Below are 72,089 nucleotides of genomic sequence, written 5' to 3' on the forward strand. Positions count from 1 at the left end.
CAAAATGACTAAAACGCCGTTCTCCGGAACAATGAAGCAAGCAACAGATTTGTTGGAAATCATACATACTGATGTATGTGATCCAATGAATATTAAGGCTCGCAGTAGGTATCATTATTTTCTGACCTTCACAGATGATTTGAGCAGATATGGGGATATCTACTTGATGAAACATAAGTCTGAAACATTTGAACAGTTCAAAGAATTTCAGAGTGAAGTGGAAAATCATCGTAACAAGAAAAATAAGGTTTCTACGATCTGATCGCGGAGACAAATATTTGAGTTACGAGTTTGGTCTTCAATTAAAACTATGTGGAATAGTTTCACAAATTCATGCCACCTGGAACACTACAGCATAATAGTGTGTTCGAACGGCATAACCGTACTTTATTAGATATAGTGCGATCTATGATGTCTCTTACCGATCTACCACTATCGTTTTGGGGTTATGCATTAGAGACAACTGCATTCACATTAAATAGGGCACCATCTAAATCCGTTGAGACGACACCGTGTGAACTATGGTTTGGCAAGAAACCTAAGCTGTCGTTTCTTAAAGTTTGGAGTTGCGATGCTTAGGTGAAAAAGTTTCGATAAGCTCAAACTCAAATCGGAGAAATATGTCTTCATAGGATACCCAAAGGAGACAGTTGGGTACACCTTCTATCACAGATCCGAAGGCAAGACATTCGTTGCTAAGAATGGATCCTTTCTAGAGAAGGAGTTTCTCTCGAAAGAAGTGAGTGGGAGGAAAGTAGAAAACTTGATAAGGTAATTGTACCTTCTCCCTTATTGGAAAATAGTTCATCACAGAAATCTGTTCCTGTGACTACTACACCAATTAGTGAGGAAGCTAATGATGATGATCATGTAACTTCAGATCAAGTTACTACCGAATCTCGTAGGTAAACCAGAGTGAGATCCGCACCAGAGTGGTACGGTAATCCTATTCTGGAGGTCATGTTACTTGACCATGACAAACCTACGAACTATGGGGAAGCGATGATGAGCCCAGATTTCGATAAATGGCTTGAGGCCATGAAATCTGAGATAGGATCCATGTATGAGAACAAAGTGTGGACTTTGGTGGACTTGCCCGAGGATCGGCAAGCCATTGATAATAAATGGATCTTCAAGAGGAAGATGGACACGGATAGTAGTGTTACTATCTACAAAGCTAGAATTGTCGCAAAAGGTTTTCGACAAGTTCAAAGGTGTTGACTACGATGAGAGTTTCTCACTCGTATCTATGCTTAAGTCTGTCCGAATCATGTTAGCAATTGCCGCATTTTATGAAATCTAGCATATGGATAAACAAAACTACATTCCTTAATGGATTTATTAAAGAAGAGTTGTATGTGATGCAACAAGATGGTCTTGTCAATCCTAAAGGTGCTAACAAAATATGCAAGCTCCAGCGATCCATTTATGGACTGGTGCAAGCATCTCGGAGTTGGAATATACGCTTTGATAAGTTGATCAAAGCATATAGTTTTATACAGACTTGCGGTGAAGCCTGTATTTACAAGAAACTGAGTGGGAGCACTACAACATTTTTGATAAGTATATGTGAATGACATATTGTTGATCGGAAATAATGTAGAATTATTCTGCAAAGCATAAAGGAGTGTTTGAAAGGATTTTTTCAAAGAAAGACCTCGGTGAAGCTGCTTACATATTGAGTATCAAGATCTATAGAGATAGATCAAGACGCTTGATAAGTTTTTTCAATGAGTACATACCTTGACAAGATTTTGAAGTAGTTCAAAATGGAACAGTCAAAGAAAAAGTTTCTTGCCTGTGTTACAAGGTGTGAAGTTGAGTAAGACTCAAAGCCCGACCACGGCAGAAGATAGAAAGAGAATGAAAATCATTCCCTATGCCTCGGTCATAGGTTCTATAAAGTATGCCATGCTGTGTACCAGATCTATTGTATACCATACACTGTGTTAAGAGAGGGAGTACAATAGTGATCTAGGAGTAGATCAATGGACAGCGGTCAAAAATTATCCTTATTGGAATAAGGATATGTTTCTCGATTACGGAGGTGACAAAAGGTTCATCGTAAAGGGTTACGTTGATGCAAGTTTTGACACCGATCTAGATGATTCTAAGTCTCAATCTGGATACATATTGAAAGTGGGAGCAATTAGCTAGAGTAGCTCCATGCAGAGCATTGTTGACATAGAAATTTGCAAAATACATGCGGATCTGAATGTGGCAGACCCGTTGACTAAACTTCTCTCACAAGCAAAACATGATCACTTTTTGGGTCTTAATCACATAGCGATGTGAACTAGATTATTGAATCTAGTAAACCCTTTGAGTGTTAGTCACATGGAGATGTGAACCAATCACATAAAGATGTGAACTATTGTTGTTAAATCACATGGCGATGTGATCTAGATTATTGACTCTAGTGCAAGTGGGAGACTGAAGGAAATATGCCCTAGAGGAAATAATAAAGTTATTATTTATTTCCTTATATCATGATAAATGTTTATTATTCATGCTAGAATTGTATTAACCGGAAACATAATACATGTGTGAATACATAGACAAACAGAGTGTCACTAGTATGCCTCTACTTGACTAGCTCGTTAATCAAAGATGGTTATGTTTCCTAACCATGGACAAAGAGTTGTTATTTGATTAACGGGATCACATCATTAGTTGAATGATCTGATTGACATGACCCATTCCGTTAGCTTAGCACTCGATCGTTTAGTATGTTGCTATTGCTTTCTTCATGACTTATACATGTTCCTATGACTATGAGATTATGCAACTCCCGTTTACCGGAGGAACACTTTGTGTGCTACCAAACGTCACAACGTAACTGGGTGATTATAAAGGAGCTCTACAGGTGTCTCCAAAGGTACATGTTGGGTTGGCGTATTTCGAGATTAGGATTTGTCACTCCGATTGTCGGAGAGGTATCTCTGGGCCCTCTCGGTAATGCACATCACATAAGCCTTGCAAGCATTGCAACTAATGAGTTAGTTGCGAGATGATGTATTACGAAACAAGTAAAGAGACTTGCCGGTAACGAGATTGAACTAGGTATTGAGATACCGACGATCGAATCTCGGGCAAGTAACATACCGATGACAAAGGGAACAACGTATGTTGTTATGCGGTCTGACCGATAAAGATCTTCGTAGAATATGTAGGAGCCAATATGGGCATCCAGGTCCCGCTATTGGTTATTGACCGGAGACGTGTCTCGGTCATGTCTACATTGTTCTCGAACCCTTAGGGTCCGCACGCTTAAGGTTTCGATGACAGTTATATTATGAGTTTATACGTTTTGATGTACCAAAGGTTGTTCGGAGTCCTGGATGTGATCACGGACATGACGAGGAGTCTTGAAATGGTCGAGACATAAATATTGATATATTGGAAGCCTATGATTGGATATCGGAAGTGTTCCGGGTGAAATCGGGATTTTACCGGAGTACCGGGAGGTTACCGGAACCCCCCGGGAGATATATGGGCCTTAGTGGAAAAGAGAAGAGGCAGCTAGAGATGGGCCGCGCGCCCCTCCCCTCCCATGGTCCGAATAGGACAAGGAGAGGGGGCCGGCCCCCCCTTCCTCTTTCCCCCCCTCCGCGAATCCTATTCCAACTAGGATTGGGGGGGGGAATCCTACTCCCGGAGGGAGTAGGACTCCTCCTGGCGCGCCTCTCCTAGGCCGGCCGCACCCCCCTTGAGCCTTTATATACGGAGGCAGGGGCACCCCAAAGGAACACAAGTTGATCCACGTGATCATATTCTTAGCCGTGTGCGGCGCCCCCTGCCACCATAGTCCTCGATAATATTGTAGCGGTGCTTAGGCGAAGCCCTGCGACAGTAGTACATCAAGATCGTCACCACGCCGTTGTGCTGACGGAACTCTTCCCCGACACTTTGCTGGATCGGAGTCCGGGGATCGTCATCGAGCTGAACGTGTGCTAGAACTCGGAGGTGCCGTAGTTTCGGTGCTTGATCGGTCGGGCTGTGGAGACGTACGACTACATCAACCAAACGCTTCCGTTGTCGATCTACAAGGGTACGTAGATCACACTCTCCCCTCTCGTTGCTATGCATCACCATGATCTTGCGTGTGTGTAGGAATTTTTTTGAAATTACTACGTTCCCCAACAACTCCTCCCCGAAGCTTTGCTGGATCGGAGCCCAGGGAGCGTCATCAAGCTGAACGTGTGCCAAGAACTCAGAGGTGCCGGAGTAACGGTGCTTGGATCGGTTGGACCGGGAAGACGTACGACTATTTCCTCTATGTTGCGTCAACGCTTCCGCTTCGGTCTACGAGGGTACGTAGACAACACTCTCCCCTCTCGTTGCTATGCATCACCATGATCTTGCGTGTGCATAGGAATTTTTTTTAAATTACGACGTTCCCCAACAGTGGTATCAGAGCCAGGTTTTATGGTTTGATGTTATATGCACGAGTAGAACACAAGTGAGTTGTGGGCGATATAATTCATACTGCTTACCAGCATGTCATACTTTGGTTCGGCGGTATTGTTGGATGAAGTGGCCCGGACAGACATTACGCGTACTCTTACGCGAGACTGGTTCTACCGCCATGCTTTGCACACAGGTGGCTGGCGGGTGTCAGTTTCTCCAACTTTAGTTGAACCGAGTGTGGCTACGCCTGGTCCTTGCGAAGGTTAAAACAACACCAACTTGACAAACTATCGTTGTGGTTTTGATGCGTAGGTAAGATTGGTTCTTGCTTAAGCCTGTAGCAGCCACGTAAAACTTGCAACAAACAAAGTAGATGACGTCTAACTTGTTTTTGCAGGGCATGTTGTGATGTGATATGGTCAAGGCATGATGCTAAATTTTATTGTATGAGATGATCATGTTTTGTAACCAAGTTATCGGCAACTGGCAGGAGCCATATGGTTGTCGCTTTATTGTATGCAATGCAATCGCCCTGTAATGCTTTACTTTATCACTAAGCGGTAGCGATAGTCGTAGAAGCATAAGATTGGCGAGACGACAATGATGCTACGATGGAGATCAAGGTGTCGTGCCGGTGACGATGGTGATCATGACGGTGCTTCGGAGATGGAGATCACAAGCACAAGATGATGATGGCCATATCATATCACTTATATTGATTGCATGTGATGTTTATCTTTTATGCATCTTATCTTGCTTTGATTGACGTAGCATTATAAGATGATCTCTCACTAAATTTCAAGATAAAAGTGTTCTCCCTAAGTATACACCGTTGCCAAAGTTCGTCGTGCCCAGACACCACGTGATGATCAGGTGTGATAAGCTCTATGTCCATCTACAACGGGTGCAAGCCAGTTTTGCACACGCAGAATACTCAGGTTAAATTTGACGAGCCTAGCATATGCATATATGGCCTCGGAACACTGAGACCGAAAGGTCGAGCATGAATCATATAGTAGATATGATCAACATAGCGATGTTCACCATTGAAAACTACTCCATTTCACGTGATGATCGGTTATGGTTTAGTTGATTTGGATCACGTGATCACTTAGATGATTAGAGGGATGTCTATCTAAGTGGGAGTTCTTAAGTAATATGATTAATTGAACTTAAATTTATCATGAACTTAGTCCCTGATAGTATCTTGCTTGTTTATGTTGATTGTAGATAGATGGCCCGTGCTGTTGTTCCGTTGAATTTTAATGCGTTCCTTGAGAAAGCAAAGTTGAAAGATGATGGTAGAAATTACACGGACTGGGTCCGTAACTTGAGGATTATCCTCATTGCTGCACAGAAGAGTTACGTCCTGGAAGCACCGTTGGGTGCCAGGCCTGCTGCTGATGCAGCTGACGACGTTAAGAACGTCTGGTAGAGCAAAGCTGATGACTACTCGATAGTTCAATGTGCCATGCTTTACGGCTTAGAACCGGGACTTCAACGACATTTTGAACGTCATGGGGCATATGAGATGTTCCAGGAGTTGAAGTTAATATTCCAGAAGAATGCCCGGATTGAGAGATATGAAGTCTCCAATAAATTCTATAGCTGCAAGATGGAGGAGAATAGTTCTGTCAGTGAGCGTATACTCAAGATGTCTGGGTATTGTAATCACTTGATTCAACTGGGAGTTAATCTTCCGGATGATAGCGTCATTGACAGAATTCTCCAATCACTTCCACCAAGCTACAAGAGCTTCGTGATGAACTATAATATGCAAGGGATGGATAAGACAATTCCCAAGCTCTTCGCAATGCTAAAGGCTGTGGAGGTAGAAATCAAGAAGGAGCATCAAGTGTTGATGGTCAACAAGACCACTAGTTTCAAGAAAAAGGGCAAAGGGAAGAAGAATGGGAACTTCAAGAAGAATAGCAAGCAAGTTGCTGCTCAGGAGAAGAAACCCAAGTCTGGACCTAAGCCTGAAACTGAGTGCTTCTACTGCAAGCAGACTGGTCACTGGAAGCGGAACTGCCCCAAGTACTTGGCGGATAAGAAGGATGGCAAGGTGAACAAAGGTATATGTGATATACATGTTATTGATGTGTACCTTACTAGAGCTCGTAGTAGCACCTGGGTATTTGATACTGCTTCTGTTGCTAATATTTGCAACTCGAAACACGGACTACGGATTAAGCGAACACTGGCAAAGGACGAGGTGACGATGCGCGTGGGAAATGGTTCCAAAGTTGATGTGATCGCGGTCGGCACGCTACCTCTACATCTACCTTTGGGATTAGTATTAGACCTAAATAATTGTTATTTGGTGCCAGCGTTGAGCATGAACATTATATTTGGATCTTGTTTGACGCGAGACGGTTATTCATTTAAATCAGAGAATAATGGTTGTTCTATTTATATGAGTAATATCTTTTATGGTCATGCACCCTTGAAGAGTGGTCTATTTTTGATGAATCTCGATAGTAGTGATACACATATTCATAATGTTGAAGCCAAAAGATGTAGAGTTGATAATGATAGTGCAACTTATTTTTGGCACTGCCGTTTAGGTCATATCGGTGTAAAGCGCATGAAGAAACTACATACTGATGGACTTTTGGAACCACTTGATTATGAATCACTTGGTACTTGCGAACCGTGCCTCATGGGCAAGATGACTAAAACACCGTTCTCCGGTACTATGGAGAGAGCAACAGATTTGTTGGAAATCATACATACAGATGTATGTGGTCCGACGAATGTTGAGGCTCGTGGCGGATATCGTTATTTTCTCACCTTCACAGATGATTTAAGCAGATATGGATATATCTACTTAATGAAGCATAAGTATGAAACATTTGAAAAAGTTTAAAGAATTTCTGAGTGAAGTTGAAAATCATCGTAACAAGAAAATAAAGTTTCTACGATCTGATCGTGGAGGAGAATATTTGAGTTACGAGTTTGGTCTACATTTGAAACAATGCGGAATAGTTTCGCAGCTCACGCCACCCGGAACACCACAACGTAATGGTGTGTCCGAACGTTGTAATCGTACTTTACTTGATATGGTGCGATCTATGATGTCTCTTACAGATTTACCGCTATCGTTTTGGGGTTATGCTTTAGAGACGGCCGCATTCACGTTAAATAGGGCACTATCAAAATCCGTTGAGACGACGCCTTATGAACTATGGTTTGGCAAGAAACCAAAGTTGTTGTTTCTTAAAGTTTGGGGTTGTGATGCTTAGGTGAAAAAGCTTCAACCTGATAAGCTCGAACCCAAATCGGAGAAATGTGTCTTCATAGGATACCCAAAGGAGACTGTTGGGTACACCTTCTATCACAGATCTGAAGGCAAGACATTCGTTGCTAAAAATGGATCCTTTCTAGAGAAGGAGTTTATCTCGAAAGAAGTGAGTGGGAGGAAAGTAGAACTTGATGAGGTAACTGTACCTGCTCCCTTATTGGAAAGTAGTACATCACAGAAACCGGTTTCTGTGACACCTAAACCAATTAGTGAGGAAGTTAATGATGATGATCATAGAACTTCAGATCAAGTTGCTACTGAACCTTGTAGATCAAACAGAGTAAGATCCGCACCAGAGTGGTACGGTAATCCTGTTCTGGAAGTCATGCTACTAGATCATGATGAACCTACGAACTATGAAGAAGCGATGGTGAGCCCAGATTCCGCGAAATGGCTTGAAGCCATGAAATCTGAGATGGGATCCATGTATGAGAACAAAGTGTGGACTTTGGTTGACTTGCCCGATGATCGGCAAGCAATTGAGAATAAATGGATCTTCAAGAAGAAGACTGACGCTGACGGTAATGTTACTGTCTACAAAGCTCGACTTGTTGCAAAAGGTTTTCGACAAGTTCAAGGGATTGACTACGATGAGACCTTCTCACCCGTAGCGATGCTTAAGTCTGTCCGAATCATGTTAGCAATTGCCGCATTTTATGATTATGAAATTTGGCAAATGGATGTCAAAACTGCATTCCTGAATGGATTTCTAGAAGAAGAATTGTATATGATGCAACCAGAAGGTTTTGTCGATCCAAAGGGAGCTAACAAAGTGTGCAAGCTCCAGCGATCCATTTATGGACTGGTGCAAGCCTCTCGGAGTTGGAATAAACGCTTTGATAGTGTGATCAAAGCATTTGGTTTTATACAGACTTTTGGAGAAGCATGTATTTACAAGAAAGTGAGTGGGAGCTCTGCAGCATTTCTGATATTATATGTGGATGACATATTACTAATTGGAAATGATATAGAATTTCTGGATAGCATAAAGGGATACTTGAATAAGAGTTTTTCAATGAAAGACCTCGGTGAAGCTGCTTACATATTAGGCATTAAGATCTATAGAGATAGATCAAGACGCTTAATTGGACTTTCACAAAGCACATACCTTGACAAAGTTTTGAAGAAGTTCAAAATGGATCAAGCAAAGAAAGGGTTCTTGCCTGTATTACAAGGTGTGAAGTTGAGTAAGACTCAATGCCCGACCACTGCAGAAGATAGAGAGAAAATGAAAGATGTTCCCTATGCTTCAGCCATAGGCTCTATCATGTATGCAATGTTGTGTACCAGACCTGATGTGTGCCTTGCTATAAGTCTAGCAGGGAGGTACCAAAGTAATCCAGGAGTGGATCACTGGACAGCAGTCAAGAACATCCTGAAATACCTGGAAAGGACTAAGGATATGTTTCTCGTTTATGGAGGTGACAAAGAGCTCATCATAAATGGTTACGTTGATGCAAGCTTTGACACTGATCCGGACGATTCTAAATCACAAACCGGATACGTGTTTACATTAAACGGTGGAGCTGTCAGTTGGTGCAGTTCTAAACAAAGCGTCGTGGCGGGATCTACGTGTGAAGCGGAATACATAGCTGCTTCGGAAGCAGCAAATGAAGGAGTTCATATCCGATCTAGGTGTCATACCTAGTGCATCGGGTCCTGGATGAAGGAGTTCATATCCGATCTAGGTGTCATACCTAGTGCATCGGGTCCAATGAAAATCTTTTGTGACAATACTGGTGCAATTGCCTTGGCAAAGGAATCCAGATTTCACAAGAGAACCAAGCACATCAAGAGACACTTCAATTCCATCCGGGATCTAGTTCAGGAGGGAGACATAGAGATTTGCAAGATACATAACGGATCTGAATGTAGCAGACCCGTTGACTAAGCCTCTTCCACGAGCAAAACATGATCAACACCAAGGCTCCATGGGTGTTAGAATCATTACTGTGTAATCTAGATTATTGACTCTAGTGCAAGTGGGAGACTGAAGGAAATATGCCCTAGAGGCAATAATAAAGTTATTATTTATTTCCTTATATCATGATAAATGTTTATTATTCATGCTAGAATTGTATTAACCGGAAACATAATACATGTGTGAATACATAGACAAACAGAGTGTCACTAGTATGCCTCTACTTGACTAGCTCGTTAATCAAAGATGGTTATGTTTCCTAACCATGAACAAAGAGTTGTTATTTGATTAACAGGATCACATCATTAGTTGAATGATCTGATTGACATGACCCATTCCATTAGCTTAGCACCCGATCGTTTAGTATGTTGCTATTGCTTTCTTCATGACTTATACATGTTCCTATGACTATGAGATTATGCAACTCCCGTTTGCCGGAGGAACACTTTGTGTGCTACCAAACGTCACAACGTAACTGGGTGATTATAAAGGTTCTCTACAGGTGTATCCAAAGGTACATGTTGGGTTGGCGTATTTCGAGATTAGGATTTGTCACTCCGATTGTCGGAGAGGTATCTCTGGGCCCTCTCGGTAATGCACATCACATAAGCCTTGCAAGGATTGCAACTAATGAGTTAGTTGTGAGATGATGTATTACAGAACGAGTAAAGAGACTTGCCGGTGACGAGATTGAACTAGGTATTGAGATACCAACGATCGAATCTCGGGCAAGTAACATACCGATGACAAAGGGAACAACGTATGTTGTTATGCGGTCTGACCGATAAAGATCTTCGTAGAATATGTAGGAACCAATATGAGCATCCAGGTTCCGCTATTGGTTATTGACCAGAGACGTGTCTCGGTCATGTCTACATTGTTCTCGAACCGTAGGGTCCGCACGCTTAACATTACGATGACAGTTTCATTATGAGTTTATGTATTTTTGATGTACCGAAGGTTGTTCGGAGTCCCGGATGTGATCACGGACATGATGAGGAGTCTCGAAATGGCCGAGACATAAAGATCGATATATTGGACGACTATATTCGGACACCGGAAGTGTTCCGGGTGATTTCGTAGAAAACCGGAGTGCCGGAGGGGTTACCGGAACCCCCCGGGGAAGTATTGGGCCTTAGTGGGCCTGAGGGGAGAGAGAGGGCAGCAGCCCAGGAGGTGGCGTGCCCCCCCATGGGGAGTCCGAATTGGACTAGGGAGGGGGGGCGCGGCCCCTCTTTCCCTCTCCCTCTCCCTCTCTTTCCTTCCCCCTGTCTCTTCCTAGTTGGACTAGGAAAGGGGAGTCCTACTCCCACTAGGAGGAGGACTCCCCCTCCCTTTGGCGCGCCCCATAGGGCCGGCCGGCCTCCCCCCTTGCTCCTTTATATACGGGGGCAGGGGGGCACCCTAGAACACACAAGTTGATCTTCGTGATCGTTCCTTAGCCGTGTGCGGTGCCCCCCTCCATGATATTACACCTCGGTCATATTGTAGCGGTGCTTAGGCGAAGCCCTGCGACGGTTGAACATCAAGATCGTCACCACGCCGTTGTGCTGACGGAACTCCTCCCCGAAGCTTTGCTGGATCGGAGCCCGGGGAGCGTCATCGAGCTGAACGTGTGCCAAGAACTCGGAGGTGCCGGAGTAACGGTGCTTGGATCGGTTGGACCGGGAAGACATACGACTACTTCCTCTACGTTGCGTCAACGCTTCCGCTTCGGTCTACGAGGGTACGTAGACAACACTCTCCCCTCTCGTTGCTCTGCATCACCATGATCTTGCGTGTGCGTAGGAATTTTTTTTAAATTACTACGTTCCCCAACACCTTTATCCAGGTTCGGGCCGCGAGGATGCGTAAAACCCTACTCCTGCTTTGGTGGATTGTATATCTGTGTTCTTGAGCTAGCTATGGGGCATGAGGAGCTCCAAAAAGCCGAATCCTCCTCCTGGTTGCCCCGGGCCTCCTTTTATAGGAAAGGGGTTGCCACAGTGGCACACAGGAGGTGGAAAGGGTACAGTAATGCGAGGTTATCCCTCGCATTACATGACAAGGCGCATTTAATGCGCCTTGCTTAGGTGTCTTTGCTTTATCGGGGACGGGGGAGAGCCCTGTCCCGTCCGTTGCCGCTCCCTCTTGCGTTGACACGCGCCCTGGCCAGCGGTGCTTGTGGTGCCATGTAGGCAGGCAAGCAGCTGAGGTGGCGCAGTGGCGGGTCTCCACGAAGATCTGTACGCCGCCACGCAGGTGCTTGCCCAATTGGTTGGGTCGGCAGATGCATGCAAACGGCGGTGGAGGTGCGACTGCTGTGGGCCTGATGGTGGCCCCACGGGTGTCTTTGGCAAGGGCCTTGCCGGGACCCCGACAAGGGTCTTGCCGCGGCGCCCCCTGTCATCCCCGGCAAGGCTCTTGTCGGGGGTCTTGTGGTCCTCCTTTGCTGGGATCCCGCCAAGGATCATCACCTTCTTAAGTGGGCATCTGGTCTTGAATGTCGTCACAAAGATCTGCATGCCACCACGGGGATGTCTCCCGAATCCTTGCCCCATAGGGGCAGTGGACTCAAGGGTGACCTTGCTCCGTAGGTGTGGGGCGAGCTTCCACGGCAAGGATCTTGCCGGGCTAGCTAAAGCTGCCCCCGGCAAGGATCTTGCCGGGGGGGTTTGCTCTGTCCCCTTTGCTCTTTGTGGTCTTGGTCTTGGCGTCGTTCTGTTTCTCTTCAGCTTCGGCCTTACCTTGGCTTACCTCCCTTGCCGTGCTCGGTGTGGCGGCGCTCGTGGCTCAGACTGCCCATGCACAGTCATAGGGGTACAAAAAGCGTACCCCCCTTTTTGTACACCGACACAGTTGCGCTCTCCAGCTAGTGCTTTTTAATAAGAGGGTGATGACTCAACATAAAAGTAAATAGATAGGCCCTTCGCAGAGGGAAGCAGGGATTTGTAGAGGTGCCAGAGCTCGGTTTTGAATAGAGATAAATAAAATTTTGAGTGGTATACTTTCATTGTCAACATAACAACTAAGAGATGGTGATATCTTCCATGCTACACACATTATAGGCGGTTCCCAAACAGAATGGTAAAGTTTATACTCCCCCTCCACCAACAAGCATCAATCCATGACTTGCTCAAAACAACGAGTGTCTCCAACTAGCAACAGTCCCAGGGGGAGTTTTGTTTGCAATTATTTTGATTTAGTTTGCATAAAGCATGGGACTGGGCATCCCGGTGACTAGCCATTTTCTCGTGAGTGAGGAGTGGAGTCCACTCCTCTTGAGAATAACCTGCCTAACATGGAAGATAAGGGCAGCCCTAGTTGATACATGAGCTATTCGAGCATACAAAACGGAATGTTTACTTGAAGGTTTAGAGTTTGGCACATACAAATTTACTTGGAACGGCAGGTAGATACCGCATATAGGAAGGTATAGTGGACTCATATGGCATAACTTTGGGGTTTAAGGGATTGGATGCATGCACAAGCAGTATTCCCGCTTAGTACAAGTGAAGGCTAGCAAAAGACTGGGAAGCGACAAACTAGAGAGCGACAACAGTCATGAACATGCATTAAAATTAATAAACATTGGATGCAAGCATGAGTAGGATATAATCCACCATGAACATAAATATCATGAAGGCTATGTTGATTTGTTTCAACTACATGTGTGAACATGTGCCAAGTCGAGTCACTTAAATCATTCAAAGGAGGATACCACCCCATCATACCACATCACAACCATTTTAATAGCATGTTGGCACGCAAGGTAAACCATTATAACTCATAGCTAATCAAGCATGGCACGAGCAACTATGATCTCTAATTGTCATTGCAAACATGTTTATTCATAATAAGCTGAATCAAGAATGATGAACTCATCATATTTACAAAAACAAGAGAGGTCGAGTTCATACCAGCTTTTCTCATCTCAGTCGGTCCATCATATATCATCATAATTGCCTTTCACTTGCACGACCGAACGATGTGAATAATAATAAGAGTGCACGTGCATTGGACTAAGCTGGAATCTGCGAGCATTCAATAAACAGGAGAAGACAAGGCAAGATGGGCTCTTGGTTAAATCAACAATAATGCATATAAGAGCCACTTCAACAATTTAATCATGGTCTTCTCCTATCGACCCCCAAAGAAAAGAAAAGAAATAAAACTATTTACACGGGAAAGCTCCCAACAAGCAAAAGAAGAACAGGAAATATTTTTGGGTTTTCTTTTAATTACTACTACTACAGCAAGAAAATTAAACTAACTAAAAGCTAACACTATTTTTTTTGTTTTTCTTAAGGTTTAACAAACACATAAGAAGAAAGCAGGAAAAAGAAAATAAACTAGCATGGATATTACAATGAAAAAGTATGAGCACCGACATCTAGCAATGAGTGTGTGTAAACATAAATGTAATGTCGGTGGGAAATACGTACTCCCCCAAGCTTAGGCTTTTGGCCTAAGTTGGTTCATTGCCAGGGATGGCCTGGCGGATATTTGTAGGTGTAGCTGGGGTCGTACTGCGATGCAGCGGCTATCGCCTCTTGAGCTGCAGCGTGGCGTCGAGCTGCCTCCGCCCTCCTCTCGTACTCATCTGCCTCCTCTCTGGTAATAACATATCTTCCTTTTGTCTGATAATCAAAAAAGGCAGGAGGAGGGAGAGTAATACGGACAACACACCGTTTGTCAAAGATTAGTCGATAGTGGAGAGGTGATTCATTCCTCTCGACAAACTGGTGGTAGACCATAGAATTATAGTCTAAATAAGTAGGAGGCAACTCCATATCATCCTCACGAATGTCCACATCAAGATAATCAGCTAAGAGGGTTGCATAAATTCCTCCAAAGAAATCTCCATTAAATCTATTGTGATGCAACCTACATGCAACAATGGCTCCCAAATTATAAGATTGGTCTCCAAACACAGCACTCCTAAGAATACTGAGATTAGGGACGCACATGTGACATGCTTCATCTTTACCATTTATGCATCTACCTATGAAGAGAGCAAAATAATGTATAGCAGGAAAGTGAATGCTCCCTATGGTAGCCTGTGCTATATCTCTAGATTCCCCCACGGTTATACCAGCAAGAAAGTTTCTAAATTCAGATTTACGGGGGTCACTAACACTACCCCATTGTGAAAGTTTGCAAGCAGAAGTGAAATCCTCTAAGTCCATGGTACAAGATTTTCCATAAAGATCAAACATGACAGTTGGAGAATTACGTGAAGATGAAAATTCAAACCTCCTCACAAATGAACTAGTGAGTTGATGGTACTGGGGGCATTTGTCTGCCTCAAAGCTCACAAGATCGGCGTTACGCAAATATGCGTTAAATTCCTCTTTGATTGCCGCTCGATCCATAAAATTTTCTGAAGGCCACTCACAAGGCCGCACTGGGGCGTCTCTTGGTGGTTCCTTGTCAGCATCACGTATTACAAGCCTGAGTCCTTGCTTCCTTGAAGAACCACCTTGAAACATTTTCCTAAACATATTTCTTCCTCTGAAAAATTCTGAAATTTTTAGTAACTTCAAACAAAAGTGAACCAACTTCAATAAAATCGATAGCAACTACTCCTACAAGTGCCTAGAGTATATATCATGCATTAGAACTACTTGGAACCATATAAATTTGATATGCAAGCTCAAGAACATGGTCACCTAGGCAGCACAAATTTGCAATGAATAAAGCACTAGACAAAAACTAATTGGACCAATGGAGGAGTCACATACCAAGGAACAATCTCCCCAAGCAGTTTTGTGAGAGGTGCTTTGAGCAAGGAGATCGAAAATCGCAGCAAAATGAGCTAGAACTCATGCTTGAGCTGGATATTGGTGTTTGTGGGAGGAAGAAGAACTGTATGGGTGCAGGAATAAGTGGAGGAGGGCCACCGTGGGCCCACGAGGCAGGGGGCGCGCCCTGGGGGGTAGGGCGCGCCCTCCACCCTCGTGCCCAGGTGGTTGACCCCCCCTGCTGTGTTCTTAGTTCCATAAATCCTCAAATATTCCAGAAAAAAATCATATTAAATTGGCATGGCATTTGGAGGACTTTTATTTTCGGGGTATTTTTATATTGCACGGATAAATCAGAAAACAGACAGAAAAATACTATCTTTACTTTATTTCAACTAAATAACAGAAAGTAGAGAGAGGGTACAGAAGGTTGTGCCTTCTTGTTTCATCCATCTCATGCTCATCAAAAGGAATCTACTAACAAGGTTGATCAAGTCTTGTTAACAAACTCATTCCAAATAACATGAAACCGGAGAAATTTCGAATAGCACTATGTTACCTCAACGGGGATATGCACATCCCCAATAATAAGAATATCATATTTCTTCTTTACAGTAGGAAGAGGAAATTCAAAGCCTCCAAACATAATCGATGGATTTTTTCCAATAGAATTGATACTATGAACTTGAGGTTGTTTCCTCGGAAAGTATACCGTATGCTCATTACCATTAACATGAAAAGTGACATTGCCTTTGTTGCAATCAATAACAGCACCTGCAGTATTCAAAAAGGGTCTTCCAAGAATGATAGACATACTATCGTCCTCGAGAATATCAAGAATAACAAAGTCCGTTAAAATAGTAACGTTTGCAACCACAACAGGCATATCCTCACAAATACCAACAGGTATAGCAGTTGATTTATCAGCCATTTGCAAAGATATTTCAGTAGGTGTCAACTTATTCAAGTCAAGTCTACGATATAAAGAGAGAGGCATAACACTAACACCGGCTCCAAGATCACATAAAGCAGTTTTAACATAATTTCTTTTAATGGAGCATGGTATAGTAGGTCTTCCTGGATCTCCAAGTTTCTTTGGCATTCCACCCTTAAAAGTATAATTAGCAAGCATGGTGGAAATTTCAGCTTCCGGTATCTTTCTTTTATTAGTGACAATATCTTTCATATACTTAGCATAAGGATTCATTCTGAACATATCAGTTAATCGCATACGCAAAAAGATAGGTCTAATCATTTCAGCAAAGCGCTCAAAATCCTCATCATCCTTTTTTTGGATGGTTTGGGAGGAAAAGGCATGGGTTTCTGAACCCAAGGTTCCATTTCTTTACCATGTTTCCTAGCAACAAAGTCTCTCTTATCATAACGTTGATTCTTTGATTGTGGGTTATCAAGATCAACAGCAGGTTCAATTTCTACATCATTATCATTACTAGGTTGAGCATCATCATGAACATCATCATTAACATTTTCATTAGGTTCATGTTCATTACCAGATTGTGTTTCAGCATCAGAAATAGAGATATCATTTGGATTCTCAGGTGGTTCTGCAATAGGTTCAATAGAAGTATGCAAAGTCCTATCATTTTTCTTCTTCTTCCTTTGAAGAACTAGGTACATCAATATTATTTCTCTGAGAATCTTGCTCAATTCTCTTAGGGTGGCCTTCAGGATACAAAGGTTCCTGAGTCATTCTACCAGTTCTAGTAGCCACTCTAACAGCATAATCATTTTTCTTACTATTCATTTCATTGAGCAAATCATTTTGAGCTTTAAGCACTTGTTATACTTGAGTGGTAACCATAGAAGCATGTTTGCTAACAAGTTTAAGTTCACCTCTAACATTAGCCATATAATCACCCAAGTGTTTTAGCATATCGGAATTGTATTTCAATTGTCTACCAAAATAAGCATTAAAATTTTCTTGTTTGACAATAAAATTATCAAACTCTTCTAAGCATTGTCTAGCAGACTTATAGTGAGGAATATCACCTTCATCAAATCTATAGAGAGAATTTACCTTAACTACCTGTGTCGGGTTACCAAGACCATGAGGTTCTTCAATAGGTAATGGATTAAGATCATAAGTTTCTTTAACAGGCGGTAGATTAAGACCATGTATTTCTTTAATAGGAGGTAAATTCTTAACATCTTCAGCTTTAATACCTTTTTCTTTCATAGATTTCTTTGCCTCTTGCATATCTTCAGGACTAAGAAATAGAACACCTCTCTTCTTCGGAGTTGGTTTAGGAATAGGCTCAGGAATTGGCTCTGGAGCTGGCTTAGAAAGTGTCCAATTATTTTCATTTGTCAACATATTATTCAATAGAATTTCAACTTCATCCGATGTTCTTTCCCTGAAAACAGAACCAACACAACTATCCAAGTAATCTCTGGAAGCATTGGTTAGTCCATTATAAAAGATATCAAGTATTTCATTTTTCTTAAGAGGATGATCAGGCAAAGCATTAAGTAATTTGAGAAGCCTCCCCCAAGCTTGTGGGAGACTCTCTTCTTCAATTTGCACAAAGTTGTATATTTCCCTCAAAGCAGCTTGTTTCTTATGAGCAGGGAAATATTTAGCAGAGAAGTAATAAATCATATCATGGGGACTACGCACACAACCAGGATCAAGAGAATTAAACCATATCTTAGCATCACCCTTTAATGAGAATGGAAATATTTTAAGGATATAAAAGTAGCAAGATTTCTCATCATTAGTGAACAGGGTGGCTATATCATTTAATTTAGTAAGATGTGCCACAACCGTTTCAGATTCATAACCGTGAAAAGGATCAGATTCGACCAAAATAATTATATCAGGATCAACGGAGAATTCATAATCCTTATCGGCAACACAGATAGGTGAAGTAGCAACAGGAGGGTCAGGTTTCATTCTATTTTTAAGAGATTCCTTATTCCATTTAACTAATAGCCTCTTGAGCTCAGATCTATCTTTGCAGGCTAAAATAGCTGTAGAAGCTTCCAAATCAAAAACATAACCCTTAGGAATAACAGGCATATCTTCATCATCACTTTCATCAATATAATCAGTTTCAATAATTTCTTTCTCTCTAGCCCTAGCAATTTGTTCATCAAGAAATTCACTAAGGGGCACAGTAGTATCAAGCATAGAAATAGTTTCAACATAAGTATCACGCATAGCAGAAGTGGCATCATCAATAACATGCGACATATCAGAACGAAGAGCAGAAGCAGGTTTAAGTGTCGCAAGCTTACTCAAAACAGAAGGTGAATCAAGTGCAGAGCTAGATGGCAGTTCCTTACCTCCCCACGTAGTTGAGGGATAAATTTTTGTCTTAGCATCTTTCAAGTTCTTCATAGTGTCCAGCAGATATAAATCCCAAGTGACTCAAAGAATAGAGCTATGCTCCCCGACAACGGCGCCAGAAATTAGTCTTGATAACCCACAAGTGTAGGGGATCGCAACAGCTTTCGAGGGTAGAGTACTCAACCCAAATTTATTGATTCGACACAAGGGGAGCCAAAGAATATTCTCAAGTATTAGCAGCTGAGTTGTCAATTCAACCACACCTGGATAACTTAGTATCTGCAGCAAAGTATTTAGTAGCAAAGTAATATGATAGTAGTGGTAACGGTAACAAAAGTAACGGAAGCAAAAGTCATATTTTTTGTGTTTTGTAGTGATTGTAACAGTAGCAATGGAAAAGTAAATAAGCGAGAACCAGTATATGGAAAACTAGTAGGCATTGGATCGGTGATGGATAATTATGTCGGATGCGGTTCATCATGTAACAGTCATAACATAGGGTGACACAGAACTAGCTCCAATTCATCAATGTAATGTAGGCATGTATTCCGAATATAGTCATACGTGCTTATGGAAAAGAACTCGCATGACATCTTTTGTCCTACCCTCCCGTGGCAGCGGGGTCCTAATGGAAACTAAGGGATATTAAGGCCTCCTTTTAATAGAGAACTGGAACAAAGCATTAACACATAGTGAATACATGAACTCCTCAAACTATGTTCATCACGGGGAGTGATCCCAATTATTATCACTTCGGGGTTGCCGGATCATAACACATAGTAGGTGACTATAGACTTGCAAGATAGGATCAAGAACACACATATATTCATGAAAACATAATAGGTTCAGATCTGAAATCATGGCACTCGGGCCCTAGTGACAAGCATTAAGCATAGCAAAGTCATAGCAACATCAATCTCAGAACATAGTGGATACTAGGGATCAAACCCTAACAAAACTAACTCGATCACATGATAGATCTCATCCAACACATCACCGTCCAGCAAGCCTATAATGGAATTACTCACGCACGGCGGTGAGCATCATGAAATTGGTGATGGAGGATGGTTGATGATGACGACGGCGACGAATCCCCCTCTCCAGAGCCCCGAACGGACTCCAGATCAGCCCTCCCGAGAGGTTTTAGGGCTTGGCGGCGACTCCGTATCGTAAAACGCGATGATTTCTTCTCCTTAATTTTTTTCTCCCCGAAATCAAATATATAGAGTTGGAGTTGGCGTCGGAGGAGCTCCAGGGGGCCCACGAGGTAGGAGCGCGCCCTAGGGGGGCAGGCGCGCCCCCCACCCTCGTGGACAGGTGGTGGGCCCCCTGGCCTTCATCTTTTGCAAGGATTTTTTATTATTTCTGAAAAGTTGTTCCGTGAAGTTTCAAGTCATTCCGAGAACTTTTGTTTCTGCACATAAATAACATCATGACAATTCTGCTGAAAACAGCGTCAGTCCGGGTTAGTTTCATTCAAATCATGCAAGTTAGAGTCCAAAACAAGGGGAAAAGTGTTTGTAAAAGTAGATACGACGGAGACGTATCAACTGTCAGTGATCAAAGGTTAAAATAACGACGAGCAGCTGGGAAAAAAATTGCCAGCTCGGCGAACAAGCGAACCAATCATGCCCCCCGCTCAATGTGTCTAGCGACATCATCGCTAATGATCCGGGGATGGTGCCCGGTTATAACAATCTTGGAGATTACCTGCCCGGCGATATACATTATGATTTCTTGGAGGTGGACGAACACAGATACGAGTACGGGAAGCCTCTCGTCAAAGATGAAAAATCTCTAACAACGATGATGCGATGATTCCATGATTGGTACATGAAAACCTGCAGAGAGTCTAGGGGTACGGATACTTTGTATCTGAGAGTTAAAGAGGAGTACGACCTCGTTGGAATTGATCTGTTGTATGTTCCACTTGAGGAGTTCTTCCAGTTCTTCAATTAAAAGGCCCTCGATAAATTAACGGTCACTTTCTACTGTTTGTAAGTACTACTTTTGTCATTAAGTCTCTATTTATAGCTCAGCTCTTTCATTGCATGTATTTATAATTATCCTCACTATATTATGCAGATTGAAGATCGTCGAGTGCAGAAAAGCAGAAATGTATGATATTGGGTTCATTAACACAAACCTCATAGATGAATTTCAGGTTAAAAAGAATGCCCAAGATGTCGAGGCCAACTTGCTCAAATCATTGATAATAAATCAAAACAAAGATTTAATACTCTTTCCTTACAATTTCAAGTGAGTGTTACTATCGTGTGCATATTCGGTTTCCCTTATTACTCGCGAGGTTATAGTAATGTAATTGATGAGTTATGCATGCGTGCGCAGCTTCCACTATATTCTCCTGGAGATTAAGCTTGAGTGTGGACTAGTAACCGTCTTAGAATCGAGACGAAAAGATCCCGAGACCTATGCGGACATGACTAAAATTCTCAACAAGTAAGTTCAATCGATCATTATCACACCATATCGGCAACTTTTTGTTCATTTCCTGATATATCAAGTAATAATTATTTTCTTTGTCTTGTAGGGTTTGGAAAAAGTTCACCGCAGAAGCTCCGGGACTGCCGAAGGAGCTGCGATATACATACCTGAAAGTAAGTACTACTAGCTAGCTAGTTGCGCGCATCTCCCGTTGATTCTAGCTACTTTCATCAATGCCATTTATAATGCTTTATTATCAGTTTGATTGACCTTTATTTCTCGTAAAGTGCTTGTGGCAGGAATAAGGGAATGATTACTGTGGATACTACGTGTGCGAGTTCATCTACAAAGCGACTTGCAAAGATAAGCGGAGCTACTCTAAAAGACAATATGAAGTGCGTAAGCAATAATATTCACAATTTTATTTTATTACACCATCATTTCTGTTGAGTTTCATTCATATATATGTATTAACCCCCTTCTTCAAATTAGACGTGGCAGATGCGGAATGAACTCCTACCACAAGATCGCATGAAAGAAATTCAAAAGGAATTGACGGAATTCTTTCTTGACCACGTCATCAATAAAGCCGGAGAATACCATGTGGAACTTGACTTCAGCTGCTAGGGGATTGTAAGAGATCTTACATATTGTATATGTATGTAGCCAGTAGCGTCGGATAGATAATACGAAAACTTGTTGCTCTACCAATCTCTCGGAGAAGGAGAGGTCGATCACTTCTCTCGGTATGCATGACGAACTTCTGTACTTAATGGTTTTCTTCATTTTCTTACTAGCTAGCGTGTCGAGGGCCTCTCTATACATATAGTACGTAGCGTCGATCAAGCACAGAGATAAGAGAGGACACTTCTCTCTATTAATTAATTAGCTACCTAACACAATATATGAAACACCTTAATTAACCATACAAAGCCCCAAATCCACCCTCCTTTAAAAAAAACAAAAACCCTAGCCCCTGAACAGCTGACGTGTGGATGCCTATTGGTCCCAGTTGGTGCCACCAACCGGGACTAAAGGGCCTCCTGCCTGGGCTCGCAGCACCGGCCACGTGGAGGCCCATCTATCCCGGTTCGTGTAAGAACCGGGACAAAAGGCCTAGGCATTAGTAACGACCCTTTAGTCCCGGTTCCTCAACCGGGACAAATGGGCCTTATGAACCGGGAAAAATGCCCCTTTTTCTACTAGTGCTTTCCTCTCCGGTGACCATTTAAAAAAAATTATTGTTCCAAGACTTGTCATACTCGTCCCAGCGCAGCAGGTGGGATGTCTATTACCATTTCATCGTGACGATGCCTTTTATTCGAGAGCTTCATCACGATGGAAGATTGGTGGCTGCACGCCAGGCAACGGTGGCCCAAGGCGAGGAGGCACAATTTCGACACCATTGCCATCCTCATCCACTGGCGAATCTGAAAAGAAAGGAATGCCAGAGTCTTCGACCAGCAAGCCAACAGTGTTGACAGGGTCTTTGATTCCTTCAGGGAAGATCTGGCCACTTGGAGAGTGGCAGGGTGCATATACGAGACGGCCTAACCGAGGCTTTTTTCCTTTTCCCCTTTCTATAAGGCTGTTGCCAACCCTATTGGGGATTCAGGCTCCTAGCACATCTGTTTGGCCATGACTTGTGGCCCGACCCGCTGTAACTGTGTTCTTCTGCTCCTTCTAATAAAGAACGGCCTACGGCCCTTCGAGAATGATTCGGTGCTACTAGTACCCCGCATTGTTTTATAAGTAGCAAACTCTTTCCTCCGTTTCTAAATATAAGTCTTTCTAGAGATTACACTATGAATTACATATGGAGCAAACGGACTACACACGAATGTATATAAGAGATTCACTCATTTTGCTCCATATGTGGTCCGTAGTGGAATCTCTAAAAATACTTACATTTAGGAACAGAGGGAGTACATACTAGCAAGTGTAGCATTTCGCCGAATTGGTGCGGCAAAAAAGGTTCCTCCCAGTCAAAATATGTTCATGTGCTCTAACATTGTTAGGGTTGTATATGTAGTTTGGATTTGCCGTCATCTTTCTATCTTCTGGAAATACTGGAGAATGTCTGACCACATGCTTTGAATTGTGACAGATATGAGCGATGTTGTCTGAAGTAAAGCTTCATCTGTTCATCCCAGTGAAATCGATGTTGTGATAAGTAACGTGAAATCGGCCCTACGCCTTCTCTAACAATGAAGGGATGGAGGGTTGTTGTAACTACTTACTGGCATGGAAGACGACAGCGATGACCTGCTGGTGCCGGAGACGAGGCAAGCGAGACAAAGGCAGAGACGAAGGGGGCAAGCAGCTGGTGGATGGGAGGAGCACGTACCAGTGCCAGAGGTCTTGGTCCACGCTGCTGTCGATACCAAAAATCTAAGTCACCAGCGTCTACACCGATAACTAATGTTGGATTTGTCCTCTTGATTAAGGCGAGCGAGTGAAAGGGGGTGAGACTAGATTTTGTGTCATACCATGGGATCAGATTTGCTTCTCCCGCCATCTTCATGCTTGCTCCCCCGCATACGCCATTCCCCGCCCCATTCATTTGTGATCTCGTCATCATGGCTTCATGGAAAATGGTTGATTCGAGCGTTTCCTGTGAACCAGGATACGAGATGCTGTGAGTATCATACAAGTACGTGCAATTACCTTGCGTGAGCATTTTTTTTAGAGTACGCTTAGATGTAGCATATTTTTATAGAAGGCAGAAGACCAACCACATGGCATGCATGACAAACATGGCAGAAAATTCACAGTCCAAGCTTTCTTCTCTTACACAATATAAAATCCAACCTTTTATTACACATTTGCTAAATTAAAAACATTCATATCTTCTAAACCATAAGTTCAAATTTGCAATAATTTATATATTTGAACCTCTGAACCAAGACCTTCAGAACTAGACCCATCTTGGATACATTTTGAACACATTTAAATTTCAATGTTTCACATTTCATATGTGAAACAAACCCATTTCACTTGAAAAATATGTAACTGTTTATTTCAAAAGAGTGAAATATCTCATAATTTCAAATAATCAGTCTCACAATCGTATATTACAATTTCACACTTCTGAAATACAATGTTTCACATTTTGAAATAATCAGCTTCACAACCATATATTACAATTTCATTTTTTGTAGTTATTATTTCACAATTCTAAAATATGTTACTGGCTTGTTTCACAAATATCACATCTGTTTCAATTGACTTCTGTAAAATTACATATCTCAAACTTTTGAAATAGACTATATCACATTTCCAAAAAATCAATTTCAAAATCATACATTACAAATTCACACTATGTTGTTATTTTTCACAATTCTGAAATATATTATTGGCTTATTTCACAAAAATCACATCAATTTCAATTGCACTTTTGTGAAATGACAATTTTTTCACACTTCGAAATAAACTCTTACACATTTTCAATTAATCAGTTTCACAAGTTATCATTTCAGTTTAGTATTTTGGTTAAAATATGTTTCTAGTGGAATAGGTTGGTTCCACGTTTTCCTACTGAAAAAGGTTTATTTCACATTTTTCAAGTGAAATGTGTTTGTTTTACATACGAAATGTGAAATGTTGAAATTCAGATGTGTTTGAAATGTATCCAAGATCGGTCTAGTTCTAAAGATCTTGGTGCCAAGAGTTCAAATGTATAAATTATTTAAAATACGAACTTATGGTTTAATTGATATGTATGTTTTCAATTGGGTAACGAAATAAAGTCCATGGATTTGTTTGTAGGGGAGAGAGAAGAGGCAGATGCATGCGTATCCTTGTCTTACAAAAAAGTAGTACCCGGGGCCCGCTAGACTGCCAAAAATAGTATTCTAATGGTGGACCTGCTGCCGAAATACCAATATTTCTTTAACTAGGGAACTTGTTATACAACACATGAGTCAATATATGGTTCGAGGTGTCACTGACTGATTGGCTAGACAGCTACGGTAGGTAGCGGTAACGTGCAATTTTTCATTTTATAGCATGAGGGGCTGGCACCGGGAGGTGCATGACGCATGCTGCTAGGGTGGTGCAGGAGACCACCGGGAGGTGCGGGCCACCGCCGGTATGTTGAGAGAGGGTGGGACAAGGGGGTATATTGTAGGCCGCTGCCAAGGTGCTGTGAGGCAAGTCACACCGACACTCACGTCGATTCTGCATGGCGTGATAATCGAGTTCCTGTTTAGACTATGCTTTGAGCCTGCATTGGGCTTGTAATAAGTTTCTATATGGTAGAGTTTGCTTCTAGGTGTAGATGGTTATGATTGGGGTTCTTGGGTTCTCTGAGTTGACAAAGGGGTTTTTTCACCCTGTCAGCTTTGTCAGAGTCCCAGCAGATGGGGGTGTTGTGGAGGTGTAGCGACAAAGACATATGGTTTTCTTAATGAAATCGGGGGAAACACCTTTCCATACAAAAAACGTCGAATCTGCAAGAGGGGTTGTTGCTCCAAATCTGGCCAGGACCATCGACATGCTAGGAATAAATGCGGCTAGACAGGCTAGGGTTGCCTGTGCTGCAACCCGGGGTACTAGTGCTGGAACCTAGAATGCTTGTGTCACTACAATGCCCTTACAATAGCCGGACTTTCAGATGTTGTTTGTCTGCTCGCTCGGTGTTGGCTAGTGCTTCATCACCCACCATCAACGGAACAACTACACAAGGGGTTGTGTCCGCTCTCCTTGCAGCTGGGGGCCGTGCCATCTATGCTTCAATGGGGATGCCCATGCTGCAAGCGTCCGACACCACTGCAAATGGGAGGCAACCAATATGTTGCAAGGGGGGATGGCGACGCTATAATGGGCTCAACGTCGATGTTGCAGGCTGCTGCCAGTGCTAAAATAGCGGTCAAGTGTCGGTGCTGCGGGCAGACAACTCATGCTGCAATGGGCCATTGGCATTCTGCCTATTCTAGAATAGTCATGTTGATGCTATTTTGATGTTGCAGGGGGGTCACCGCTGGAGCTCTGCACGGTGCTGCAAGGGGGTCACCGACCACTTTATCATCACTGTGTAGGGAAGAAGGACATAAGCGTAGTTGCGCGGAGTGGGTGGAGGAAGAAGCATGTGAAGGGTTATTTTTTTCAATGAGAGCCTACGACCACGAGAGATTTTGATCTAACAGACATGTGCGTCAAGATCCGACGGCTAGCCAAATGGCTGATTTCTTGCTAGCTACAACCGATTGGCACCTAGCGCCCGCTCTATTATTTTGATTTGGTCCGATTTGTTGATCTAGTGTACATATTTTTTTATATTATCTAATTAAAAATTAAAAATGTTTATTTTTGTTAAATGAAAAACACAGGTAATGTATAAAGTTGTCTAAAAGGGAATACGAGAACGAAACCAGGGTTTGCTTATACATTAGTTCTCCATCGGTTTCTAAATATAAGGTGTATTAATTTTAATGAAGTCAAACTTCTTTATGCTTGAGCAAATTTATAGCTTTTTTATAAATACTTACGAAACCAAATCAATATCATTGGATATCATCTTAAAAAAATCATATTCATTTGGTATTGTATAATTTATATTTTTTGTAGTAACTTCTCTGAGGGATTTTAAAATAAACTTGGTCAATCATACAAATATTTGATTTTTATATAACTAAAACACTTATATTTTCCCCCAACAAAGAACACATTATAGTTTGGAACCATTTTACCTTATCGTGATCATTTACTAGGTACGGGTGATTGCATATTTCTTAGGCCCTGTTTGTTTGGGTTGCGGAGAAGCGGCTGGAGCTGGGCGAGAAGTGGGCTGGAGCAAGTAGAAGTTGAGAAGACCAAAAGACCTGTTTGGTAATTTTTTAGGCCAGCTGATGAGGCTAGCTAGTGGTGGAAGTCTACAATGCCCATAGATGATGATGTTATTTAAACGCTGATTTATCAGGTTATATGCTGCATGTATCACTAACAAAATTTCATTAACATATCCCTAAAAAAATTCCAATAACATAGGCAAGCATGTACATACAATATGAATTATACACTTGTTCATGTACCAAGAAAAAGCAATATGAATCATACACAAAGTTCATGATAAGAAAATAAACACTTCTTCAAACACTTGTTTAGGTCCAGATTTGCACACAAATAATCAAATACACACTTGTTCATGTCCTGATTTGCATAGTCACGCACAATCAAACAACTAAAAATCATACAACGTTAATCTTCAGTTAACAGCAGGCAACAGTGGAGGGGGTGTCGTGGAGGAGCGTCAGAAGAGGACGAGCACATGGCGGAGGAGATCTTGAGCCGTGTAGGCCGGCGATGAGGCAGGGAGGCGCGCGGCGGGGAGATCTTTGTGTCGTGGTCGAGCCGGCGACAATCTCACAATCGTCATGAGGTGCCTCCGGTGGGAGATGACGGCGAGGCTGGTAAGGCTGGCGGATGCGCTCAGTCAGGGAGGCAGGGAGGATGCTGAGGAGTGAGCTTCGGGAGCAGGAACAAGGCAAGGAGGAAGGAGGAGAAATCCGACTGGCGGTAAGGCGAGCACCGGCCGCCGAGATGGCCGGATATGGCAGCAATGGCGACCTGTAACACTAGTCCCTTCTGTTTCTTCTCTCTCTCTCTCTCTTGGGCTATCGGGGAGGAAATGGGGCGGGAGTGCGAGCCGAGACATGTTTCTGAAGGGGTACCACTTATATATATCTATGGTATGTTGGCTGTAATTACTGCAAAGTAGAGCGGCAAGGTTTTGTGGGAGGGGTGAGAAGCCGGTGGGGGACGAGGAAAGCTTGTGTGTAGGTGCTTTTGCTTCACAGTACAATTGGGAAGGTGGCTTCTATCAAGCCAAGCAACATATGTCATGTGTTTGTTTGGGTTTGTGCTTTTAGGGGCCTAAATGCACCAAAAATCGAAGCTCAAGCCCAAACAACACATGGCCTTAGACTGTTTAGGCTTCAAACTACAAGCAGGCTCATCAAGTTTATCAGGACCCACTTCAATTTGATTGAAATGCTGGTCAAACAAAAAACACACGATTGAAATGAATAGATTTCTACCAGTGTCACATGGAAGTTAAAAAAGAGAAAAACGAAAGGAATCAATCACTTGTACGGAAGTTCAAAAGTAAAAGAAAGTTCAGGAAAGAAAAAAAAGAATATTCGCTAAAACACTGGACCCTAATATCCGGGGCAGGTCAATTGGGGGGGGGGGGGGGGGGGGTTTCCTCCGGATGCCCCTATGTCTCGCTTCACGCGAGACAGAGGGAACCCTCGCGTAAGGCAGCTCGAGATGGGCCGAACCAAGTTCGCTCGAGGCCACAACCTCGTTTTCATGTTCTGTTTTTTTTTCACATTTTGTTTATTTATTTTACTTTTTTTACACTTTCAAGAATTCTAGACATATATTTTACAAAAATATACTTTACATAATGTTTTGAAAAATATTAATCATGCAATTGAATTTTTTTTAAATGTGTATAGAAAAAACATTGACCATGTATACGAAAAATGTATACAAAACCTATACAAATGTGTCAAAAAAGTTGATCATGTATTTTAAAATGTTAATCAAGCTTTTGAATAAAATGTTGACCATGTATGAAAAATATGTTAAACTTGTATTTGAAAAATATTAAATTTGTATATAAAAATGTTGATCATGTATTCAAAAAATGCTAAATGTGTATAGATTTTTTTACCATGTATTAAAAAAATTTAAAATTGTATTTGAAAAATCATAAATGTGTATAGAAAAAATGTTGACCATGTATTAAAAAATGTTAAAATTGTATTTAAAAACAATAATCAAGCATTTGAATAAAACATGTTAAGTATGTATAGAAAAAGGAAAACGCTAATCTTCAGCCGGCTGATGCACACACAACATCCGTTGCTTGCATAGCCTCGGGTTGATTTTGATTGAGCGCTCGCACCGGTGACAAGTCCCGTGCAGCTAGTTTTTTTGGCAATAAGCGTCTTGTTTCACAAGCTTTCTGCAACACAGATCTTGTTTCAGAAAGAAAGAATGTTTGGTGGTGAAGTATTTCTTTTGGTAACGGGATCTAGTTTCAGAAAGTTTCTGCAATAGAGGTCTTGTTTCAGAAAGAAGAAAAATGATTTGACGTTGAATATTTTCTCTTCTGCAACAAGGGTATTGTTTCAGAAACATAGTCCCGGTTGTAGAAAGTACAGAATGAACACCTCGCGTTAGAGCGTACGAGGGCAAGCATTGCAACACGACTCATGTTTCAGAAACATAGTTTCGGTTGCAGAAATCGCCACAGGAGTGCCCGGCGTGAGAGTTCATCGTTGTTGCACTAGAGTAGAGGCAGCTGCTCGGGGTGCTGGTTCGAAGGAGGCGCGACGACTCCGGCGCCAGCGACGCTCCATGGCTGAGGCACTCAGGCCATGGCCGGGCAGTGGTGCTATCTCAGTGGATCTTTGCAACAAGGTCCTTGTTGCAAAGCCATGAACACAAACAATCTAGCTGTTGCGAAGGCGCCCAATTGCCTTGGACGGTAGATCGGAAGGCTATTTCGGACGGCATCCAACGGTTGCCGAGGCGGCTGATCTTATCGGTTTATCACCGGGCGGACGTATATAGCATTGCCATAGAAAAAATGTTGACCATGTATTAAAAACTACTCCCTCCGTTCCAAAATAAGTGTCTCAAGCTTAGTACAAATTTATACAAAAGTTAGTACAAAGTTGAGACACTTTTTTGAGACGAAGGGAGTATTAATTGGTATTTAAATATGTAATCGAAGATTTAAAAAATATTAAAATTTGTATATAAAAATGTTGACCATGTACTCCAAAAAATATTAATCTTGTATTTAAACATTGTTAATCAAGCATTTGAAAAATGTTAAAAATTTGTATGGAAAAAATGTTGACCATGTAATAATTTTTTTTTGAACTTTTATTTGAAAAAATCATGTATTAGAAAAAAATTTCTTGATGTATACCAAAATTATAGAATGAAAACAAAGGAAAAAGAAAGAACAATGAAAACAAAAAAAACAAAGGAAATCAAAGAAAATTAAAAACAAAAAAGAAACCGAAGAAACAAGTGCAAACGAATGGAAAAACAGTGAAAACCGATAAGAGCAAACGATGAGAATAAAGAAACAAAGAAACCGAAGAAACCTAATAAAAAGAAAACACAAAAAAATGAAAAACAAAAGAAACCAATGAAAAAGAATGGAAACCGAGAAAATCCGACAGAAACATTAAAAACAAAAGAAAACTGATGAGAAAAAGATAAATAAAAATGAAGAAAGAAAGATAAGCAAATAGACAGTGAAAATTGAAAAAGAAAGAAATAAAAAGGAAGAAGGAATAGAAAGACCAATGAAAACCAGGAAGAGAAAAAACCCTTGCATCTAGATCCGTGTGATCATTTGGGTTTATCTCCTGATGAACGTTCGTCGGATAATATTTCCAAAAAATATATTGAAAATGAATCGATCGCTCGCGCGGAGCACACGGCGCTCGGTCGCGAAACAGACGCCCCTCCGCTCACCTCTGCAAACGCGACACAAGCCTGCCTGCCCCCACAGCGCCGCCAAATGCGACAAAGACGGCGGAGCCAAGCACCGTCTCGCCGCTACCTTCCGCTGCTAATTAGAGCATCTCTAACAGAGCTCTCAAACCCCCAAATTCTTATAAATAATTGTTTTTTACAGTTTGCAAGTAAAAAATCACGTAGACTAGAATTCTTAACTCTCAAATCCTTAATTTTTTTAAGGGTCCAACCCTCAAACCTTTTACCAACCCTAAAAAGTAAGGGTTGGGAAGCAAAACCTACCCCAACCCTCGTTTGGCGGTTATCCTCGCGCGGGAGGGAAAAATCCTCCCAACTCCCGCGCCCACGCTCGCGTCCGCCGCTGCTAGTCGCCTCGCCGCCGCCGGCCGCCCCATCGACCTCCCGCACGCCCGCGCCCGCCCCGCCCCCAACCACCGACCTCTCCTCCACCTCCTTCCGGCCGCGGCCGCGCTCGCCCCGCCCCCAGCCGTCGCCATCCGTCCCGCCGTCCGTGCCGCCCACCGCCCCGCCGGCTTCTACTCCCGCACGCCCGCCCGCTGCCTCCGGCTCCCGCCCCCCGGCCCCTCCGCCTCCGTGCCCTCCGCCTCAACCCGCCGCCACCGCCCTCCGGCCCGTGCCCGCTCCCGCGCCCTCCGCCTCCCGCCCCCGCGCCCTCCGCCTTCGCCTCCGCCTCCCACCCCCCGGCCACTGCCCTCCGCCCGCGCCCGCCCCGCCCTCTGCCCGTCGTGCACGAGGTGCTCGACGGTATGCCCGCAATGACAACGTCGTTCATGAGGAATATTCTGTTATAAGGGTTGGGTTTGAGAGTTCTAATTTTTGTCCCTGTTTTTCAATCCATAAAAATGCATAAAAAGATCATTTTTGAATCCTTAAAACGTTAGTTAGGGTTTAAGGGTTCTATTAAACATGCTCTTACTCCTGGTTCTCCGGGCCTCTCCGGTCGTTGGGTGGTGTGGCCGGCACCCTTCGAAGGCGTAGTGGAGCAATCGCCGGGAATCCTTGAGGTAACTGCTCAGATTCGAATTCTGGATCTTTTCCGAAGTTTCTACGGCAACAAGTCCCCGCCGTTTCGTCCTTGGATCCGGACTCCCTTCTTCCAATCGGATCGCAGGTGATGTCGGAATTACACAGGCTTATCTATATAAGTGCAGCCAGGTCGATGTGCTCTTCTTCTCAGATTAGATACACAAGCCAAGTCCTGTTGGTTTTGCAATCGCTCCAATGGAGGCCTCCTGTAGCTTAGCCAGGATAGTGAACTTTGCACATCTTGGCCTTAGAATTTTGCCCAAGTTCCTCGCTCTTTCTCCTGATTCACTGGGGAAATTCAGAAAGGTCTCACCACGGATGGAAACTGAAATTGTGCTGAAAAATTTGCCGGAGCTGCCGCAGGATGTATTGGGAAAGGTCTCACCGCCGTTGGAAACTGAAACCGTGGTGAGAAATTTGCCAGAGCTGCCGCAGGATGTATTGATGGAAATATTTTCACTCCTCGAGATACCTGACCTCATGCGTGCGGCCTCTGTCAGCACCTCCTGGCACTCTGCGTATACAAGCCTATGCAACGAGCTTGAGCTGTACAAACGGCCTCAGACGCCTTGCCTCCTCTACACTTCTGAATCTGCTGGTGAGAACGTCGCTTGTCTCTACAGCCTCGCGGAGAATAGGGTCTACAATTTAACTCTCCCGGATCCGCCCATCCGCAGTAGGTATCTTATTGGGTCCTCACATGGTTGGCTAGTTACCGCAGATGACAAGTCTGAGCTCCACCTTATCAATCCGATCACTGGTCAACAGATTGCTCTCCCGCCGGTGATCACCATCGATTATGTAGAGCCAATCTTTGACGATGCAGGTACAATTGTTAAGTATGGATTGCCCGAGCAAGTGTACTGTGCGGACTCAGGCTCCAAACTCGTTGATCCCAAAATGTTAACCTATGCTCCCGACGAGCTTCGTGACCACCTCTATGTCAGGGCATTTATCTTTCCGGATCCGTCGGCAGGAAGCTACATTGTGGTTCTCATCCACGGTCCAGAAGGTGAGCTTTCGTTTGCAAGGATAGGAGATTGTAAGTGGACCTTGCTGCCCCCTGGTTGGGACTATAAACAATGCATCTACATGCATGATCTATTGTATGCATTCACGGGAACGGGAAGAATTGATACTTTTGATCTCACTGGCCCTACCGTCACGAGGAACATAACTATAGATGAGATTGACAATTACATTAGCTGGGACATGTGGTATGTTGTTCAGGCACCGTGTGACGGCCTGCTTCAAGTCCGCAGAAAGATTGAACTAATAGATGCGGCTTCTGAGGACCTCATAGCTATTAAAACTAGAAAAATCTTGTTATACAAAGTTGATATGGCAGCAGAAGAGCTTGTGGAAATAAATGGCTTGCAACATCACGTGTTGTTTCTTGGGTGTAATCAGGCACAGTACCTTAATGCTGAAGAATATCCGCAACTGAAGGAAAATTGTGTCTATTTCACAGATGATGAGCAACATAATTGGAGGTATAAGCCGAATCCCCGGGACATAGGTGTTCTCAACTTGGATGATGACAGTACGGAAGAAATTGTATCCCAGCTTTGGTGCAGCTGGCCCAGTCCCATATGGATAACACCCAGTCTTACAGTGATGAACTTGTCATTGTACGAATAGGTAGTAACATGGCAAGTCTATTAATATATGTATTTGCCACCAAGGAGCTGATGAGTTTGACATTTGTCTGTGTGGGAAACACATATATATTCACATATGTCATTGCGTCTAAGGAGCTTGATGAGTTTGATATTTGTATATGTGCGAAACACATATTTACTTCTTTTTTTGTGGGAATAATGAAGTGTACTTGCACTATTAGATATAAGGCGAACTTAAAGAAAATAAAAGAGGTAGTTAATGGATCTATATTTGGTTCAGAATCAGTACTGCAAAACAAAAATTTGCTCCTCAGGTCACCTGCACTTTGATGCGGATAGACCACCAAACTCAAAGAAACACGGGCAATTTTAGTTTTCATATTATAATTTGATTCGCTGAGCTATTTATTTTGTTGTGCCACATTTTTGTTCCTGTCTTTGATTCTCAAGGAGCACCGCTTGCCAACATTTCCTTACATACTTCCATTTTAGGAACCGCCACCCTTGTTTTTTTGACAGAAAATAGACTTTATTTGACGAAATAGGGTTTCCTCCCGCTTTGTATTACAAAGCAAACATCACCGATACAACCGGTGCTGGGGCGAAAGCAGCACATGCACGCTCAAAAGAAACAAAAGAGAAAAAGAAAAGAAACAAAAGCCGACACCGGTGGATCAACAAAAAAACGAAGAAGCTTCGCGACCGCCGCGCCCACTGGGATCCTCCACTAAGCTCCTATACTCCGGAGCGCCGGTACCAATCAACACCTCCAAGAAGGGATGTGACGATGACGATGCTGCCGCCAAGGGTTTCCTCCGGTACACGATGAGGAGAGAGAAAGGGTACCTCCGACGCCCTCCAGGAAGGTTCGGTGACTCCGTCAGGCACCACCGCGTCGGAGTCGGCTCGGCCGACATGGATTTCTCCCGATCCCAACCTTCACCTCGGGCGATCCGGAGCACGCCACCAAACAAACCACCACTCTGCGCCAAAACGGTCTTGAAGCTTCCGCGCCGTCTCACCACGGCACCGCAAAAGGGGCCTGCTCAACGAAGAAGAGGAGCCGGGACTCGGGACAGCAGCATCGTCGGCACGCGGGAGGGCCCAACCTCCACCGTCAACGACGGTAACCGACCGGGCGTGACAGCAGGAGCATACCGGTCCCGTGGGCCCACAGGTCCGGCCGGGTCCGTCGATGCCCGTAAAGCTACCGCCTTCACGCTGCAAAAGGCATGCCGTCGGCGCCACCACCTCGAGTCCGAGCCGCTCCTCCTCTGCGCCACGCAGAGGACGTCGAAGCCATGCCAATGGCCAGCCCGCTAGGACCCAGATGGGGCCGGGAGGGCCCAGATCTGGGCCGGGGGCGCACCGCCGGCCACCGCATGTCACCACGCCGCCCTGCCACCAAGCGCAGCACCGCCGCCTCGCCCACCTTCAGCGACCGCCGCCGAGTCGCTGGGCCGCCGCCCAGCCGAGCAGCACCGCTGTCGTCACCTGCCCCGGGAAGGGGACGAGCACGTGGGGACAGAAAGGCCCGTCGCTGCCGGCACCACCCGGGCCAGCGCCTGGGGCATCCGCCGGCGGCGGCGGGGGAGATCCAACAAAGGGGGTCCGCGAGGAAGGGGAGGGAGCGCGCCGCCCTGGCCACCTCCCGGGGAGGTGGCGCAGGGGCGGGAACAGGAGGGGGAAGGGGAAGAGGGGGGCGGGAAGGGCCGGGGCGCGCGCGCCGACGGCCGGTGGCAGCGGGAGCGGGCTAGGGCGGCGGCGGAAACCCTAGCGGGAGGGAGCGGGTCGGGACCTTTTGGGAGCGGCGGCGGAAACCCTAGCAGGAGGGAGCGGAAATAGACTTTATTTCTCATATGATTGTCATATTATTTACAAAAAGGTGAGAAATAAAGTCAGGGATCTCAGTATCCCAAGTACTGGAGTTGCTAGAGCTAAAAGAGTGCCTAGCTATGTCATCAGCAGCCGCCTGATTAGCCTCCCGAAAGCAATGCATAAAGGAGACTAGTGGTTGGGGCCCGCCATTGCGGGCTGCTTGAGAGAAAGCATGCACGCCTCATCATTATGTTAAAAAAAAATTCTCGCGTCACGTGAACATCACAACCATCTTAAAAGGATAAAGAAAAAGCCTAGAAAATCTTTTCTCCCAAAAAAGTCTCACTACCATTTAAAAAAAAATTCACCGTGACCAACCAGCATGCGCCACATGGCGTAGCTGGTTGTCCATCATTCTAGCGCCTTAATGGGTTTAATGTTCGCAGAGTCCAGCGACAGTTGCTTACACTCAGCAATAAGGGCTACGTCTGGACCAAAATATGCATCCATCAGGTGAACCAATTCCACTACAAACATACAATTAGACTCTTATATCAGTGTTGTACCACCACCCTCGTTCACCCTTCCGCACACATCTGCATCCTCCATTCCACTCCGAATTTTCAACCGAGAGTTGGCAGATTAGTGTAAGCCACCCTCCAGATGAAACAATGATTTTTACTATAGCCAGGCAGGATCAACATATTCGCCCAAAACAGATTATCATTATTTTTTTGCGGGTGAAAACAGATCATCATTTTACCTTTTATTACTTGTGTTCACGAAAACCTAAAAATCAAGTCTGATCATGCTACTAACAAACTATTGTTTGCACACGAACATGTCACCGTGTACCCTCGACGCCAGGGGTGATACACCGCAGCTCACGTCGAAGGATACCCGACCGGCAGCGCAATACGCAGGACAACCAACAGATGCTTTTGAGGACCCGAAATCCCCACACGCCCGGGAGGGACCCCGTCAGGGCGCGCGGCGGCTATGGGCTGCCCTAGGTCGACCTGATCGCCCCTAGGAACTCGAGGTTCGGCGCCCTGCAACAAGAAGCACGAATGACGAACGAGGAAGAAGAAGAACAAGGGAGAAGGTAAAAGATAAAAAGTGGTAGATGATTTTGTCTATTGTGTGTTGTTCAATCGTCCGTCACCTCTTATCTATATAAGAGGCGGATTGACTTTCCGTACAAGAAAATGACTTGCCTTGCCGTCCAAATCATCAAAATCTAACCAAATTCGGACTTCTCACGACCTCCGGCTCGGATGTCCGGCTCTAGGCCCGGATGATGCGAGCAAACCCAGATTTCTGCGACCTCCTACCCGGATGTCCGGCTCTAGGCCCGGATGATCCGGCTCTAGGCCCGGTTGATCCGACCAAAGCTAGATTTCTGACATCACTCCACTAATCGGGTTGTAACTTTTCATAAAAACTTGTATTAAGATGATTTTTATATCAAAATCAACTGTTTCGACGAGGCGCACAACTTTGTTGCTGAACACTTTTCGATTTGAGATCATCTTGAGGATGTTTCGGGATGTTTCATAAAGTCTGCAGTTGAAAAAGTTGTTCGGACGTCCGGTCTTTGTCCGGATCGTCCCGATTCTACCCGCATCATCCGGGGCTACACCCAGATCATGGCTTTATTTTTATGCTTATGTTCTTTGGGTTATTTGTTCGGCCCTCGGCCGGATGATCTGGACCCCGGTCCGGATGATCCGGCCATGCAGTGCTGCGGCGCATAGTTTTGGCTGTAGAACTCTCATACGACTTCGTATGGAAGCGATTTTTATATCAAAATCGTTCGTATCAACGAGACGAAGAACTTTGCTGTTTTAACTTTTTCCATCCGAGGTCATCTTAATTAGGTTTCATGCGATTCTTTAATCTGACGTCAATACAAGCATCTCTAAGATTGTCATAACTTTTGCATCCGAGCTCCGTTTTGGACCATCTCTATATCTATTTTGACCAGCTTGAAGAGAGCCATCCAATGGTAACATGAAGTCATGAATTTGACCTTATCTTGCTACAGACTCAAGTCATTTTTTGCGATCATGCCATTGTCGAGCGTCAACACATGCCACCTGTTTTTCGGCAAAATTAGTGTGCCGAAAAATAACTTGTACCGTGTTGGTTCTAAGGACGATGTCAACACTCCATTGGCCACTTTGCATGTGCTTAGGGCGATAAATATATATCGGCCATTATTTGTTTGAATCCTTGATGCAAACTTGGGTGAAACCTTCTCAACTTCATTAACAATCCGATGATAAAGTTCCATATATATGTATCTCAAGGTCATCCTTCGAACCATATTGTTCACCCTTTTGCTAGGATTTTGCAAATAATCAACAATAAACTTTCTTCAATCCTGACTTTCGGCTGCATAAAAAATTCATTAGTGGCCGAAGCGGTGGACTTCGGTTCGGCCTTACCTCTGTCAACGAGACTAAGCATCGGCTATTGATTGAAATGCAATACACCATGATTAATATAGTAGCCGGATGCTTGCTGTGCCAACTCTCTCGAATTGTCATGTCTAGAAATATGAACAATTTTAAAGCAACCCAAGGTAAATTTTGTATCTAGACATACCTCAAGATAAACTATAGGTGATTTGTTAAAACATTGATAACTCTTGGATATTTATTGCACTACTCATAACGAATCACCGAAAGCCTCAATATATATCACACGTATAGCATGTAAAAGGTTCAATCCGAATAACAATGCATATTCGGCTTTGATTAATTATGCAAAAAATATTCTAAGTGGCATGAGGCTTCACAAAATTGCACCATAAGGAGATATATAAACAACACCAACACCTTGGCTATTATGAATTCAACCATCAAAACATAATCTCCATAGTACTAGAGAGACAAGGCTAATATCAATAATATGCATGTCATAAATCCGATGCTCAATAATGAAACCAACAATGATTTGGCCTCTCATAGACTAGAAATGTTTGTAGGCCAAATCATATATATTAAATCAGAGCATAAGCCCACTCACCATTTCCGCAACTATGAATTGGTCTATGCAACATGTATTCAATGACATCGGTCATTATGTCTTAACTCCATTCAATCATAACATATGCATACATATAAATTTCCATGAGCACATACCTTGTCTCGCTCTCCAATCGAACTAAGGACGATGTTAGAATACCACATCGGCCATGCATTGACATGCATACTCTTAGGACGATAGATAAATATCAGCCATTACGATAAGGTCCATGTAGAATTCACCGACCAAAGTATGTATAGCCGGAATAAACAAATGAAATAAAAATTAAATATTTCGGCCCTTTGGATTAGCAACAAAAATTAGCTGATAAAATGTATAGAGATTTGGTAATACCCTCTCATGATGCAGAAAATTATGTCGCGTCCATGGATCGAAATGAATCCATGGAAGGTAATTGATCATACCTAGGGATGAATTCCATGGCAAAGGCATCAATGGCATGGTTGAAGGAAATGGATGATGTGCTAACCGAAGATTTTGATGTTGCGATGCACACCTTTGGCTTAATTTTTTGTTGCTTCCATCCTTCTCTTTCTTCACTTTTATTGTAGTTGTTGCAATATAAGCATCCACATCGTTTTTGTTTTGATTGATCCTCTTGGGAACCCATGCCATGTTCTTATTTCTCAACTCTTGTGCACTAAGATTTTGTAATTCCTTCTTTTGCCAATATGATAAGCCGAGTGGGCACCTCGGCTGTGATTCTGTTACGACCAATGACAATTCTTTTTTGGCCTTGTGCACTGTCAACTTCTTTTCTTCAGATTTGGCACTTTGACTCTCAACAATTGATTGCTTCATCTCATTGCGTGTAGTAGCCAATGTCAACACTTTCATTGGCTCTTTTTATTTGAGATCAAATCTGAAGTAGCACTCTTACGACCATCTCTTTTAACGCGGTAAACTTGCTTGACTACCTCTTTCTTCTTTCTTGAGATCCGTACCGATTCCTTATGATTGAAATGGTCTATAACATGTGATTGTTCAAATGTTGTTTTTCTCGGAGCTGCATAATATTGGTGAGATGGTCTAAAATAAGATAGAGAATGTGACCTTGTATCATACCTGTCCCATGATGGATCTGGATCTACATGAACATAGGGAGGCATCCACGGCATTTGCATTGGCGGCCCAAAATAAGGATATGAATATGTTGCATAAAAATTCCCACTTTGCCAATACCGATCCTGATATTTGCGCCTCAGGGGTGATCTTGGTTTCTTTGCATGATTCGGCCGATAAGCATTCTTCTCTTCACTCTTCTTTTGATATTTATCCAATATTTCAACGAAGGTGATTTTTGATCTCTTACACTTGCGCTTATTTCGGCCTTTGTTCTCTTTAGGTTCACTTTCATCGATCATTGGATTTGCTTGCTGCCCCCTGTCCTTGGCGTCTTCATTGTAGCTTCGACAGAATTCTCGGCCTCAAGATTATGTTCATTATGCTCTTCAACAACTTATCTTCTTGAAATCTTGATCTCGGCACCTGCAGTTTTTACCTTCTCTTTAAATGGATCGGCTTGAAGCAGCAGATGCATAAACTTTTTGAAGGAAATATGCCCTAGAGGCAATAATAAAGTTGTTATTTATATTTCCTTATATCATGATAAATGTTTATTATTCATGCTAGAATTGTATTAACCAGAAACTTAGTACATGTGTGGATACATAGACAAACAGAGTGCCACTAGTATGCCTCTACTTGACTAGCTCGTTGAATCAAAGATGGTTAAGTTTCCTAGCCATAGACATGAGTTGTCATTTGATTAACGGGATCACATCATTAGAGAATGATGTGATTGACTTGACCCATTCCGTTAGCTTATCATTTTATCGTTTAGTATATTGCTATTGCTTTCTTCATGATTTATACATGTTCCTATGACTATGAGATTATTCAACTCCCGAATACTGGAGGAACACTTTGTGTGCTACCAAACGTCACAACGTAACTGGGTAATTATAAAGGTGCTCTACAGGTGTCTCTGATGGTGTTTGTTGAGTTGGCATAGATCGAGATTAGGATTTGTCAGTCCGATTGTCGGAGAGGTATCTCTGGGCCCTCTCAGTAATGCACATTACTATAAGCCTTGCAAGCAATGTGAATAATGAGTTAGTTGCGGGATGATGCATTACAGAACGAGTAAAGAGACTTGCCGGCAACGAGATTGAACTAGGTATTGAGATACCGACAATCGAATCTCGGGCAAGTAACATACCGATGACAAAGGGAACAACGTATGTTGTTATGCGGTTTGACCGATAAAGATCTTCGTAGAATATGTGGGAGCCAATATGAGTACCCAGGTTCCACTATTAGTTATTGACCGGAAACGTGTCTCGGTCATGTCTACATAGTTCTCGAACCCGTAGGATCCGCACGCTTAACGTTCGGTGACGATCGGTATTATGAGTTTATGTGTTTTGATGTACCGATGGTAGTCCGGAGTCCCGGATGAGATCGGGGACATGACGAGGAGTCTCGAAATGGTCGATACGTAAAGATCGATATATTGGACGACTATATTCGGATATCGGAAAGGTTCCGAGTGATTCGGGTATTTTTCGGAGTATCGGGGAGTTACGGGAATACGGGGGAAGAAGTATTGGGCCTCATGGGCCAAGTGGTGGAAGAGAGGAGGCAGGACAAGGCAGGGCGCGTGGCCCCCTAGCCCAAACCGAATTGGACTAGGGGGCCGGCCCCCCTTTCCTCCTTTCCTCCCTCTCCTTCCTTCTCCCTCCCTCCCTTTTGGTGGACTCCTACTAGGACTTGGAGAGCTAGTAGGACTCCACACTTGGGCGCGCCTCTAGGGCCGGCCGGCCTCCCCTCCTCTCCTCCTTTATAGACACACAGGTTGATCAGTTGATCTTTTAGCCGTGTGCGGTGCCCCCCTCCACCATAATCCACCTTGGTCATATCGTAGCGGTGCTTAGGCGAAGCCCTGCGTCGGTAGCATCATCATCACCGTCATCACGCCGTCGTGCTGACGGAACTCTCCCACGAAGCTCTGCTGGATCGGAGTTCGTGGGACGTCATCGAGCTGAACGTGTGCTGAACTCAGAGGTGCCGTATGTTCGGTACTTGTCGTGGTTCTAACTCTGACAGTGATGTAGGGGGGTGTGTATGGAGAGGCTAGATCTTAGCTATTGTGAAGTTGTAAGCACGCGAGGTTTACGAGTTCAGGCCCTTCTCGGAGGAAGTAATAGCCCTACGTCTCGAAGCCCGGAGGCGGTCGATTGGATTATGCGTGTATGGATTACAGGGGTGCGAACCCTTGCTACTGAGGAGGGGGTGGATTATATAGAGTTCGCCAGCCCTCTCCTGCCCTCAGTAATGCAGGGGTTAAGGTACATTAAGGTCGGGCGTTACTGGTAACGCCCCTAATAAAGTGCTATGATGACCATAAAGACTACTTAATGACCGACCATTTGCCTGCGGAGTGACTTTAGATCTCCTGGCCGTCGAGTGGTTGGCTTCGAGGTCGAGTGGTAGCTTCTTGGTCGAGTGTCTTGAACCCGTCGAGTGGGTATCCTTCAAGTCGATTGAAAGATGACTTTTTCTAAGGATGTCCTTGGGTAGGGCTCATAGGACAGGTCCGTGCCCCTGCCCCAGGTACATAGCTTCATCATTAGCCCCCGAATGGATCGAGGTTAGAGTGGGGGAAGAGTTGGAGATCTTTCCGACTGGTTCTTTAGGCTGCATGAGCGCCTCGTTTTGGGCCAATTGTCACGGATGATGTCATTAACCTCTTTCAGTCGCCTTGATCCATTCCAGGCCTTTCGTCGAGTGAATTTCTTTACTTGTGACATGCCGAGTGTCGGCGCGGGCGGGGTCTTCTGTTTTGTCAGGTTGTTCTGCGGCCCACGGATGTCGCGGGATTCCGATTTCGGGAAGCGCGCGGGATGGGAGCGGCCGCAGTAATCAGAAGCGATAAAGCGGAAGCTCCTCGATCCCCGCGTCGCCTTTTTCGCCACGTACTGCGCGCGCGTCTGCTGCGGGATTTGACTGGATAGCCTGGGCCTACCAGTCAGCCACTCGGAAGCGGCCCCTTATAAGTTGCCGGTTCGGGGTTTCCAAACAGTGCGCTTTCTTCTCCTTTCTTCTTCCCCTCTCCCTTCGCAAGTTCCTACGCCGCCTCCGCTCTCACCCTAGCACCGCGAGCCCGTTCGAGATTTTGCCAGCGACGATGGTGAAGGGCAAGACGTCTGCTTTGGAGCGCGCGAAGAAGGCGGCGGCGCCGGGGAAAGGGAAGAGGTCTGCTCGGGGCGGATCTTCCTCAAGGACCGCTCTGCCCAAAGGTTGGATCCAGGGCGACTGGATGCCGTCGGTGCTCCGGCAAGAGGATCTCCACGACATGGTCGAGGGGGGAGTCATTCCCCACGAAGCTGCGCGTCTCCCGGGGGGAGAGATCGAACCTCAACCCCGCGACGGTGAGTGCGTGCTCCTAGCCACCCACATCGACCGTGGGTTTTCTCTGCCGCCACATCCTTTTTTCCGGAGCTTCCTGAACTTCTTCGGAGTGCAGCTCCACCACTTCACTCCCAACTCCAACGTATACCTTGCTGCTTTCATTTCCATGTGCGAGGCTTTCTTGGGTTGTCGCCCCCATTGGGGACTTTTCAAGCACATCTTTACCTGCCGTTCTCAATCGGTCAAGAAGGCCAAGTCGAGTGACGAAAGGACGCAGGTGATCCAGCTGTGCGGGGGCCTGGCGATCCAGACGAGGGGGAAGAGTTGTTTTCCATCCATCACTTTCCCGGAGTCGGTCCGTGGTTGGCAGGCGACCTGGTTCTACTGTCAGGAGCAGGCGACCCCAGGACAGTCGACTGGTCTTCCCCCTTTCTCTCTCGACCGAGCTGAAAAACCTGCTTCTCTGAAAGTGGCGCCGGAAGAAAGGGCCCAAGTCAAATTGCTAGCTGGTCGAGTGGTTGAGCTTGTCCGTGAGGGTGTGACTGGTATGGACCTACTGGAGGTCTACCTCTGGAGGCGCATCCAGCCGCTCCAGGCCCGTGACCACCCGATGTGGCTGTACGTGGGTCTCAACGACACCACTCGGGTCCATCCGGAGGAGGTCACCGATGAGATGTTGGAGGGGTGGCTGTCGAGCATCACAGGGAACAAAGACAACCCCCGAGGAGCCAGGAGGGTCGTTCCACTCGACAACTCGTATGAAGTGGACCAGGTATGTCTTTATGCTCCCGACTGAGATTTTGTTTTCTGCATTGGTCTTCTTTGCGTAGGTCGATTGACTTTCGTCTTGTCTGTTGTTTTCCAGGCGACTACCGAGATGTACTCGACGCCCAACGGGGCTCAGGAGCCAATTGAGGAAGGGGAGGCGAGCGGAGGCGAGAGTGGAGACGATCAAGTCGAGTGGGAGTCCGATGGCGAAGGAGAGGGAGGCGACGACGTCGACTCCAGCGAAGAGGAGGAAGAGGAGGTTGAACCCCCTCGCCCGGAGGGGCGATCCAAGCTCACACACGATCCAGCGCGGGGTCGTGGTAAGGCGACTACTCTTGTTGGGCAGTCGTCGAAACGCCCTCGGACCTCTTCTCCTCCGCCGATCGAAAAGGCTCCCAAGCATCCACGCGCGACGCCGTCCAAGCCGCCTAAGGCTCTGCCCAAGATGAACATGTCTGTCCCCACCATTTCTGGGTAATAATAAGACTTGTTTTCCTTTGTCGACCATGGACGGATCCTCGGTCGATTCATTGAGCCAACTGACTGATTTTCGAGATTTGCAGCGCTGCTACTTCTGAGATCTCCGCCAAGGACGACGACCAAGAGATGGAGGACGCTGTTACCTCCAACCCTGGTATGATTACTGATGTTCTGCCTTGGGTCGACTGGACATTTATTGCAATTCTGGTCGATTGAATTTTTTCTTGTAGCTCCTCCTCATGTTATCAACCTCCCGGATGACGACGACGAGCCGCTGAGAGCGAGAAGGAACAGGAGAACGTCGGCTAGCGAGACCCCGCAATCCACTCCGGCGCCTGAGGCCGTAGCTCGAGACGATGGCGAACCCACTCGGGCTTCTGTGACTTTCGCCATTCCTCTGACGAGTGTGCGGCCCTCGGCGTCGACTGCGAATCCGTCTTCGCTTTTTGCTGCGTACCCCGTCCCTGAGGACCAAGCGGCTGCTGCAAAAGAGGCTGTACGCCAGGCGGGGATCATGATGGAACAAGTGAAAGTGGCCCGGGAGGCCTGCCAGGCGGCTTATGACGCGAGCTCGGCTCTTCAGAGTAACGTCCAGGTCAGTCGACTTCAACACTTGGTCTGTTACGATATGCTGTTTGAAGAATCTCTTTTGCGAAGATCTTTATATCTGTACACCCACTGGGTGTGTCTGCCAATTCTTGGACGAGTGGGGGCACGCTAAGTGCACCCACTGGGTGTAGTCCCCGAGACTACGGTGGACTGCTGGCAGTCGACTGTAGTCTTTATATTGAGTTGTTGTAGCTGTATTTCTTCACTCGGTCTGGTCAGGCCATGTCGAATGGAACGGTATCCGGTCGACTGCGGGCAGTCGACTTTTTTTTTTACAGTAGGGGCACGCTGAGTGCACCCACCGGGTGTAGTCCCCGAGACTACTGTCGAATGTTTTTGCTTCGGCTGTAGTCTTAGAAACGCCATAATTGTCTCTTAGTTACTCGGAAGCAACTTATCTTGGACTCGACTTCGAGGGCCGGTCGGGTGGGATAGGAACCGGTGGGGGCACGCTAAGTGCACCCACTGGGTGTAGTCCCCGAGACTATGGTGGACTGCTGGCAGTCGACCGTAGTCTTAGTATTTATTGCCTTTGTTGTTTTTTACTGTAATGATAACTTCTCCCCTTTGATTTCAGAAATCTTGCGATCTTGGAGCCCGCTTGGCTGACTTGGAGAAGCAGCAGATTCAACTGAACCTTGATCTGGAGCTGGCTAGAACAGAGCTGCAGAAGGTCAGAGACGGCGCCGCAGGTAAGACGACTTTGTCGACTGATTAGTTTTTAGGCTTGAGTACCCTTCTACTATTTCCGAACCAATCAACATTTCTTCGCAGAAAAACTGAGAGAAGCTCTGGCGAAGAAGGATCAGGACTTGGCTGCTGTCCGTAAGGAGGCTGACGACAAGACCGCTCTGGCCGTACAGAAGCTGGTGCTTCGGTCGGCCAACTAGAAGAAGAGAACACCAGGCTGAAGACCGCTCTGAATGAAGCCAACAGGGAGTGTTCACGCTGGAAGAAGGATAACCTCAACCTGAATGAAAAGATGGAAGGCTTCGCTCGCAGGAGGGACGATCTGGAGAGCTACTTGAGAAGCCTCGCCAAGAAGTTGTACATCAAGCTTGAAGGTGCACACTCAGTTCCGACTGGCGTTATTTTTTTTTGTGTCGACTCAGTCTATGAAAATTGACTTATCCTTGGATCGTGAATGCAGAGCTTTGCCAGAACTTTGAAGAGGAGACTGGGTGGATCGAACCAGGTTTGGATCCAATCAACTCTCCCGTGAAGGATGAGACTGCCATGAATCTGCTCCGACTGGAATCTCGCATTGACGGCATCGTGGATTACTTGGCTCGACTGAAGGTTGCCATGTCACGGATCGACCCGGCACTTTGGCCAGAGTCTACGCTCCAAAACGATCTCGAGTCTCTGATGACTCGACTTAACGGAATCCCTGACCGAGTGCAGGAGTGGAAGAAGTCTTCTGCTCGGTGTGGCGCTGATGTGGCTCTGTCTCTGGTCCGCGTCCATTGCAAGGAGGCGCGATAAGAGAAGCTGGCCGCCATCCAAGTTGCCAATACCAGGAAGCACAACTTTCAAGACTTCATGGAGACTTTTATTGCTGCTGCCACTCGTATTGCAGATGGGATCGACTTGGACGAGTTCGTCGCCCCTTCCAGTCCTCCTCCTGAGGAATGAAAAACTTTTATGCTTCACTTAAATTTGCCTCGGAATGCCGAGTGGATTTGTAACCGTCAAACTTTGCCTTAAATTTGCCTCGGAATGCCGAGTGGATTTGTAACAGTTAAACTCTGCCGAGCCGAGGGCTCGAGTACTTTGATCTGAGGTCTGGGACCTTTTAGGCTTTATCCGAACTTGATTTCTCGTTGAATATCTTCATGGTTTGATCTGTCGAGTGGAACTTGATCTTCACTCGAAACAACTTTTGTATTTGTGGTGCAGCTCCAAAGGAGAAGGTAGCAGTCGACTTGCACCTCGTCGTCCTTGCGGATTGGGTTGCGTTCCGTACTTAGGCGAGCACTGGGCTGCAGCTAAGCCTCCGAGTGGGAGGTTTGCTCTTCACTCGGTAGGATTTTTAAACACTTAGGCGAGCGCTGGGCTGCAGCTAAGCCCCCGAGTGAGAGGTTTGCTCTCCACTCGGTAGGATTTTTAAACACTTAGGCGAGCGCTGGGCTGCAGCTAAGCCCCCGAGTGAGAGGTTTGCTCTCCACTCGGTAGGATTTTTAAACACTTAGGCGAGCGCTGGGCTGCAGCTAAGCCCCCGGGTGGGAGGTTTGCTCTCCACTCGGTAGGATTTTTTTAAACACTTAGGCGAGCACTGGGCTGCAGCTAAGCCCCCGAGTGGGAGGCTTGCTCTCCACTCGGTAGGATTTTTTTTAAACACTTAGGCGAGCACTGGGCTGCAGCTAAGCCCCCGAGTGGGAGGCTTGCTCTCCACTCGGTAGGATTTTTTCAAACACTTAGGCGAGCACTGCGCTGCAGCTAAGCCACCGAGTGGGAGGTTTGCTCTCCACTCGGTAGGATTTTTAAACACTTAGGCGAGCGCTGAGCTGCAGCTAAGCCCCCGAGTGGGAGGCTTGCTCTCCACTCGGTAGGATTTTTTCAAACTTAGGCGAGTGCCTGACCGCAGCTAAGTCTCTAAGTGGGAGAACTTAGGCGAGTACTGGACTGCAGCTAAGCCCCCGAGTGGGAGGATTGCTCTCCACTCGGTAGGATTTTTTTTTCAAACTTAGGCAAGTGCCTGACTGCAGCTAAGTCTCTAAGTGGGAGAACTTAGGCGAGTACTGGACTGCAGCTAAGCCCCCGAGTGGGAGGCTTGCTCTCCACTCGGTAGGATTTTTTCAAACTTAGGCGAGTGCCTGACCGCAGCTAAGTCTCTAAGTGGGAGAACTTAGGCGAGTACTGGACTGCAGCTAAGCCCCCGACTGGGAGGATTGCTCTCCACTCGGTAGGATTTTTTTTTTCAAACTTAGGCGAGTGCCTGACTGCAGCTAAGTCTCTAAGTGGGAGAACTTAGGTGAGTACTGGACTGCAGCTAAGCCCCCGAGTGGGAGGATTGCTCTCCACTCGGTGGGATTTTTTTCAAACTTAGGCGAGTGCCTGACTGCAGCTAAGTCTCTAAGTGGGAGAACTTAGGCGAGTACTGGACTGCAGCTAAGCCCCCGAGTGGGAGGTTTGCTCTCCATCGGTAGGATATTTAAACACTTAGGCAAGCACTGGGCTGCAGCTAAGCCCCCAAGTGGGAGGTTTGCTCTCCACTCGGTAGGATTTTTCGGACTCAGGCGAAACGGATTCGCAGCTAAGTCCCCGAGTGGGAGGTTTGCTCTTCACTCGGCAGGATTTTTAAGACTCAGGCGAAACGGATTCGCAGCTAAGTCACCCACTGGGGGATTTCGTATGCAAACAAAAGTGACAGCAATTATTGGAAGACTCTTGAGTTTGATAAAAATGAACTGCAGAAGTTTTTCTTATTACATCTTCAGAGGAAGAAACTCAAGTGTAAAAGGGGCGGAGCAGTTCCGCATTCCAAGCTCGTGGCTCGTCGATCTGGCGATCAACATTGTAGAGGTGATACGCTCCATTGTGGAGGACTCTGGTGACGATGAAGGGGCCTTCCCAAGTAGGAGCAAGCTTGTGTGGTTTCTGTTGATCCACTCGGAGGACCAAATCTCCTTCTTGGAAGGCTCGACTCTTCACATTTCTGGCGTGGAATCGACACAAGTCTTGCTGATAAATGGTCGATCTGATCATGGCCATTTCCCTCTCCTATTCTAGGAGGTCGACTGCGTCTTGCCGGGCTTGTTCTGCTTCATCTTCGGTATAAAGTTCGACTCAGGGTGTGTTGTGAAGAAGATCACTCGGCAGAACTGCTTCGGCTCCATAAACCAGAAAGAATGGAGTTCTTCCAGTCGACCGGTTAGGGGTGGTCCTCAATCCCCACAGAACTGACGGAAGCTCGTCGACCCAAGCACCTGCCGCGTGCTTGAGATCATGCATCAGTCGAGGCTTTACTCCTTTGAGAATCAGACCATTTGCTCTCTCAGCTTGTCCATTCGACCGGGGATGGGCGACCGATGCATAGTCGACTCGAGTGCCTTGAGAGGCGCAAAAAGCTCTGAACTTGTCCGAATCAAAGTTTGACCCATTGTCAGTGATGATGCTATGCGGGACTCCATATCTGAACGTTAGCCCTCTAACGAAACTGATAGCAGTGCAAGCATCAAGATTCTTGATGGGCTTAGCTTCAATCCATTTGGTGAACTTGTCGACTGCCACAAGCACATGAGTGAAACCGCTCCTGCCTATTCTCAGTGGACCAACCATGTCCAGTCCCCAGACAGCGAAGGGCCAGACGAGTGGAATGGTCTTCAGGGCTGATGCAGGCTTGTGTGACATGTTGGAGTAGAACTGGCACCGTCCACACTTGTCGACTATCTCTTTTGCCATCTCATTTGCTCTTGGCCAGTAAAATCCCGCTCGGTATGCTTTAGCCACAATGGTCCGAGAGGATGCATGGTGACCACAGGTCCCCGAGTGGATATCATCAAGGATTATCTGACCCTCTTCTGGTGTTATGCACTTCTGACCGATTCCAGTCGTGCTTTCTCTATACAGCTGTCCCTTTATGACTGTGAAGGCCTTGGATCGGCGGACGATCTGTCGAGCCTCTTCCTCGTCCTCCGGGAGTTCTTTCCTTAGGATATACGCGATGTACGGTATCGTCCAGTCGGGAGTGATTGCCAAGACTTCCATGATTAGGTCGACCACAACAGGGACTTCGACTTCAGTCGGATCTGTGGCACTTTTCGGCTGCGGGGCTTCTTCTGTAAAAGGATCTTCTTGGACTGACGGCGAGTGAATGTGTTCCAAGAACACGTTGCTGGGAATGGCTTCTCTCTTGGAGCCTATCTTTGCCAAATCGTCAGCTGCCTGCTTTTTCAATCGGGGGATGTGATGAAGCTCTAACCCCTCGAATTTCTTTTCTAGCTTTCTCACTGCATTGCAATAACCAGTCATAGCCAGACTTCTGACGTCCCACTCCTTCATCACCTGATTAACCACCAAATCTGAGTCGCCATAGACCATGAGGCGACGGACGCCGAGCGAAATGGCCATGCGCAACCCATATAAAAGTGCTTCATATTCTGCTTCATTATTGGAGGAATCGAAGTGAATCTGGAGAACGTATCTGAGCTTATCTCCTCGGGGGGAGACTAATACTACCCCAGCACCGGAACCATTCAGCATCTTAGATCCATCGAAGAACATGGTCCAGTGCTCCAAGTGGACTTGAGTCGGAAGTTGCTGTTCAATCCACTCGGCGACGAAATCTGCGATTGCTTGGGACTTGATAGCCTTCTTTGCTTCAAACTTGATATCTAAGGGAAGGAGTTCAATCGCCCACTTAGCCACTCGACCAGTTGCATCTCTGTTGTGCAGAATCTCTGACAGTGGGGCGTCGCTGATGACTGTAATGGAGTGGTCAGAGAAGTAATGTGCAACCTTCTTCGTGGTCATATAAATCCCATATACAAGCTTCTGGTAATGAGGATATCTTTGTTTTGAAGGGGTCAAAACTTCAGACACATAATAAACTGGGCGCTGAACTCTGAAGGCCTTTCCTTCTTCTTCCCGCTCGACCGTAAGTACTGTACTGACAACTTGTCCTGTGGCTGCAATGTAAAGCAGCAGAGGCTCTTTGCTGATTGGGGCAGCAAGCACCGGCTGGGTGGAGAGCAGAGCTTTGAGCTCTGCAAATGCTGCATCAGCTTCTGGAGTCCACTCAAACTTGTCAGACTTCTTCATCAGTCGGTAAAGAGGCAACGCCTTTTCACCGAGACGAGAAATGAATCGACTTAGAGCGGCCAAGCAACCTGTAAGCTTTTGGACATCGTGCACACGCACAGGACGCTTCATCCGGAGTATGGTACCAATTTTTTCAGGATTGGCATCGATCCCTCGTTCGGAAACGAGAAAACCGAGTAACTTTCCACCTGGAACTCCGAATGTGCACTTTGATGGATTGAGTTTGATATCATACCTCCTGAGGTTGGCAAAGGTTTCAGCAAGGTTAGTCCGCAGGTCGGAACCTTTGCGTGACTTGACCACTATATCGTCCATGTATGCCTCCACATTCCGACTGATTTGAGTGAGTAAACACTTCTGAATCATTCTCATGAACGTGGCTCCGGCGTTCTTGAGGCCGAACGGCATGGTGACATAACAGAAGCATCCGAATGGAGTGATGAAAGCTGTTTTGATCTCGTCGGGTCCATACAGACGGATCTGATGGTACCCGGAATAGGCATCTAGAAAAGACAATCTCTCGCACCCCGCAGTCGAGTCGACTATTTGGTTGATGCGAGGGAGAGGAAATTGGTCTTTCGGGCAGGCCCGATTGATATGTTTGAAATCAATGCACATGCGAAGTGACTTGTCCTTCTTGGGGACCATGACGACATTGGCGAGCCACTCGGAGTGGTAAATCTCTCGGATGAACTCCGCTGCTAAGAGCCGAGCCACCTCCTCGCCAATGGCCTGCTTCTTCTGGACGATGGACCGTCGAAGATGTTCCTTCACAGGCTTGAATTTTGGGTCGACTCGTAGACGGTGCTCAGCCAGCTCTCTGGGAACTCCAGGCATGTCAGAGGGTTTCCATGCGAAGATGTCCCAGTTCTCATGGAGGAGCTGGACGAGCGCTTCTTCCTATTTGGAGTCGAGCGTCGTGGAGATGTGAGTCGGGGAAGCGTTTGGGTCGGTCGGGTGAATGTGGGCCGTCTTTGTTTCGCTGGACGACTGAAAAGCTGATTATGAAGCAGGCTTCTTAGCTCGAAGCAACTCACTCGGATCTGCAGTCTTCTGATACTCTTGTAGCTCAACAACTGCCATCTGAGCGTCTGCAATCTTTGAGCCTTTCTGAAAACACTCTTCTGCCTTCTTCCGATTTCCTGTAACGGTGATCACACCTTTGGGACCAGGCATCTTCAATTTGAGATACATGTAACATGGTCGAGCCATGAAGCGCGCGTAAGCTGGCCTGCCCAGAATGGCATGATAAGCACTTTGGAAGTCCACAACCTCGAATGTCAACTTTTCCTTGCGGTAATTCTTTGAATCACCGAAAACGACATCAAGAGCAATCTGGCCGAGTGATTCGGCTTTCTTCCTAGGAATGACTCCGTGGAAGCTCATGTTACTGGTACTGAGCCTGGACATCGGAATGCCCATCCCTTTCAATGTTTCAGCATACAGTATGTTCAGGCCACTGCCACCATCCATCAGGACCTGGTCAGTCGAGTGCCTTCGACAATTGGGTCGACCACCAAAGCTTGCCTCCCAGGGGTGGCAATGTGCGTAGGGTGATCAGACTGGTCGAATGTGATGGCCGTCTGAGACCACTTCAGATAACTGGGGGTTGCCGGAGCAACCATATTCACCTCACGGTTAATGACTTTCAGTCGACTTTTGCTTTCGACATCAGCAAAAATCATTAGGGTGGAATTGACTTGGGGGTATCCATCGTCACTATCTTCCTTGTCCTCAACTCTGTCTGGCTCTTTTTCCTTATCTTTGGACTGCTTGCCCTGAAACTGCTGGATCAGGAGCCGGCACTGTCGAGTGGTATGCTTTGGGTAAATAAAATTACCCTCTTCATCTTTCTTGGTGTGGATGTGACATGGCAGATCCAAAACATCATTTCCATCTTGATCCTTGACTTTCTTGGGTTTCCAGGGCCCCTTGGGCTTTCCCTGGAATTTTCCCTGGGCTACGGCCAGGGCCTCTCCAGGGGCGGCTGGCTCGGCCTTCCGCTTCTGCTTCCGACTAGAATTTCCTCCGGTTTCTTGGGCGACTGCCTTGTGCTTGCCACTCCGGAGTCGATCTTCGACTTCACCATTAGCGTATTTGGTGGCAATCTCCATCATCCGATTCAGAGACATCTCTCCAGTTCGACCGAACTTCAGATTCAGTTCTCTGTACTTAACGCCTTCTTTAAAGGCACAAACTGCTTGGTGATCTGGCACATTCTCAACTGCTTGGTGGGCGCCAACTATCGTGGTTCTAACTCTGACAGTGATGTAGGGGTGTGTGTATGGAGAGGCTAGATCTTAGTTATTGGGAAGTTGTAAGCACGCGAGGTTTACGAGTTCAGGCCCTTCTCGGAGGAAGTAATAGCCCTACGTCTCGGAGCCCGGAGGCGGTCGATTGGATTATGCGTGTATGGATTACAGGGGTGCGAACCCTTGCTACTGAGGAGGGGGGTGGCTTATATAGAGTTCGCCAGCCCTCTCCTGCCCTCAGTAATGCAGGGGTTAAGGTACATTAAGGTCGGGCGTTACTGGTAACGCCCCTAATAAAGTGCTATGATGACCATAAAGACTACTTAATGACCGACCATTTGCCTGCGGAGTGACTTTAGATCTCCTGGCCGTCGAGTGGTTGGCTTCGAGGTCGAGTGGTAGCTTCTTGGTCGAGTGTCTTGAACCCGTCGAGTGGGTATCCTTCAAGTCGATTGAAAGATGACTTTTTCTAAGGATGTCCTTGGGTAGGGCTCATAGGACAGGTCCGTGCCCCTACCCTAGGTACATAGCTTCATCAGTACTTGGATCGGTCGGATCGTGAAGACGTACGACTACATCAACCGCGTTGTTCTAACGCTTTCGCTTTCGGTCTACGAGGGTACGTGGAAAACACTCTCCCCTCTCGTTGCTATGCATCACCATGATCTTGCGTGTGCGTAGGAAAATTTTGAAATTACTACGTTCCCCAACAGCGGCATCCGAGCCAGGTTTATGCGTAGATGTTATATGCACAAGTAGAACACAAGTGAGTTGTCGGCGATACAAGTCATGCTCCTTACCAGCATGTCATACTTTGATTTGGCGGTATTGTTGGATGAAGCGGCCCAGACCGACATTATGCATACGCTTACGCGAGACTGGTTCTACCGACGTGCTTCGCACACAGGTGGCTGGCGGGTGTCAGTTTCTCCAACTTTAGTTGAATCGAGTGTATCTACGCCCGGTCCTTGTGAAGGTTAAAACAACACATACTTGACGAAATATCGTTGTGGTTTTGATGCGTAGGTAAGAACGGTTCTTGCTCAGCCCGTAGCAGCCACGTAAAATTTGCAACAACAAAGTAGAGGATGTCTAACTTGTTTTTGCAGGGCATGTTGTGATGTGATATGGTCAAGACATGATGCTAAATTTTATTGTATGAGATGATCATGTTTTGTAACCGAGTTATCGGCAACTGGCAGGAGCCATATGGTTGTTGCTTTATTGTATGAAATGCAAGCGCCATGTAATTGCGTTACTTTATCACTAAGCGGTAGCGATAGTCGTAGAAGCAATAGTTGGCGAGATGACAAGGATGCTACGATGGAGATCAAGGTGTCGCGCCGGTGACGATGGTGATCATGGCAGTGCTTTGGAGATGGAGATCAAAGGCACAAGATTATAATGGCCATATCATATCACTTATATTGATTGCATGTGATGTTTATCCTTTATGCATCTTATTATTATTAGTTCGACGGTAGCATTATAAGATGATCTCTCACTAAATTTCAAGGTACAAGTGTTCTCCCTGAGTATGCGTCGTTGCGACAGTTCTTCGTGCTGAGACACCATGTGATGATCGGGTGTGATAAGCTCTACGTTCACATACAATGGGTGCAAGCCAGTTTTGCACACGCAGAATACTCGGGTTAAACTTGACGAGCCTAGCATATGCAGATATGGCCTCGGAACACTGGAGACCGAAAGGTCGAGCGTGAATCATATAGAAGATATGATCAACATTGTGATGTTCACCATTGAAAACTACTCCATCTCACGTGGTGATCGGACATGGTTTAGTTGATATGGATCACGTGATCACTTAGATGATTAGAGGGATGTCTATCTAAGTGGGAGTTCTTAAGTAATATGATTAATTGAACTTTAATTTATCATGAACTTAGTCCTGGTAGTATTAGCATAACTATGTTGTAGATCAATAGCTCGCGTTTAGCTCCCCTGTTTTATTTTTGATATGTTCCTAGAGAAAACTAAGTTGAAAGATGTTAGTAGCAATGATGCGGATTGGATCCGTGATCTGAGGATTATCCTCATTGCTGCACAGAAGAATTATGTCCTTGATGCACCGTTAGGTGACAGACCGATTGCAGGAGCAAATGCACACGTTATGAATGTTTGGCAAGCTCGATATGATGACTACTTGATAGTTTAGTGCACCATGCTTTACGGCTTAGAATCGGGGCTTCAAAGACGTTTTTGAAACGCCACGGAGCATATGAGATGATTCCAAGAGTTGAAATTAGTATTTCAGACTCATGCCCATGTCGAAAGGTATGAGACCTTTAACAAGTACTTTGCCTACAAGATGGAGGAGAATAGCTCAGCTAGTGAGCATGTGCTCAGAATGTCCGAGTACTACAATCACTTGAATCAGGTGGGAGTTAATCTTCCAGATAAGATAGTGATTGACAGAGTTCTCTAGTCACTATCACCAAGTTACTAGAACTTCGTGATGAACTATAATATGCAAGGGATAACGGAAACGATTCCCAAGCTCTTCGTGATGCAGAAATCGACGAAGGTAGAAATCAAGAAAAGCATCAAGTGTTGATGGTTGACAAGACCACTAGTTTCAAGAAAAGGGCAAAGGGATAGAAAGGGAACTTCAAGAGGAATGACAAGCACGTTGTCACTTGCTACCTCTTGAGCTTACGTTGGTTTTCCCCGAAAGAGGAGAGGATGATGCAGCAAAGTAGCGTAAGTATTTCCCTCAGTTTTTGAGAACCAAGGTATCAATCCAGTAGGATGCCACGCTCAAGTCCCTCGTACCTGCACAAAACGATAGCTACTCGCAACCAACGCGATTAGGGGTTGTCAATCCCTTCACGGTCACTTACGAGAGTGAGATCTGATAGAGATAATATTTTTGGTATAAAGATGCAAAGTGAAAAGTAAAAGGCAAAGTAAAAAGCAAAGCAAGATTAAAGTGATGGAGACTGATATGATGAGAATAGACCCGGGGGCCATAGGTTTCACTAGTGGCTTCTCTCAAGAGAATAAGCATTCTACGGTGGGTGAACAAATTACTGTTGAGCAATTGACAGAATTGAGCATAGTTATGAGAATATCTAGGCATGATCATGTATATAGGCATCACGTCCGTGACAAGTAGATCGAAACGATTCTGCATCTACTACTATTACTCCACTCACCGACCGCTATCTAGCATGTATCTAGAGTATTAAGTTAAAAACAGAGTAACGCTTTAAGCAAGATGACATGATGTAGAGAGATAAATTCATGCAATATGAAATATACCCCATCTTGTTATCCTCGATGGCAATGATACAATACGCGCCTTGCTACCCCTTCTGTCACTGGGAAAGGACACCGCAAGATCGAACCCAAAGCTAAGCACTTCTCCCATGGCAAGAACTACCAATCTAGTTGGCCAAACCAAACGGATAATTCGAAGAGACTTGCAAAGATAACCAATCATACATAAAAGAATTCAGAGAAGATTCAAATATTGTTCATAGATAGACTTGATCATAAACCCACAATTCATCGGTCTCAACAAACACACCGCAAAAAGAAGAAGATTACGTCGTATAGATCTCCACAAGAGAGGGGGAGAACATTGTATTGAGATCCAAAAAGAGAGAAGAAGCCATATAGCTAATAACTATGGACCCGAAGGTCTGAGGTAAACTACTCAAACTTCATCGGAGAGGCTATGATGATGTAGAAGCCCTCCGTGATGACGGCCCTTTCTGGCGGAGCTCCGGAACAGGCCCCAAGATGGGATCTCGTGGATACAGAAAGTTGCGGCGGTGGAATTAGGTGTTTGGATCCTATTCTGATCTTTTGGGGGTACGTGGATATATATAGGAGGAAGAAGTACGTCGGTGGAGCTTCGGTGGGCCCACGAGGGTGGGGGGCGCGCCTGGGGGTGTAGGGCGCGCCCCCTACCTCGTGCCCACCTCGAAGCTTCCTTGGCGTAGGGTCCAAGTCTCCTGGGTCATATTCGGGAAGAAAATCACGTTCCAGAAAGGATTATTCTGTTTGGACTCCGTTTGATATTCCATTTCTTCGAAACACTGGAATAGGCAAAAAACAATAATTCTGGGCTGGGCCTCCGGTTAATAGGTTAGTCCCAAAAATAATATAAAAGTGGAAAATAAAGCCCAATATAGTCCAAAACAGTAGATAATATAGCATGGAGCAATCAAAATTATAGATACGTTGGAGACGTATCATCACTCCCGTGAAGAAACCCAAAGCTAGACTTAAGCCTGAAACTGAGTGCTTCTACTGCAAAGGAAATGGTCACTGGAAGTGGAACTGCCCTAGATACTTGGCGGATAAGAAGGATGGCAAAGTGAACAAAGGTATATTGGATATACATGTTATTGATGTTTACTTTACTAGTGTGTATAGCAACCCCTTGGCATTTGATACTGATTCAGTTGCTAAGAGTAGTAACTCGAAACGGGAGTTGCAGAATGAACAAAAACTAGTTAAGGGCGAGGTGACGATGTGTGCTGGAAGTAGTTCCAAGATTGATATGATCATCATCGCACACTCCCTATACTTTCGGGATTAGTGTTGAACCTAAATAAGTGTTATTTGGTGTTTGCGTTGAGCATGACTATGATTTGATCATGTTTATTGCAATACGGTTATTCATTTAAGTTACAGAACAATTGTTGTTCTGTTTACACGAATAAAACCTTCTATGGTCATACACCCAATGAAAATAGTTTGTTGGATCTCGATCGTAGTGACACACATATTGATAATATTGAAGCCAAAAGATGCAGAGTTGATAATGATAGTGTGACTTATTTGTGGCACTGCCGTTTAGGTCATATTGGTGTAAAGCGCATGAAGAAACTCCATTCTGATGGACTTTTGGAATCACTTGGTACTTGGGAACCATGCCTCATGGGCAAGATGACTAAAATGCCGTTCTCTGGAACAATGGAGCGAGCAACAGATTTGTTGGAAATCATACATACTGATGTATGTGGTCCGATAAATGTTGAGGCTTGCGGTGGGTATCGTTATTTTCTCACCTTCACAGATGATTTGAGCAGATATGGGTATATCTACTTGATGAAACAAAAGTCTGAAACATTTGAAAAGTTCAAAGAATTTCAGAGTGAAGTGGGAAATCATCGTGACAAGAAAATAAAGTTTCTATGATCTGATCGCGGAGACGGATATTTGAGTTACGAGTTTGGTCTTTAATTAAAACAATGTGGAATAGTTTCACAAATTCGTGCCACCTAGAACACCACAACATAATGGTGTGTCCGAACGTCATAACCGTACTTTATTGGATATAGTGCAATGTATGATGTTTCTTACCGATTTACCACTATCATTTTGGGGTTATGCATTGACATCTGCATTCACGTTAAATAGGGCCCCATCTAAATCCGTTGAGACGATACCATATGAACTGTGGTTTGGCAAGAAACCAAAGTTGTCGTTTCTTAAAGTTCGGGGTTGCGATTCTTATGTGAAAAAGTTTCATCCTGATAAGCTCAAACCCAAATCGGAGAAATGTGTCTTCATAGGATACCCAAAGGAGACAGTTGGTTACACCTTCTATCACAGATACGAAGGCAAGACATTCATTGCTAAGGATGGATCCTTTCTAGAGAAGGAGTTTCTCTCGAAAGAAGTGAGTGGGAGGAATGTAGAACTTGATGAGGTAACTGAACCTGCTCCCTTATTGGAAAGTAGTTCATCACAGAAATCTGTTCCTGTGACTACTACACCAATTAATGAGGAAGCTAATGATGATGATCATGTAACTTCAGATCAAGTTACTACCGAACCTCGTAGGTCAACCAGAGTGAGATCCGCACCAGAGTGGTACGATAATCCTGTTCTGGAGGTCATATTACTTGACCATGACGAACCTACAAACTACGAGGAAGCGATGATGAGCCCAGATTCCGCGAAATGGCTTGAGGCCGTGAAATCTGAGATAGGATCCATGTATGAGAACAAAATGTGGACTTTGGTTGACTTGCCCGATGATCGGCAAGCCATAGAAAATAAATGGATCTTCAAGAGGAAGACGAACGCTGATAGTAGTGTTACTATCTACAAAGATAGACTTGTCGAAAAAGGTTTGACAAAGTTCAAGGTGTTGACTACGATGAGATTTTCTCACTCGTAGCGATGCTTAAGTCTGTCCGAATCATGTTAGCAAATTGCCACATTTTATGAAATCTGGCAAATGGATGTCAAAACTACATTCCTTAATGGATTTCTTAAAGAAGAGTTGTATATGATGCGACCAGAAGGTTTTGTCGATCCTAAAGGTGCTAACAAAATGTGCAAGGTCCAGCGATCCATCTATGGACTGGTGTAAGCATCTTGGAGTTGGAATATACGCTTTGATGAGTTGATCAAAGCATATAGTTTTATACAGACTTGCGGTGAAGCCTGCATTTACAAGAAAGTGAGTGGGAGCACTACAACATTTCTGACAAATATATGTGAATGACATATTGTTGATCGGAAATAATGTAGAATTTTCTGGAAATCATAAAGAAGTATTTGAAAGGAGTTTCTCAAAGAAAGACCTCGGTGAAGCTGTTTACATATTGAGCATCAATATCTATAGAGATAGATCAAGACACTTGATAAGTTGTTTTTCAATGAGTACATACCTTGACAAGATTTTGAAGTAGTTCAAAATGGAACAGTCAAAGAAAGAGTTCTTGCCTGTGTTACAAGGTATGAATTTGAGTAAGACTCAAATCCCGACCACGGTAGAAGACAGAAAGAGAATGAAAGTCATTCCCTATGCTTTTGCCATAGGTTCTATAAAGTATGCCATGCTGTGTACCAGATCTATTGTATACCCTACACTGAGTTTGGCAAGGGAGTACAATAGTGATCTAGGAGTAGATCACTGAACAACGGTCAAAATTATCCTTAGTGGAATAAGGATATGTTTCTCGATTATGGAGGTGACAAAAGGTTCGTCGTAAAGGGTTACGTCGATGCAAGTTTTGACACTGATCCAGATGACTCTAAGTCTCAATCTGGATACATATTGAAAGTGGAAGCAATTAGCTAAAGTAGCTCCGCGCAGAGCATTGTAGACATAGAAATTTGCAAAATACATACCGATCCGAATTTGGCAGACCCATTGACTAAACTTCTCTCACAAGCAAAACATGATCACACCTTAGTACTCTTTGGGTGTTAATCACTTGGCGACGTGAACTAGATTACTGACTCTAGTAAACCCTTTGAGTGTTGGCCACATGGCGATGTGAACTATAGATATTACTCACATGGTGATGTGAACTATTGGTGTTAAATCACATGGCGATGTGAACTAGATTATTGACTCTAGTGCAAGTGGGAGAGTGAAGGAAATATGCCCTAGAGGCAATAATAAAGTTGTTATTTATATTTCCTTATATCATGATAAATGTTTATTATTCATGCTAGAATTGTATTAACCGGAAACTTAGTACATGTGTGGATACATAGACAAAACAGAGTGTCACTAGTATGCCTCTACTTGACTAGCTCATTGAATCAAAGATGGTTAAGTTTCCTAGCCATAGACATGAGTTGTCATTTGATTAATGGGATCACATCATTAGAGAATGATGTGATTGACTTGACCCATTCCGTTAGCTTAGCATTTGATCGTTTAGTATATTGCTATTGCTTTCTTCATGACTTATACATGTTCCTATGATTATGAGATTATGCAACTCCCGAATACCGGAGGAACACTTTGTGTGCTACCAAACATCACAACGTAACTGGGTGATTATAAAGGTGCTCTACAGGTGTCTCCGATGGTGTTTGTTGAGTTGGCATAGATCGAGATTAGGATTTGTCACTCCGATTGTCGGAGAGGTATCTCTGGACCCTCTCGGTAATGCACATCACTATAAGCCTGTCAAGCAATGTGACTAATGAGTTAGTTGCGGGATGATGCATTACGGAACGAGTAAAGAGACTTGCTGGTAACGAGATTGAACTAGGTATTGAGATACCGACGATCGAATCTCGGGCAAGTAACATACCGATGACAAAAGGGAATACCGTATGTTGTTATGCGGTTTGACCTATAAAGATATTCCTAGAATATGTGGGAGCCAATATGAGCATCCAGGTTCCACTATTGGTTATTGACCAGAAATGTGCCTCAGTCATGTCTACATAGTTCTCGAACCCGTAGGGTGATACGTTTCCGTCGTATCTACTTTTCCAAACACTTTTTCCCTTGTTTTGGACCCTAACTTAAATGATTTGAATGGAACTAACCCGGACTAACGCTGTTTTCAGGAGACTTTCCATGGTGTTATTTATGTGCAGAAACAAAAGTTCTCGGAATGACCTGAAACTCCACGGAACATCTATTTGGAAATAATAAAAAATCCTTGCCAAAGATGAAGACCAGGGGGCACACACCCTGTCCACGAGGGTGGGGGGGGGCGCCCTCCCCCCTACCTCGTGGGCCCCCTGGAGCTCCTCTGATGCAACTCCAACTCTATATATTTGCTTTCGGGGAGAAAAAACTCAAGGAGAAGAAATCTTCACGTTTTACGATACAGAGCCACCGCCAAGCCCTAAAACCTCTCGGGAGGGCTGATCTGGAGTCCGTTCAGGGCTCCGAAGAGGGGGATTCATCGCCGTCGTCATCATCAACCATCCTCCATCACCAATTTCATGATGCTCACCGCCGTGCATGAGTAATTCCATCATAGGCTTGCTGGACGGTGATGGGTTGGATGAGATCTATCATGTAATCGAGTTAGCTTTGTTAGGGTTTGATCCCTAGTATCCACTATGTTCTCAGATTGATGTTGCTATAACTTTGCTATGATTAATGCTTGTCACTAGGGCCCGAGTGCCATGATTTCAGATCTGAACCTATTATGTTTTCATGAATATATGTGTGTTCTTGATCCTATCTTGCAAGTCTATAGTCACCTACTATGTGTTATGATCCGGCAACCCCGAAGTGACAATAATCGGGACCACTCCCAGTGATGACCATAGTTTGAGGAGTTCATGTATTCACTATGTGCTAATGCTTTGTTCCGGTTCTCTATTAAAAGGAGGCCTTAATATGCCTTAGTTTCCATTAGGACCCCGCTGCCACCGGAGGGTAGGACAAAAGATGTCATGCAAGTTCTTTTCCATAAGCACGTATGACTATATTCGGAATACATGCCTACATTACATTGATGAACTGGAGCTAGTTTCGTGTCACCCTATGTTATGATTGTTACATGATGAACCACATCCGGCATAATTCTCCATCACCGATCCAATGCCTACGAGCTTTTCCTATATTGGTTCTCGCTTATTTACTTTTCCGTTGCTACTGTTACAATCACTACAAAACACCAAAAATATTACTTTTGCTACCGATACTTTTGTTACCGTTACCACTACTATCCTATTACTTTGCTACTAAATACTTTGCTGCAGATATTAAGTTATCCAGGTGTGGCTGAATTGACAACTCAGTTGCTAATACTTGAGAATATTCTTTGGCTCTCCTTGTGTCAAATCAATAAATTTGGGTTGAATACTCTACCCTCGAAAACTGTTGCGATCCCCTATACTTGTGCGTCATCAAGACTATTTTCTGGCGCCGTTGCCGGGGAGCATAACTCTATTCTTTGAGTAACTTGGGATTTATATCTGCTGGTCACTATGAAGAACTTGAAAGATGCTAAGACAACAATTTATCCCTCAACTACGAGGGGAGGTAAGGAACTGCCATCTAGCTTTGCACTTGATTCACCTTCTGTTTTGAGTAAGCTTGCGACACCTAAACCTGCTTCTACTATTCGTTCTGATATGTCGCATGTTATTGATGATGCCACTTCTTCTATGCATGATACTTTTGATGAAACTACTTCTATGCTTGATACTACTGTGCCCGTTAGTGAATTTCTTGATGAGCAAATTGCTAGGGCTAGAGAGAAAGAAATAATTGAAATTGATTGTATTGATGAAATTGATGATGAAGACTTGCCTGTTATTCCTGAGGGTTATGTTTTTGATAAAGAAGCTTCTACAGCTATTTTAGCTTGCAAAGATAGTTATGAGCTCAAGAAATTATTAGCTGAATGGAATAAGCAATCTCTTAATGATAGACTGAGGCCTGACCCTGCTTTTGCTACTTCACCTATTTGTGTTGCCGATAAGGATTATGAATTTTTTGTTGATCCTGGTATAATTACTTTGTGGCACATCTTACTACTGATGTGGCACATCTTACTAAATTAAATAATATAAAACTGTTGTGGCACATCTTACTAAATTAAATAATATAGCCACCCTGTTCACTAATGATGAGAGATCTCGCTACTTTTATATCCTTAAAATATTTCCGTTCTCATGAAAGGGTGATGCTAAGATATGGTTTAATTCCCTTGATCCTGGTTGTGTGCGTAGTCCCCAGGATATGATTTATTACTTCTCTGCTAAATATCTCCCTGCTCATAAGAAACAAGCTGCCTTGAGGGAAATATACAACTTTGTGCAAATTGAAGAAGAGAGTCTCCCACAAGCTTGGGGGAGGCTTCTCAAGTTACTTAATTCTTTGCCTGATCATCCTCTTAAGAAAAATGAAATACTTGATATCTTTTATAATGGACTAACCGATGCTTCTAGAGATTACCTGGATAGTTGTGCTGGTTCTGTTTTCAGGGAAAGAACACCGGATGAAGCTGAAATTCTATTGAATAATATGTTGACAAATGAAAATAATTGGACACTTCCCGAGCCAGCTCCTGAGCCAATTCCTAAGCCTATTCCTAAACCAACTCCGAAGAAGAGAGGTGTTCTATTTCTCAGTCCTGAAGATATGCAAGAGGCAAAGAAATCTATGAAAGAAAAAGGTATTAAAGATGAAGATGTTAAGAATTTACCTCCTATTGAAGAAATACATGGTCTTAATTTACCGCCTGTTGAAGAAACATATGATCTTAATCCATTACCTATTGAAGAATCTCATGGTCTTGATAACCCGACACAGGTAGTAAAGGTAAATTCTCTCTATAGATTTGATGAAGGTGATATTCCTCACTATAAGTCTGGTAGACAATGCTTAGAAGAGTTTGATAATTTTATTGTCAAACAAGAAAACTTCAATGCTTATTTTGGTAGACAATTGAAATACAATTCCGATACGCTTAAACACTTGGGTAATTACATGGCTGATGTTGGAGGTGAACTTAAACTCATTACTAAACATGATTCTATGGTTACCACTCAAGTAGATCAAGTACTTAAGGCTCAAAATGATTTTCTCAATGAAATGAATAGTAAGAAAAATGATTATGTTGTTAGAGTGGCTACTAGAACTGGTATAATGACTCAGGAACCCTTGTATCCTAAAGGCCACCCTAAGAGAATTGAGCAAGATTCTCAGATAAATAATATTGATGCACCTAGTCCTTCTATAAAGAATAAAAAGAAAAATGATAGGACTTTGCATGCTTCTAGTGAACCTATTGCCGAACCACCTGATAATCCAAATGATATCTCTATTTCTGATGCTGAAACACAATCTGGTAATGAACATGAACCTAGTGAAAATGTTAATGATGATGTTCATGATGATGATCAACCTAGTAATGATAATGATGTAGAAATTGAACCTGCTGTTGATCTTGATAACCCACAATCAAAGAATCAACATTATGATAAGAGAGATTTTGTTGCTAGGAAACATGGAAAAGAAAAGGAACCTTGGGTTCAGAAACCCATGCCTTTTCCTCCCAAACTGTCGTGGAATTGTCAAGGCAGATGTCCTTAGTGTGAGGACTTAGTCGCGAGGCCAACACATCTATGTGGTAGCTTGAGAGGGGTTGAGCGGAATCGAGATACGCAACACAAGATAAGGGTTTAGACAGCTTCGGGCCCCGGGAAACATCATCTGGTAATAACCCTACATGCTATTTGTGGCTAGATCTCATTATGCTCATGAGGGAGTCGCCGTATAAGCCGGCTCCCCCTTTGTGTCTAGCCCTAGATATTGTTTCTTGTTGCCTGTCCTTCTTGGGGAGCCCTGCCCCTCCTTATATAAGTTAGAGGGGCGGATTACATGTGGAGTCCTAGTAGGACTAGGACTAGTCTATCTTTTCTTACAAGTTGAATACAAGTCCGGGTCTTGCTTCCTCGTAAAGGAAATATTCGTCATCCCTTTCCTCTTAAGCCGGCCCACAATAACATGAGCCGGCCTTCTGGGCCTTGGGCCTTGTCATCCATCTGACCCGCCCGCCGGGTTACTATGAGCCGCCAAGTCCGGGCGGATTACCCGTGAATCGCCAAGCTCCGGGCGGGTCATACTTCTGGTGGTTTACACCGGCGGGTATATCCCCGACATTAGCCCCCAGTTTAATTTGGATTTTATCCATGTTAAACTGATCTACAATATAAACACAAGAACACATTTGATAGGTTGTACTCCGGATTAAATATTCTTGTAAGCCGGCACCTGATCATCCTTAAGTCCTTGACATTTCTTCCTTGATATGTATCCATGATCTCATAGCAAATCTCCTTAGCAGATATGTCCCAATTTTACCAATGCAAAAGATCCAGATACTTCCTTTGAGAAATCTGGGTCAACAGGCCAGCTTTAGAGTCAATTTGCTGACATTGGTCTCTTGTTGAGAAATATTATAAGAAATAATCCATTTGAGTCGGTTTCCAAAGCTCCGGCTTAATAAACATATTGGACTCAAGATTCATCTAGTGATCCGCCAGTTTAAAGATGTAGAGGCTGGCTAGTTATAAATTCCTAAATTGCCGGCTTGTAAATATTGATAGCACCGGATCATAACTGTTGCCGACGCCGGGTCATAATTATTGGTGACACCGGATCATGATTGTTGCAAACACCGGGTCAATCTGACCTACTCAAAACTGAGAATTTGAAGATTTCCCCCCTTATATGTATATAACCTGTAGCCCCCAAGTGCCGGGTTGTCATGCTTGTAGCAACCTGGGACTTGTAATTGCCTTATGCTCATAAAACTTCAACTAGTGTAGCCCCCAAGGGCCGGGTCATTATGCAATAATGAGCAGGGACTTTGTAAATATTATCATGTAAACTGGAGCAGCAACGTGTAGCCCCCAAGGGCCGGCTCAGTAAGATATTACTGAGCTGGGACTTTGTATATAATTCATTGATAATAACATCATATGATGTAATCTCCACCATGGGGCTTGAACCGATGTCCACAAGGTTAAGAGCTTTGTGCTTTACCAACTGAGCAATGGATCCTTCAATATAATGGATTAAGACTTGTGTACCTTGAACTGTTGACAGGAGCAATTGGTAGCCCCCAAGGGCCGGCTCATTACGATGTGATGAGTCGGGTCTTCAATGAGGTGAGCAAAAATGACTTTGCATTAGCCCCCAAGTGTCATGGTGCATGCTTGCAGCGACATGAGACTTGCATATTTGATGTAACCTCAATTTGAATAATGTAGCCCCCAAGTGCCGGGTCGTATGCCTGCAGCGACTCGGGACTATTCCTTCCATTGTAGAATAAATCATATCCATTAATAAAATAATAGCCATTGCACCAAAGCGACTTTGAATACCTCATCTGTTGATAAGTAATTCCGGAGTTTTAAATACCCGGCGGCTCTTGGTCGATGGCGATTTAATACGCCTTCATTGTAAGCCGGAATTTTTATAACCCGGCGGCTTATAGCCTTTGAGAAAAATCCAGAACGGATAATCATTTTGAAGCATCAACTTTGGTAATGAGCTTGAACTTTAATCATTTATATGTCATATTTCTGCAAATCCTGCAAAGAGTTTAAACAACATATGCCCTGGCGACTTAGCGTCAAAGCCAGGGTGGGTCATAATATCTCACATATAACCACTGTGATATTGAATTTGTACTGCCGGTTCACATGACCCGTGCAGTAAGGGTGATAACCCAATCCTTAGAAGCCAATGCTTCCACATAGATGATGATTGTCATAAGCTGGCAACTTATAGTCAAAAGTCAAGCCGGGTTAAGCATAAAACACTTATATACATTTGAGATATAATCCAAAAAAGGTCTCAAGTCAAACCCAAAATTTTTCGCAAAAAGACTTTAAAACTTTAAGGCTTCTGATTCGTATATGATCAGAAAACCATTCCAAAGGGGTTGAGCTAAGATTCGAATACGATCATATAGCCCCCAGTGGCTCTGGTGTTGCCGATCAAGAGGGTACCGACAGCTATGTTCTCTTTGGTTCGAATACGACCTATGTTTGAACAGGAAGCCCCCAAATGACCTTGAGAGTTGTTTAACGACGCTGATTCGAATACGATCCACGTCGAACCCAAAAGAGGTTAAGCTATGATTCGGATACGATCAGGAAGCCCCCTAGTGAGTTTGGCATTGTGCCGATCAAGAGGGTACCAACAGCTATGTTCTCTTTGGTTCGAATACGACCTATGTTTGAACAGGAAGCCCCCAAGTGACCATATATTAGCATTGCACCGATCAAGAGGGTACCGACAGCTATGCTCAATGAGCAGGAAGGCCCCAAGTGACCATAATAAGATAAGCCGTAAGGCAGGATACCTATGTTTGAACCGCGCATCATGACAGCAAGTTCTTTTTGGCAACCTTTAATTTTCTTAGAACTCGAACTTGCGAGAGATTAATTCTTTTTGAACTGGAACTTTAAACCGGATTTGAAAGCTTCAAAAATTTGTGAGGGACAAATTTACCTTGAGCCAGATTTTGAACCGGATTTGAGAGCTTCAGTGCTTTGTGGGAGAAAGATGTCTCTTGAACCGGATTTTAAACCAGAGTCCTTATTTTGAGCCGGAAATCTTCTGACGGCTTTTAAATTTTCATCGATCTAGCAGTAATCTCCGGGGCCCGGGTTATTTTTCCCTTCCATGACCCGGAGTTCTTGAATTCATTGAAACCGGCTAATTTTGCCAAGTCATACCATTGTAGCCCCCGAGTCTCAAGACGACTCGAGGAGTTGGCTTGAGATTCTCCATATTTGACCATAGCAGAAGGTATACATCATTGGCGTTTGATAGCGCGATGTGAATCCATAAAAGGTTGAGGTGACTGCGGCGGGCTATAAATGATCCCGTATGAGCCGTGTCAGCAACTCGGCCAATGGTTCCTTCCAATTGGCTGTTTGAAGTTAACCAAACTGTAGTGGCGGCGACTTGTGCACCTGCCCATTGAACCATCTAGTGCAGACGGCGGCTGATAATATATGATAATTTGCCTCTAATTTGTTGGAAGAAAACCGGGCTTCCCAAGTAGTGACTTGCTCATACTCAATAAACAGCTCGTCCAGACAAGTGCGGCTTGGTGTGTCGATGTAGACCAGGCCGTGAGAGACGGACGGTAAAGACGACCGTAACATCAGAGGCGGCATAGACAGATGAACCGGCCGTGGTGTTGTAAGCCGGTGCGGACGGGCAAGTTATCCTCCGCGTTATAAGCCGGTGCGAACGCGTGAACCGGCCGCGAGAGTGGATGGGCGAGTCGTCTGTGACGTTATAAGCCGGTGCGGTCGCGAGAGACGGCCACGGCGTTGTAAGCCGGTGTGGGAGTTTGTTGAATAACAACAACCACCTGTGCCGAACGATGTCGGCGTGCCTCCATCTCCACAGTATAATGCCACTTTGTAATGAATAATTCTCCTGCATATAAAAAATACCATAAAGCAGAGTAGTTGTGCTCAGAGTAATTAAAGTATACTAAGAAAATGTATAAGGAAAATAACACCTGATTTATTTTTTGGACGCATGTGGGCGTGGCCATTAGCGCGTAGTTGGTCTCCACATATGTGTATTCCATCCAATTTACGCAAACTGATCTCCGAAGAAAATCAGCCCAATACAAAGTACCAGCACTAGTCATGTTGGTTTATTCCTTAGATCTCTGCGGCCGGATTAGACATCAATCAGCACCAGCCTTCGTCTGCAAGTAGCACTTTGTTTCTTTGGATTTAATTAGCCCCCACTGCAGGAAACAGTAGCAGCGGCATCGATTCCCTCGGGACTTGAAGCTGGCGTTCCTCTGACACCGACGGTTTAAACGCGACGGTTCCAGCGTAGCGGAGTAGAACCCGCGAACGAGCGGATCTGGTGATAGCAGCCGGTGGTTTTAGTGTTGTAGGGCCAGCAAAGCGGCGACTCGGAAGATCGTTGGAAACGACGCAACAAAAAACGCCAGCAAAAACTCTTGAGCTGAATAGATCTGGGAGCATAAAATAGCACGAGCAGACCACATATGTTTTGTATAATGCAAATTTAATACGTAGAGCAATTTAACGGAGACGAGTGCACCTGATTACGTCCGTAGGCAGCGACTTTGAATACTCTGATTGCTTCTTCACGGTTTTTTTTCTTCTTTTTCCTTGGGGGATGAGACGTGTACCTCGGTTGAGGTAGTAGTAGTACAACAGACACGCACACGCGATCCTGGTGCTATTGGCTTCTGGCTGATTCACCGATGACCGCTGACCTCGTGCAGCAAGGATACCTGTACTGACGCGGGCCATTTCTAGCTCTTGAAGGGCCGGGTCAACCGCGGCGGATGCGAGCTGGGCCTAGGGACTCCGCGAGGGCGAGGCCAGCCGAGGCGAACCGTCCCATGTCGAAATAGTGAGGTGAAACCGAGTCCGTCTCATACGTCCTCCTCCAGGTTGTAGAAGCCCTTCCCTTAATTTTTTTTTTCAACAGCGACGAGGCGGGGCGACTCGTAAGTGGTTTTAATCATGGTACGTTGGCACCTTCCTCTGATGTCTTCACGTGATGGACATGATTTAGATCTTTGTTCTGGTTAGAGCTCATGTGCTAGAAGTAGCAGTAGTACTACTCCAAAAACAGACCTCGTAAAACACGCAACTAGCACTAGTACTTGACCGTGATCTCCGTGATTGTAGCAGCAGCAATGATTCAATCTTTCTTGGGGGTTGCTCCTGTTGCTGTTCGTTGTTTTTGTTTATTCAGCAAGTAGGCTAACAAATAATCCGACCAGACGTCGTCTCAGTCTGCCCTGCGGCTGCTGCAGTAGACATTGATTGGTCTTCGGATTCGACGAGTCGCCGAGCCAGGTGCGGGGCGGCACGCACAAACCTTAAAATCTCTTCATCTCTGATCAATCTTGTATCTGTCAGCTCCAGAGCTAATTATAACTCCAATCACTAAACCATGGATATTGCCGGTTCTTTTTTCATCCGACGAATCGCGAGCTTCTTAATCCCTGTGAGAAATCCCTCCAAGAATTCAACACCACCGTGCGCGAGCCCTACGGTGGGCGCCAACTATCATGGAATTGTCACGGTAGATGTCCTTAGTGTGAGGACTTAGTCGCGAGGCCAACACATCTATGTGGTAGTTTGAGAGGGGTTGAGCGGAATCGAGAGACGCAACAAAAGACAAGGGTTTAGACAGCTTCGGGCCTCGGGAAACATCATCCGGTAATAACCCTACATGCTGTTTGTGGCTAGATCTCATTATGTTCATGAGGGAGTCACCGTATAAGCCGGCTCCCCCTTTGTGTCTAGCCCTAGATATTATTTCTTGTTGCCTATCCCTCTTGGGGAGCCCTACCCCTCCTTATATAAGTTAGAGGGGCGGATTACATGTGGAGTCCTAGTAGGACTAGGACTAGTCTATCTTTTCTTACAAGTTGAATACAAGTCCGGGTCTTGCTTCCTCGTAAAGGAAATATTCATCATCCCTCATCCGGCATAATTCTCCATCACCGATCCAATGCCTACGAGCTTTTCCTATATTGGTTCTCACTTCATTACTTTTCCGTTGCTACTGTTACAATCACTACAAAACATCAAAAATATTACTTTTGCTACCGATACTTTTGTTACCGTTACCACTACTATCCTATTACTTTGCTACTAAATACTTTGCTGCAGATATTAAGTTATCCAGGTGTGGCTGAATTGACAACTCAGTTGCTAATACTTGAGAATATTCTTTGGCTCCCCTTGTGTCGAATCAATAAATTTGGGTTGAATACTCTATCCTCGAAAACTATTGCGATCCCCTATACTTGTGGGTCATCATAGGGTCCACACGCTTAACGTTTGGTGACGATCGGTATTATTAGTTTATGTGTGTTGATGTACCGAAGGTAGTTCGGAGTACCGGATGAGATCGGGGACATAACAAGGAGTCTCGAAATGGTCGAGGCGTAAAGATCGATATATTGGACGACTATATTCGGACATCGAAAAGGTTCCGAGTGATTCGGGTATTTTTTCGGAGTACCGGGGAGTTACGGGAATACGGGGGAAGAAGTATTGGGCCTCATGGGCCAAGTGGTGGAAGAGAAGAGGCAGGACAAGGCAGGGTGCGCGGCCCCCCTAGCCCAAACCGAATTGGACTAGGGGGCCGGCCCCCCTTTCCTCCTTTCCTCCCTCTCCTTCCTTCTCCCTCCCTTCCTCTTGGTGGACTCCTACTAGGACTTGGAGTCCTAGTAGGACTCCACACTTGGGCGCGCCTCTAGGGCCGGCCGGCCTTCCCTCCTCTCCTCCTTTATATACTGAGGCAAGGGGCACCCCATAGACACACAGGTTGATCAGTTGATCTTTTAGCCGTGTGCGGTGCCCCCCTCCACCATAATCCACCTCGGTCATATCGTAGCGGTGCTTAGGCGAAGCCCTGCATCGGTAGCATCATCATCACCGTCATCATGCCGTCGTGCTGACGGAACTCTCCCTCAAGGCTCTGCTGGATCGGAGTTCGTGGGGCGTCATCGAGCTGAACGTGTGCTGAACTCGGAGGTGCCGTGCGTTCGGTACTTGGATCGGTCGGATCGTGAAGACGTACGACTATATCAAACATGTTGTTCTAACGCTTTCGCTTTCGGTCTACGGGGGTACGTGGACAACACTCTCCCCTCTCGTTGCTATGCATCACCATGATCTTGCGTGTGTGTAGGAAATTTTTGAAATTACCACGTTCCCCAACACTTTTTGCCATTAGGACCAATTGGAATAGACTGGTCATCTCTTGGTGTTTCAACAAATTTCGATCATCCTTTTTCAATGGCCGATTTAACTATTTGACGAAATATGTTGCAATCCTCAAAATTATGCTTGAACGAATCGTGCAACTTACAATACATTCATCCATGGAAAGATGGCTCGACATTGTGATCAAGAATTCTAATATAATTACTTTTCACCAACAAATCAAATATTTGATCACACATGCTTGAATTGAAGGTATACTTCTTATTTTCTAGCCGATCTTACTGTGAGAAAGGCTTTGGAGGTAAGCAAATGAATAGTTCAGATTTGGACTCTTCCCATTCGGCTATGCAATGCATTTTGCTCTTATATCCGATGTCTTTCGATAAGATATCATAATGGCATCGGTTTTCACAAAAGAATTTAACCTTGGCTTTAAATTTCTGAAACGAAAATTGTTAGATCAAACATGTCTCAATTGAGACCAAATGCAAGCCAAGTAATAAATAAGCAAAACTACCCAATTATATATGAACTTTAGATAAAGTAATAGGGAAAGCCTTGGCTGCAACAATAAGTCACCATCGGTCTTTATAAATGGCACAATGGGTTGCCGATATGCTCGATAACAATTTTATTGCTAACACGTAAATTACCCTTCTTCATCGGTCTTTCAA

At 44.7% G+C, this 72,089-nt stretch overlaps 1 protein-coding gene across 1 annotated transcript; it reads left to right on the top strand.

Moving 5' to 3' along the window:
• The first annotated feature begins 31,600 nt into the window (after positions 1–31,600).
• LOC125522232 (F-box protein KIB4-like) lies at positions 31,601–33,308 on the top strand. The gene has a single exon (XM_087533543.1). The coding sequence runs from the start codon at positions 31,863–31,865 to the stop codon at positions 33,306–33,308; it is 1,446 nt and encodes a 481-aa protein (XP_087389669.1). The 5' UTR covers positions 31,601–31,862.
• Positions 33,309–72,089: the final 38,781 nt, after the last annotated feature.

This window comes from Triticum urartu, chromosome 7A (assembly GCF_056163025.1).
Source record: "Triticum urartu cultivar PI428250 chromosome 7A, HENAU_Tu73, whole genome shotgun sequence".
Classification (NCBI taxonomy): domain Eukaryota; kingdom Viridiplantae; phylum Streptophyta; class Magnoliopsida; order Poales; family Poaceae; genus Triticum; species Triticum urartu.

Bases quoted from the DNA above. Each gene is read 5' to 3' on its own strand.
- LOC125522232 (XM_087533543.1), top strand. From the start codon at position 31,863: ATGGAGGCCTCCTGTAGCTTAGCCAGGATAGTGAACTTTGCACATCTT.